Here is a 71,850-nt window from a genome sequence, read left to right as displayed (position 1 = left end):
AATTGCTCCAGAAATCATTCATTGAAAAGGTAGTCTTTCCTGGGTTTTGTTTTTTTTTTTTTTAGATGGAGTTTTGCTCTTGTTTTCCCAGTTGGAGTGCAGTGGCGCAACCCCGGCTCATTGCAACCTCTGTCTCCCGGGTTCAAGTTATTCTCCTGCCTCAGCCTCCTGAGTAGCTGGAACTACAGGCATGTGCCACCACACCCAGCTAGTTTTGTGTCTTTAGTAGAGACAGGGTTTCGCCATGTTGGTCAGGCTGGTCTAGAATTCCTGACCTCAGGGGATCAGCCCACCTCGGCCTCCCAAAGCACTGGGATTACAGGCGTAAGCCACCGCACTCGGCCATCTTTCCTGTTTTTAATTACTTGTGAATCTTTGTCAAAAATCATTTGGGCACATTTGTGTGGATATCTTTCTGGGCTCCCTATTCTGCTTTATTCATCTATGTGTTTATCCCTCTGCCAATACTACACAATCTTAATTGGTAAAGCTATAAAATCAGTCTTGAAATGGAGTAGACAAATTCCTCTCATTCTTTTTCTTGCCTTTCAGAATTGTCTTAGCTCTTCTGATTTCTTTGCAGTTCCATCTAAATTTATAATATTCTTGTCTATATCTGCAAAAAAGTCTTGCTGGAATTATGTTACACCTGAATATCCATTTGGGAATTGAAATATTTACTATACTGAGTCTTCCAATCCATAAACTATGGTATGTCTCACCATTTACTTAGGTCTTCTTTGATTTCTTTCACCAGTGATTTCAATTTTGTAGTATACAGTATACAAGTTCTGTACTTCTTTTTAGATATACACTTTAGTATTTTTTTAATGATTGTAAGTGGGACCATATTTTTAATTTTGGTGTGCACATGCTCATTGGTAATTACCAATGAACAATTGAAGTGCAATAGATTATTTTATATTTATCTTGTATTATGTGACCTTGCTGAACTCACTTATTAGTTCTAGGGTTTATTTTTATTTTTTGTAAGTTTTGAGGGGATTTCTACATATCTAAGTATGTCATTAGCAAATAGGAACAATTTTGTTTCTTCCTGTATGATCTTTTTGACTTCTTTTCTTGCTTTACCGTGCTGGCTACAACTTCTCATGCTATGTTGAATAAGAGTGGTAAGAGCAGACATCCTTGTATTGTTCTTGATCACAGGGGGAACATATTCAGCCTTTACCATTAAGTATGCTATTCCGTGTAGGTTTTTATAAATACCCTGTATCAATTTGAGAATATTCCCCCTCTATTGCTAGTTTTTAAAGAGTTTATCATGAATGGGTGTTGGATTTTTCAAATAGTTCTTCTACATCAATTGCTATGCTGATTATGCACTTGTACCACCTAAATCTATTTTTTAAAGTGGTCTGTTAATGATATGACATGTAAAATTGAGAGACCTTATCCATTCCCCTCACCCTGCACTGTAGTGATCAGGAAGAAATCAGGAAATCATTGTGGATAGAGCCTTGCACTCAGAACAGGGGCCTAAAATAGATGAGTGTATTGTTCCTAAGTACACAATGCATTGGCCAGCTTGCAGGTTCTCATACTGGACTTGATGAGTAACACAATCACATACATGGAGCTGAGGAGGGCAAAGCTAGAGCTGCCTTCATGTTTCCAGAGCTGCCTAAAAGTGTCCCCTTCATTTAAATTTCAAATGAATGTCCCAAGGTATTTCTGGGGCACCTGTCAAATTCCAGCAGTTAATGGAAAAGTGATTGGGGCTATTAGCTATCTAGAATTATTGGTTTATTTAGATGAAAACCAATTTTGGCACAATAAGTCCAAACACTAAGCAGCTCAATCCCTGCGGGTGGGAGAAGAGAGAGTTCAGTTGTCTCTAGAAAACAGCAATTCTAACGTCTATGAAACACATGTGTGTTAGTGCTGCTCCATTGACTGAGAGCTGACCCTGAAAAAATGCTGTGGTTACCACTTGTTCCTGAGTTCTATTAATTACAGGAAATTTATGATTTAATAGCAATTATAAGAGATTCAAAAGGATTATTTCCCAATTCTTAAACCTCTCAGCAACTTCACTTAAATCATCACACGAAGGCTGTGAAGACTATAAACACAGCAGTGCACACTCCTGGGGGCCACCTCTGCTCCCCACTGTGGCCTCTTGGACCCTCTGGAGTAAGATAGGAAAGGGACTCTGCAGACACTCAGGGCACTATCTGTTGAGTGCAAGTCCCAAATTTAGCCTCCCTTACTCTGTAAGTACTTATTCTCCATATGGACATCAGCTTTAAGGGGTTCTGTAGGAGCTCTTCTGAACTGCGATGAGGAAGGAGAATGAAGAGAAACTGCATTCACTCAATTAGAATTGCGAGATTCCCAAATGAGACTTTCTGTCCTTTTGTTGTTGTTGTTAAATTCAGGGTCTCACTCTGTCATCTAGGCTGCAGTGCAGTGGTGTGATCATAGCTCATTGCAACCTCAAACTCCTGGGCTCAAGCAATCTGCATGCCCGAGCCTCCTAAGTAGCTAGGACTACAGGTGCGTGCCACCATGCCTGGCTAAATTTTTTAACTTTATTTATTTATTTAATTATTTATTTATTTTGAGACGGGATCTCACTGTGTCACACAGGCTGGAGGGCAGTGGCACAATCTCGGCTCACTGCAGTCTCTGCATTCCCAGCTCAAGCGATCCTCCCACCTCAGCCTCTTGAGTAGCTGGGACCACAGGCACATGCCACCACAATCGGCTCATTTTTGTACTTTTTTCTGTGGAGACAGGGTTTCACTATGTTGGCCAGACTGGTCTTGAACTCTTGACCTCAAGTGATCTGCCTTTCTTGGCCTATTTTATTTTATTTTATTTTATTTTTTGTAGAACCAGGGTCTCACTATACTGCTCAGGCTGGTCTGAAACTCCTGGCTTCAAGCGATCCTCCCACCTCGGCCTTCCAAGTGTTGGGATTGTAGGTATGAGCCACCATGCCCAGCACAATTCCTAATCCTTTGGGCGCCATTTTCTATCTATTCCCAGTTGTGTGAGGTCATGTATCACATGGAATGTAAGTAACAGGATAGCTAACTAACTTTGACTTAAGCCATAACAGCAATCAATTATTTAATATTACAGGAAATATGGAAGTAGGCAGTCAGAGCTGTCAGAATACTTGTCACCTTAGTGTGCGACTTGCTGGTTGGAAGGTTTTCGCAGCTTCAGACAGCACATCTACATCCAGGGCAGGAAGCTAGAGGGTGCAGCTGTCCCAGAAGTGGCCTGGAAGATTATCCTACATCTCTCTCATTCGCCACAAATGGGTCCTTTGACTACCATTAGCTGCAAGGGTAGCTGCAAAATAAATAAGTAAATAAATAAAAATGGGTACGTAGCCTTTTTCAGCTCCCAGACAGAGGCAGGCAAGAGGGTTGGAAATGAGTGTGTGGTTGTGCAGCTCACAGTGCCTGCCTTTGGGTGCATTTTCAAGTTTGAACCTACAATTTTGTAGTTTTTAGTATACAGATCTTACACACATTTTGTTAAATTAATCTTTATGTTCATGCTTTCTGATGCTACTGTAAATTAATTGCTAGTACACTGCCCTTGTATCCTGCTACCCTGCTAAACTCATTTATTATTTCTAGTAGATGTTTTGTAGATTTCGTGAGATTGTTTATATACATGATTATTTTTTCCTAGAGTAAAGTTTTACTTCTTTCTTTCCAATCTCTATGACTCTTTTTTTTTCTTTGCCTTATTTTGCACTGCATAGGTGCTCCAGTATTATGTTGATTTAAAGACTGAAAGCAGACATTTTTGCCTTGTTCTCAATCTTTGGGTAAAATAATAATAGTCTTTTACTATTAAGCATGACGTTAGCTCCAGGTGTTTCGCAGATGCCCTTTATCAGGTTGAGGGAGTTCCCTTTTATTACTAGTTTGCTTAGACATCTTAAATGGATTTAAATGTTATGTGCTTTTTTTTCATCTATTAAAATGACAATACAGTTTGTCCCCTTTATTCATTAACTTAGTGACTTAATTAGTTGACTTTTTAAAGTTAATTCAACCTGGGATTTCTGGAATAAACCCTATTTGATTATAATGTAGTCTCTTTTGTATATATTACTAAATTTAATTTGTTAATACTTTTTTTTTTTTTTTTTTTTTTTGAGATGGAGTCTCGCTCTGTTGCTCAGGCCGGACTGCAGTGGTGCGATCTCGGCTCACTGCAACCTCCGCCTCCCAGGTTCAAGTGATTCTCCTGCCTCAGCCTCCTAAGTAGCTGGGACTACAGGCATGTGCCACCATTCTCTGCTATAGAGACAGGGTTTCATCATGTTGGTCATGCTGGTCTCGAACTCCTGACCTTGTGATCCACCCGTCTCGGCTTTCCAAAGTGCTGGGATTATGGGTGTCAGTCACCACGCCCGGCCTGTTAATACTTTTTTAAAAATTGTGTTTATGTTCATGAGAAATATTGCTCTGTAATTGCCCTCCTTCTTCTCCATCTCCCACTTCCCTTTCTCCTCCTCTTCCTTCTTCCCCTTCTTCTTTGCAATGTCCTTGTCTGCTTTTGCTATTAGAATGATGCTATTTCTTAAAATGAGTTAGAAAAGTGGATACGCCTCTATTTTCTGAAAGACTCTGAATAAGGTTGGTATTATTTTTTCCTTAAATATTTAATACAATTAAGCTGTGAAGCCTTATAGTCCCAGAGTACTCTTTATAAAAATATCTTTAATTATAAATAAAAATTATTTAACAAATGTAAGGCTATTCAATTTTTTATTTCTTCTTTAGTCAGTTTGGTAATTTTTTTTTTTTTTTTTTTGAGACAGAGTCTCGCTCTGTCGCCCAGGCTGGAGTGCAGTGGCGCATTCTCAGATCACTGCACACTCCATCTCCCGAGTTCAAGTGATTCTTCTGGCTCAGCCCCCGGAGTAGCTGGGATTACAGGCATGTGCCACCACACCCGGCTAATTGTTTTGTAATTTTTAGTAGAGGTGGTATTTCACCATGTTGACCAGGCTTATCTCAAACTCCTGACTTCAGGTGATCCTCCCGCCTCAGCCTCCCAAAATGCTGGGATTACAGGTGTGAGCCATGGCACCTGGCCCAGTTTTGGTAATTGTTTTCTAAAGGAATGTGTCCATTTTACTTAAGTTGTCAAATATATTAGCATAAAGTTGTTCATACTATTTCTTTAATATCCCTTTAAGATCTTTAGGCTTGCAGCCATAAAAAAGGATGAGTTTGTGTCCTTTGTAGGGACATGGATGCAGCTGGAAACCATCATTCTCAGCAAACTATCGCAAGAACAGAAAACCAAACACCACATGTTCTCACTCACAGGTGGGAATTGAACAATGAGATCACTTGGACTCGGGAAGGGGAACATCACACACCGGGGCCTATTATGGGGAGGGGGGAGGGAGGAGGGATGGCATTGGGAGTTATACCTCATGTAAATGACGAGTTGATGAGTGCAGCACACCAACATGGCACAGGTATACATATGTAACAAACCTGCACGTTGTGCACATGTACCCTAGAACTTAAAGTATAATAATAGGCCGGGCGCGGTGGCTCAAGCCTGTAATCCTAGCACTTTGGGAGGCCGAGACGGGCGGATCACGAGGTCAGGAGATCGAGACCATCCTGGCTAACACGGTGAAACCCCGTCTCTACTAAAAACTACAAAAAACTAGCCGGGCGAGGTGGCAGCGCCTGTAGTCCCAGCTACCTGGGAGGCTGAGGCAGGAGAATGGCGTAAACCCGGGAGGCGGAGCTTGCAGTGAGCTGAGATCCGGCCACTGCACTCCAGCCTGGGTGACAGAGCAAGACTCCCTCTCAAAAAAAAAGTATAATAATAATAATAAATAAATAAAGTTCATCTACAAAAATCCAACAGCTAACATTACACTTAATAATAAAAGACCAGATGCTTTGGGGGGGGTGATGAAAATAACTTAAATCTTGATTCTGGTGGCAGTTATATGACTATAGATTACAAAAATTCATACTGTACAATTCAAATTAGTGAATTTTATTGTATGTAAATTACATCAATAAAGCTGATTTTTTAAACTGTCAAAAAAAAAGATCTTTAGGCTCTGTAGTGATATGCTCTTATTCATTCCAAATATTCATAATTTGTGTCTACTTTCAATTTTTCTTGAGCAGTCAAGCTAGAAGTTTGTCAGTTTTTAAAAATAAAGCAACTTGTTTCATTTACTTTTTCTATTGGTTACCTTCCATTATTTGCTCTATTTCTAGTTTAAGATGAAAGCTTACATGAATTACTTTAGACTTTTTTCTAATATAAATAATTAAAGCTATAAGCTTTTCTCCAAGCACTGCTTTAGCTGCATACCAAAAATTTTGATATATACAGTTTTCGTTTTTATTCAGCTAAAAATATTTTATATCGTTCTTTGTGATTTCTTAAATTCATGAATTCTTTGGAAGTATATGATCTAATTTCCACATATTTACGAAGCTTCCAGATATCTTCCTCTTAATGAATTTAACTTCATTGTGATGTGAGGATGCACTTTGATATTAATCCTTTTAAATCTAGTGACACTGGTTTTATGGCTTGTCCTGGCAAATGTTCCATGCAAACTTGAAAATAATATGTAGTCTGTCAGTTTTTGGGTCAAGTCTGATCAGAGTTATGATGATTAACTTTATGTATAATAGCTTGGCTGGGTCACAGTGCCCAGATATTTGGTCAAATGTTAGTCTGGATGCTTCTGTGGGAAACATCACTTTTGTTTTCTATGAAATTAACATTTGAATCAGTGGACTTTGAATTAAGCAGATCACCCTTCATAATGTGAGTAGGCTGATGTATCCAGTTAACTGAAGGCCTTAATAGAACAAAGACTAGCCTCTTCCAAGCAAGAAAGAGTTTTGCCAGGAGACTGCCTGTGGACCTGAAAGACAACTCTTCCCTGAGTCTCCAGCCTGCCTGCCTACCCTACAGCTTTTGGATTTGCCAAGCCCCTATAGTCACGAGTCAATTCCTTAAATGTTGATAGATGATATATAGATAGATAGATAGATAGATAGATAGATAGATAGATAGATAGATGATAGACCGATCCTGTTGGTTCTGTTTCTCTGGAGAACTCTAATATAAGCATTGTTCCCTTTTTCTGTATAATTGACATTTTTTGTCTGCTTGTTTTACCAGTCACTGAAGGAAGAGTGTTTATCTTCAACTATAATTGTAGAGAGCCTCTTTCCGTTTCAACTTTTTTGCTTTAATAATTTTAAAGCTCTATCATACCCATTTAGGATTGCTACGTTCCTTGATTCCTTTACCATTCTGAAATATCCTTCTTAATTCCTAGTAAAAGTTCTATTTCAAATTATGTTTTTTCTTGCTGTTAATATAGCCATTCCAACTTTCTTTTCACTAGTCTTTGACTAATATTTTATCATTTTCTATCCTTTTACTTTTGCTTTATAGGAATATTTATATTTAACCTAGTTTTCTTATAAACAAAATAGCTTTAGCTATTTTTATCCAGTCCAACAGTCTCTGCCTTTTAATTGGACTGTTTAGACCACTTATGTTTAATTTGATTATTGACAGGTTTTGGTTTAAATATGTCATCTAACTATTAGCTTTCTATATATTATATAGATATTGTGTTCCTTTTTTTCCCACCCTCTTTAGGTTTATTAAGTTTTGGGATTTTTTTTAACCTCCACTCTTGGATTATTAGCTATACCTCCTAGTTTTACTGTTTTAATGGTTCTTCTAAGGTTTCAATATATATCCTTAACTTACCCTAGTCTACCTTCATAAAATATTATGTTACTTCAGTTATAATGTGAACCTTAGAACAGCCTTCCATTTTTCCTTCCTTTCGTTTGTGCCATTGTCATCATGATTTCTATATATGCTTCAAATCCAACAATGCATTATTATTATTACTACTATTACTACTATTTTAAATATTCAATTGTCTTCTAGAGACAATTGAAAAATAAGAAAAATCTTTTGCTTTAGCCCATATTTACCATTTCCAATATTCTTTATTGCTCTGTATATGTCCAGGTTTCTATCTGGTGTCATTTCTCTTTTTGTATTTTTGAAAGTACAGGTCTATAGGCAACAAATTCTCTCAGTTTCCATTTGACTGAAAAAGTCTATTTCATCTTCATTTCTAAACAATATTTTTGCTAGATAAAGAATGGTAGGTTGATGCTTTTTTTCTCTCTCTCAGCAGTTTAAATATTATTTCATTATCTCCAGCTTGATGAGAAGTCTGTGAAAGCAGAAGAAAATTATATTAATTATAACAAACCTTACTGCAGCCCCAGCTGAAACCCTCATTGCAGTGTTTTGAGAGTCCCTGAGCCAGAGGGCCTAGCTAAACTGCACCTAGTTCCTGACCAAATGGAAACAATGAGATAATAAATGTTAAATCAAACCCACTAAGTTTAGGGATAATTTGTTTTGCCACAATAGATATCTAATTCAGAGAATATCCTAAAAACTTCCACAAAAACAAAAATTAGTTACATGCAGAGTGCCAGGAGGAAAGCGTAGACTTCTCTATAGATGTTCTTAAAATTGTGAAAGAAAATTAATTTCAATATACAATTTGGACCAAATTATTGATCAAATGTCAGAGTAAAACACATTATCAGGCATGTAGGGACTGGAACAAATGATCTCCCATGTATTATTTTTCAGGAAGCTACTGAAGGATGTATTTCACCAAAATAAGAACATAGGCCGGACACGCTGGCTCAGGCCTGTAATCCCAATACTTCAGGAGGCCGAGGTGGGCAGATGGCCTGAGCTCAGGAGTTTGAGATCAGCCTGAGCAACACAGTGAGACCCTATATCTACAAAAAATACAAAAATTAGCTGGGTGTGATGGCACGAGCATGTAGTCCCAGTTACTCGGGAGGCTGAGGTGGGAGAATCACTTAAGCCCGGGAGGTTGAGGCTGCAGTGAGTTCACGCCACTACACTCCAGCCTGAGTAACAGAGTGAGATCTTGTCTCAAATAAATAAATAAATAGAAAGAAAACAAATCAGATGAGGGGAAGGCCTGGGATTCAGGAAAAAGTAAATCCAAACCAAGAGAATTCTAGGAATAAAAGTAAAGGAAGGCCAGGTGTGGTGGCTCACGTCTGTAATACCAGCACTTTGGGAGGCTCAGGTGGGCGGGTTACTTGAGGTCAGAAGTTCGAGGCCAGCCTGGCCAACATGGTGAAACCCTTTCTCTACTAAAAATATAAAAATTAGCCAGGCGTGGTGGCATGTACCTGTAATCTCAGCCACTTGGGAGGCTAAGGTGGGAGAATTGCTTGAACCCGGGAGTCGGAGGTTGCAATGAGCTGAGATCGTGCCACTGCACTCTAGACTGGGCAACAGAATGGGAGTCTGTCTCAAAACAACAAATAAACAAAATTTTTAAAAAGTAAAGGGAAAACGCAAAATGGTAACTAAGCAGTAGGCACAACAGCCATCAACTTTGGAATAGGAGAGCTACAAAAGTGTATGCCAAAACAGAAGGTAAATACCCAAACATCCAACTCAAAAGTTTAAAAATAGTTGCCTCTGGGTGACAAGAGCTAGGTAAGGAAGGGAGATGGTGGTGAGCAGGGGCTTCCTATCTCACTTACCTATAGGGAAATTTTTGGGTTTTTTTTAATTTTCGAGACGGAGTCTCACTCTGTAGCCCAGACTGGGGTACAGTGGCACGATCTTGGCTCACTGCAACCTCTGTCTCCCGGGTCAGGCAATTCTGCCTCAGCCTCCCAAGTAACTGGGATTACAGGAATGCGCCACCATGCCCAGCTAATTTTTGTATTTTTAGTAGAGATGGGGTTTCACCATGTTGGCCACGCTTGTCTTGAACCCCTGACCTTGTGATCCACCCACCTCGGCCTCCCAAAGTGCTGGGATTACAGGTGTGAGCCATCGCGCTCGGCCCCTATGGGGAAATTCTATCTCAATTCCAACCAGGTCTTCCCCATACTCGCTATTTCTCCAAAAATAATTTATTTCCTGGATCACAGAACTGATGCGTCCTTGAAGAGCTCTAACTTTATGCAGAATTAGTCCTAAGAATTCAAACATTGTTCTGCCTTATTTTACATTCACTTTATTCTCAGATAAGCATACTCCTAAGGGCACTGTTTCTTCATTGCTGTAGAATATTCCAGCAACTGACACACACTGCACCAATCATGATAACCAAGAGAAATGGAATATGATGATCAGCCAGACCTGGAGACCCTAAGAAGTGAAAAGAACCTCCATAGCCACTGGAACTTATGGAGCCATGAGTGTGCAATTTGACTAAATCGTGCTGACACTCCAAGCAAGCCACACAAGCCTGATGCATTACCTGTCATCATGGGTCACTCTCCCCTTCCTGAGAGTGGTATAAGAACTATTCATTATAGTCCTGAGGGGAAAAAGAGACTGTCCTTAAATGGGTGGAGAGTACATTTTGAGAGGGACTATAACTGGGTTATTCAAAACTAGAGTCTTTGGAATCCTCTATTCTTCTTTTTCTTGAGACAGGGTCTCACTTTGTCACCCAGGCTGGAGTGCAGTGGCAAGATCTCGGCTCACAGCAGCCTTGACCTCCCGGGGTCAACCAATTCTCCCGCTTCAGTCTCCTTAGCAGCTAGGACTACAGGTGTGTGCCACCACACCAGGCTAGTTTTTTTTTTAACTTTTAGTAGAGACAGGGTGTTTGTTGCCCAGGCTGGTCTCAAACTCTGGGGCTCGAGTGATCCTACTGCCTCAGCCTCCCAAAGTTTTGGGATTACAGGCATAAGCCACCACGCCCGGCCAGAATCCTCTATTGTAACCTAAACAATGAGCATGAAATAGCATGAGGGGCTTACAGGACTGAGAGCCATCATAGCTGAATGCAGGAATTAGGTATCCTGGGGTAGCTTAAACCTCCACTCCCCTCTGTTGCTCTGGTCTTTGCCAGAGGTGGGTCCCCTGGTAAATACAGAGGACATTCATTGCCTTCAGCTGCACATTTAGAGAAATTACTTCCCTCCAAATGTTCATGGTCTGGTTGAAATAGTATTTTTAGGTGCCTGCCTCCCAAAAAAAGAGGCAAAATGATCATGTCCTATCTATCAGTACACTGGTACAGCCAGGAAGTCAGAAAATGAACACAATTGGCCTGTGGGTTGCTTCCTTTGAAGACTAAAGGAACTGCTGAAGAATCAATCCAGTGGTGGTATTCTGGCCCTAGCTTTCTGCTGGGACCACTGCCGTGGCTCCTGCTTCCTGGTTCTCTAGGAACTAACTTCTTGCCTACTTTGGAGCATGGTTCTTAAGGTTCCCATTGGGTCTGTAATCCTCCAGAATCTTTCTAATACATTTCGTTGCTTAAGTTGGGTTCTACTACCTCTTGGAACCTAAGAACTCTAACTAATACAGTGGTTAACTGTGGACTGTAGTAAATCAAATGCACCTGTTCCTGTTCTGTCAATGCTATGCCTAATTTTGTTTCTATATTGAAAAATTATCATAAGTAATTCTCAGTTGTCATGAGCTCTCTTAGGAATCAGGCTAATACAGTCTTCTCTTTCCCTGTTAACACCACTAACAATAATATGTTGATGTGTCTACTCCAGCTTGATGCCATCAAGTAGTGCAATGGAATTTAAACCGATGGCCTAAACTAGAGCCAAATATTACAATTACCCATTACATTGGTAATATATTGATTAGGGAGGATAGGAACATGGAAGACATGGTGTTGGTTATTTAATAAAACAAACCAAGGAGTACTGTAAGTTAAAAGCACAGGAAACAATTAACAAGGGACAATACAACATAAAACCCAAGTTATTCAAAATGGTGACTAATTTTGAATAATATCCTATATTTCTTCTAGTGTTTCCCTGCCTTTTTTTTTTTTTTTTTTTTTTTTTGAGATGGCATCTTGCTCTGTCGCCCAGGCTGGAGTGCAGTGGCGCAATCTCAGTTCACTGCAACCTCTGCCTCCCAGGTTCAAGCGATTCTGCCTCAGCCTCCCGAGTAGCTGGAACTACAGGCACACACCACCACACCTGGATAATTTTTGTGTTATTTTTAGTAGGGATGGGGTTTCGCCGTGTTAGCCGGGATGGTCTTGATCTCCTGACCTTGTGATCCGCCCACCTTGGGCTCCCAAAGTGCTGGGATTACAGGCATGAGGCAGCAGCCTGGTCCCCTACTTCTTCTGACACTGGCTGCTGTTAAAATCTGGAGTCACAGTCCTACTTCACCTGGATCGACAAGGTTGCTAAATGCACGAACTCAACACTGATCCTTTTCGTGGAAACATGACACTAGCTACAATATGTCTGCTATCTCCTGTGGGGCCATCTGGGACAAATTATTGTCCACCCCTTTTCCCACCATGCTTGGGTTGGGCTAAATGTGAGGACCAATATGGACTCAAGTTATTATAACATCTGGTTATATAATAGGACGTAGTCAATGGGCAAGCGCTGCATCAATATTCAATGGTGGAAGGGACCGAGCCATTCTGTTTTGGTAACTGGCAACTCACTTTTTCTGAAAATAAAGTGTCAGTGATAACTGGGATATATAAATCTCAAGTCAACCTCCCGCTGACTGTTCCATGGATTGTTAAGAATCACACTGTGGTGAGCTAATAAATACTAAAGCCTAAAGCAAATGTTCCTGTGAATAACAGGGGAACATTTAGTAAGTGTCCACTGGTCTCCTGAGTGGAGGAGAAAGGATTTCGCTTGACGATTATCCCACTCTCCACTCCCAGAAGCCCTGCAGCCCCACTTGAGGCAGGTGCCCTCCCCACACACTTCACTGCTTCCCAGGGATCCCCTGCACAGAGAAAATTGATTCTCAGATATGTTCTGGGCTACTCAGTAAATGGGCTATGAAAGTCATTAAATTAATTTCTCATATTTGTTACATTTACACACAAAAATACCAACAGAGAAAACAAAACTTAAGATTCTAAGAAGGCTGGGGAGTTGAGCCACTGGTGTGTATGTGCTCTATTTCCTCTTCCTGTGTACAGATCAGGATGTGACAGAGCCTTAATTTAAAGTTTGAAACTACAATCCTCATTTCCACAAGAATTTGGAGTAGTAGGGAACCTGAGTTCAGCAAAGAAGGTTGCGGACGAGCCTCCAGACTTTGGTGAGCCTCGTCTTCCTGTGGACTTCACCTCCTCACCTGCCTTTGCTATCCTGTGTTACCATGTTTAGACTCCACTCTAGCTCAGCACCCTCTGGTCTTGGGTAGGTATCAAAAATTAAATCTTTTTGTCTAGCCTCGGTTTCACACCTCCTTCCTTACATCTTTCCTATAACATCCAATAAGAGGATATCCTGCTTTTCTCCCTAGGCTAGATCGACTTTCCATGGGCACCACCATGTCTAAATGTCAGCAGGGCACTTCCAGCCTTCCTCAGTTTGTAACAGACCGTTATAGTGCATGGTCTTTTAAATCTACAATAGGTATACCAGGGGTGACCCCAAATTTTAATTTCCCCTTTGTGGATCCTGGAACTATGATATCCTGAAACATTTAAAGGAGGATTGTTTCACGTATACATGGAAAGATTAGGTTCTGACACAAGTTGCCAAGAATGGAACCAAAATCTCACTAAAGATGTTGAGAGAACCACTGGGAAGTCCTGTCAATTTCCTGTTCAAGTGTGACTCACTAAGACCATACCCTGTCCCCATCTCACAACAGCTAAAGACCGAATAATTGACTTCCTCTTCCTCTGCCCCTAGAGTCACCTAAAATCGCCTTGAGTAGAGTTCCAACAAGTGTCCTGGTGTTCCACTTTCAAAGATGCCAACCGGAGATGCCCAGAGCTTTGCTATAAAGTGCCTCTTAATCTCATATAAAACTCAGCCTCACCAAGACTCAAGTCACATTCCGAGTGTCCTGGTGTGCTAGAGCACTTGCAGAGAATCTGCTGGTCTTGATTCACTGGTGGAGGCGATCGGTGCCCCCATTAGAAACATGCCCTACCTGGGGTTTTAGAAAGTGGGCTGGCAGTCATGTTTCCTCATACCTATCAGGCAGATGGTACCTGCCATGGTGTATTGTAAAGTTTTAAAAAATAAAAAAATTAGAACAAAGAAAAATTCAGCCTCAAATCATTAGCACTGCAATCCTCAAGCCATTAAGAAGGCACATCCTAGAAATAATTAGAATATTTTTCCATCTAGAAAAGGCAGAATATGGCCGGGAATTGTGGCTCATACCTGTAATCCCAGTATTTTGGGAGGCCGAGGCAGGTGGATCACTTGAGGTCAGGAGTTCGAGACCAGCCTGATTAACATGGTGAAACCCCATCTCCACTAAAAATACAAAATTCGCTGAGCATGGTGGTGCACACTTGTAATCCCAGCTACTTGGGAGGCTGAGGCAGGAGAATTGCTTGAATCCAGGAGGCGGAGGTTGTAGGGAGCCGAGATCATGCCATTGCACTCCAACCTGGGCAACAAGAGTGAAACTCCGCCTAAAGAAAATAAAAGAAAGAAAAGGCAGAATATTTGAACATTTTAGAATGACTGAAAATAAGTTAAGTCTCTTCTCAGATAACTCTAGACTGCAGAAGGCCAGGTGAGAAAGGAATTGTTTGTATTTCAAAAACAAAAATCTTAGTCGACTAAGAAGCATTAAGAAGATACATTCTATATACATAAAGAGAAACTAGAGAAAGAGGAAAATTAAAGATTTGGGGACTAGGTTATGATAAAATCAACTTAGAGAATCACTTGGATTTATGCATTGTAAACTTTGGTATAATATAATAATATGTTGGTAGGAAAATGTTATATATTATAAAAGGAAGCTCAAAGAAGAGAGAAAATAAATTTTAAAGGTTTTAATATCATTACTATTTAGTAAATTAAATTGTAATGAAATACATGAAGCTATGTGGGTTCTAATATTCCCAGAAGTTGAATAGTAGAAGACAGAATTGGGTGCCATCCAGAACCTGTGCATATGAACCTTCTGCGTGTAATGTTGTACCTGGTCACTACGTAATGATCAGATAATGGCTAAATGAAATTGTCATACAGAACTGGGGAAATTCGTTTGCTTGATTTTCCCTTCACCCACGTTTCATAAGGTAGACTCAGAACAGTTTTCTACCATACTCAAAGGTTTATTATCACAAAAGAATAAAACCTCTTGGCTGAAAACTGCCACCTTCTAGGAAAACTGCCAGCTAGTTATACTGACAACCTCCCAGAACTGAAAACAAATTAATCATACATGATTTATAAAAAACAAAGTCTCACAGAATGAGCTATGAGGCATGACTCTACAAGAAAATAATTTGATTACACATCTTAGTGGCATACAGTATAAGGATAAATAACTGCAAAGAAATCTTAAATTTTATTTAATAATTTTATCAGATAAATTAGTAATTAGATTAATTTGTTTGAAATCAAGCTTTCAAGTATAAGGAAAGAGAAGGAAAATAATAAAATTGAAATGCTTTAATTGGGAATCATACTGTCAGAACTGATTTAGAAATATCAATAGAAACCTATGCTTTTTAAAAGAAAAAAAAGGAGTATATGTTTTTCCAATTCTGTCAGTTAAAACGAACTAGTAACAAGGGCTTAAGAGAATGAACCTAATATGTGCACTTAATGCTGAGATTATGGCATCTTTCCAGGATACCCTGGAGAAATGACTGATTCCAGGAGCTACTATGAGCCTGAGGCAACTTGCTGTATGTACCAAGAGGCAAGAAATAATTCAGATCAATGGGACTGTGTCAAAAGAACACAACAGGGCCCCCACTGGCCAAAGTGTGTCCATTTGAGCAGCAAAAATAATTATTGCAGTTGATTAAATCACATTCAATCCTTGGCCAAGAGGCCCTAATGATACGCACAAGACAATTTTGCTTAAAATTGAGTAAAGATGGTGAATTGAATAGAGGGTATTACTTTTGGATCCTTTATTCAAACATCCTATTATTTTGACACATTTATCAGTGAAAAATACAGAATTTAGTAAATACTAAATACAAAGTTAGAAAGCATTTTCTGAGGCCGGGCATGGATCTCACGCCTGTAATCTCAGCACTTTGGGAGGCCGAAGTGGGAGGAAAGGTTGAGCACAGGGAGATGGAGGCTGTAGTGAACTGTGATCGTGCACTCCACTCCAGCCTGGGAGACAGAGTGTGAGATGCTATCTCAAAAAACAAACAAAACAAAACAAAACAAAAACAAGCAAGCAAACATAGTCTGGCTTGAGGGAGGATGCCAGTATGTGATCATAAATTGGACAAAATCATTCAAGAGAGCAGCATTTCAATCAGATCAAATTTCAAATTTTCAAATATCTATAAGCATTTTATGTTCTTAAAAATATGAGAAAATTGCAAGATATTAAATTCAAAGGTTTCCAAAACCAGTTGAAACATATTTGCATGTCTTAAAACCTTTTGTGAAGTTTAGCTGTATTTAGAGAAGTAAAAATGTATTTGCATATCTCGAGTCAAAATACAAAATCCAAGCGATCAGGGCAAAGTGGAAGGAACCAACCCCAACCTCCCTGCATGGAAACAGAGAGTGTGCGCTGGTCACATCCAGGGACGTCCTCCATGCAATCCAGAAATTTAGATCTGCCCCGACCATATTATATTGACCATACAAAAATTAAAAAGTAGCTTTATATGTACTTTACTGATATAGAAAAAGTCTATGTTATATTGCTAAGTATAAAATTCATATTTCAGAATGTCAATAGTATAATCCCACTGAAGTAAAAAAAAAAAAAAAAAAGATATGTTTTTCAAGTTTGACTCTATAATCTTTGTATGGGAATTTTTAGTAAAGCGTATATATTCATCTACAGCTTAACTTTTTAGTCTTAAAAAAGGCAAAAATGAAATTTCGACCATGAAATTCACGGTTGTAACCAGCAATACCAATCTCGCACGGTTGCAATACTCGCACTCTTCGCACTGTAACCTCTGGAATCCACTGTAACCTCTGGAATCCGCTCTAACCGGAGATCGCTTAACCGGGCCGTCCCCTGCCAGGACTCGGGCGGCGGTCAAGGGTGCGCAGGCGCAAGCGCGGCCGCCGTCGGTGGGGTTCTGTGCGCGGTTGAGACTGCTGTGGAGTTTCACCGCCTTTTAAGACTGCCTTCCAAAAGGCGACGTGATGACGCTAAAGAAAAAGGAAAATTTGTTGCGTACGCAGAAGGGCAGGCTGGGCTCACTCTGAGCGTCTTTCGGGGACCGACGGCCTCGCCCACGTGCTTCCGGGCACCAGAGCGCCGAAACCCAGTGCGCTAGGAAACGCACAAACGCCCCAGCGGGCGAGGCCACTGGCAGCCAGGAGGCGGCGAGGGTGGCTTGTCTTCCAGAGACTGGGGAATCAAGAAAGGCAGAGCCACCTCCTCGGCCCCAGCGCAGCGAGTGCAGGAGGCAGGGAGGCCGCAGCGTCCCGCCGTCCCCGGTACCCGTGGAACCCGGGGCGCGCCCAGGAAGCTGGGGCGGCTCAGGCCCAGCGTGCCCAGAAGGCCAACCACGTTGGTCAGGAGGACGCTCTCCCACGATCCGCGATCCTCAGGCTCTGATTAAAGTCCAGTTAAAAGGAGCTATCCGTTCTGGTATCTAGTGTTACTCTTGTGATAAATATGATGTTTAATACGGAAGTATCTTTATAGTCATGCTGCCAATCAAAGAACAAAACACGTAAAGCCTGTGCGCTAAGAACACGAGAGCATTTCGCTCCTCAGGAGGTGCAGTTTCTCTTTTCTTTTCCTTTGTTTCATATGTAATTCCAAGGAGAATTCCCTGTTACCAACACATTTTGCTCTTTGCCTTTGTTTAGGGGATGACATAGGCTCATTGCATTTGATCGGATTAATGTTAAGCCCCCCCCCACTCACGTTTTTACTATATACTCTACCACTAATACAGCAGGATTTTATATCTTTAACCTCAAAATTCAAGAGCAGAAAAATACTCACATTTTATGTTAGTTGAACGTGAAAACGAGTTACTTCAGCCCCGACAGGATACTTTTAAACCAATACTACCTAACAAATCTGTTTCTTATTCATATAAGCCCATACACATGGTTTTTTAAATGAGTTTTATAAATAATAATTAGCATTGAGGCCCTGATCTAAGTATTTGAAACTCCGTTACTCTTCACAACAATCCTGAGGTGGGCATATTTTCCTCATTTTGCAGATAAGGAAACAGGCACTGATCTGGCCCCTAAGAGCCTTTTACCACCATGCTTAAAGCTTTACCCACTTTTGAGATCCAAAATATTACGAAGTGCACACATATTTGGTAACCAAATCAGGATTAAACATTAAACTTAAGGACCGAGCACAGTGCCCTGTAATCCTAGCATTTTGGGAAGCTGAGGCGGGCAGATTACTTGACCTCAGGAGTTCAAGACCAGCCTGGACAACATGGTACAACCCCATCTCTATAAAAAAATACAAAAATTAGTTGGGTGTAGTGGTGTGTGCCTGTGGTCCCAGCTACTCAGGAGGCTGAGGTGGGAGGATCGCTTGAGCCGAGGAGGCAGAGGTTGCAGTGAGCCAAGATCACAGCACTGCACTCCAGCCTGGGTGACATAGCGAGACACTGTCTCAAAAAGAAAAAAACAAAAGTAAAGTAAGAACATAATAAGAAATATGTTCACTGTGTTACAGGGGATAAAAAATAAATAGGGAGATAGATCCTGCTTTCAGGGTAAGTGTAATTTGCTGAGTAAAATAAGTATTTTAAGATACCTTAAAAAAGAAAACAAAGGCTGTTGTAAATTGGATATTCAATTAAATATTCTTGGGCAGATTGGCAGATGATGGATCTAATGAACTTGGGGTTTATAAATCCCACAGAATGCCACATTTTCACCAATATCTTATGTTTTGTTTTACACAAACAGTTGATTAAAACCAACTTTGAAAATGAATTGTTTATGCGATTATCTTAAAAATAAAGATTATATAATAAGTCACATTATCTTGCATTATGTGACTTATCTAGGGGGTTAAGGCACTCTTATTCTGCTAATATTCACAGCACTATTATATAATCATTTCAGAGCCCTGAATTATAATCCCAACCCTGTGACAGTTACTGAGTAAATTTTGCAATGTAGATTTATTATAGAATATAAGTGTATTACTTTATTTTTCTCTATTCATTGGCATCCTTTTATATTTAGGATTTGACACGATTGCACACAACAATCTTTCTACTAAAATATTCCATAGAGTTGGCCAGGGATGGTGGCTCACGCCTTAATCCAAGCACTTTGGGAGGCTGAGGCAGGTGGATCACCTGGGGTCTGGAGTTCGAGACCAGCCTGGCCAACATGATGAAACCCTGTCTCTACTAAAAATACAAAAATTAGCTGGGCATGGTGGCACGCGCCTGTAATACCAGGTACTCGGGAGCTGAGGCGGGAGAATCGCTTGAACCCAGGGAGCAGAGGTTGCAGTGAGCCAAGATCATGCCATTGCACTCCAGCCTGGGCAACAGGAGTGAAACTCTGTCTCAAAAAAAAAAAAAAAAGATTGAAGCTCAAGTAGATTAAATATTATAATACTATATACACACTAGATCACATACTAAGCCACACAGGTAGTACAGAATAGAAATCCTATTCCAGGGCTTCACAGACCTCAAATTGCTTCTGTAAATGGTTCATGTTTATTAATTTACCTTCTCAAAGTCAATATACTTCAGAAACATACAACTGCTATCATTAAAATGTGGTTACACATAACCTAGCACATAGGTGCTTTAGAAGAAGGGAACTTTACCATTTGAATTTTTTTTTTCCTCCGCTCTGTCGCCCAAGCTGGAGTGCAGTGGCATGATCTCAGCTCACTGCAAGCTCCGCCCCCCGGGTTCAGGTCATTCTCTTGCCTCAGCCTCCTAAGTAGCTGGGACTACAGGTGCCCGCCACCACGCCCGGCTAATTTTTTGTATTTTTAGTAGAGATGGTGTTTCACTGTGTTAGCTAGGATGGTCTCGATCTCCTGACCTCATGATCCACCTGCCCCGGCCTCCCAAAATGCTGGGATTACAGGCATGAGCCACCGTGCCAGGCTACCATTTGATTTTTTAAAATATCCTAACATTTGTGTGTGTGTGTGTGTGTGTGTGTGCGTGTTTCTCATGAATATGGTATTATTGGTCCTTTTTCCAAAAATACGGTATGAAAATTAATTTTTTGCTTAGAGTCAGGGTCTTGCTCTATTATCCAGCCGGGTGTGCAGTGGCACAATCATAGCTCACTGCAGCTTCAAACTCCTCAGTTCAAGTCTCCTCCCGCCCCAGCCTCCACAGTAGCTAGGACTACAGGAGTGCACTACCACACTCAGCTAACTTTATTATTAATTTTTGTAGAGGCAGGTCTCAAATTCTTGGCCTCAAGTGGTCCTTCCACCTCAGCCTCCTAAAGCACTGGGATTATAGGCATGACTCACTGCACTTGGTAGAAAATTAATTTTCATTATAAAAATCAGAAAGGAAGAACTTGTTGTTTTGATGGCCAATACCCTGAATTTCATTCCAACTTCTGGTTTTCTACATTATATGTAGGTACCAGTGATTTTGTGCCATTTTTATTTCTTCAGATTTTTCCTCTTCTACAATTCTCCCATGTGTTATTATTTGAAGCCCTGATCACAGCTCTGAATCATTTCTGTTCTTTTTTCTCCCCCAACTCTGGTTCAAAACTTCTGTAACTCATTCGCTGCAAAGTCTAGAATCTCTCTTGCAAGTGAGCTGACCGGGGGGGCCAAATCGCCTTGGAAGGGAAGGATTGTTACAAAGTCAGTATGTTGCTAAGACTTCTTGCTAATTTGCTGTGTAAGCTGCATAGACTGTCAGGGGATTCTTCTTTCCACTGATGAATTTAGCTGTGTGTTATGACCTGTATCAGTGATTCTATTTGGATTCATTAAGGTTGCAATTTTTTATCCATATGAATGTTGCACCTAGTTTTTCCCTGTAATTGGTTAAACAAATGTCTGCTGTTTGCATTTCAACTCTCAGCCAATAACTGCTGGAAGTGATTTAATGCAGCTGGAGAATGACACTAACAATCATTATAGCCTGCAAAGTGTGAAACAATTTCATTGTGCTCTGTGGTCTCTTTAGTCTGAGGACTAATAATGTGCAGCGGATGTGACTTGAAAAAAAGTATTTCATTATAGTTAAACAAATAATATAAAAGAGGGGTGAGTTCTGGGGCAGCTCCATGCTGTTTATCTGGCATGAGCTTGTTTTTATAAGAATTCACTTCAAGTGTGGAAGGGAAATGCTTTCATCTGAAAGGGATTGCTGTGCTTCATTCCGGTTTCTCCCTCCATCTGATAAAAACTCTTGCTGAGTGACAGCACAGATGTAGCTCATTTGAAACAAATGAAGGAAAAGGAGAAAAGGGATAGGGGTGGAGCCAAGGAGTAGTCAGTCATGTTTCCAAAGTCCCGCGGTTTCCCCTGGTCTTTTCATTCACCCCAGCGGCCCTGGTGTCCCCCTGCAAAGTGCGATGCCCTCGCCCCTGGCCCTACGCCCCCACCTCCCCAGCGAGTTTTCCCCGTCGGTGGACGCGCGGCCCTGCAGCAGTCCCTCAGAGCTCCCTGCGAAGCTGCTTCTGGGGGCCACTCCTCGGGCCCCGCGGCTGCCGCGCCGGCTGGCTTGGTGCTCCATTGACTGGGAGCAGGTGTGCTTGCTGCAGAGGCTGGGAGCGGGAGGGTTTGGCTCGGTGTACAAGGCGACTTACCACGGTGTTCCTGTGGCCATAAAGCAAGTGAACAAGTGCACCAAGAACCGACTAGCATCTCGGCGGAGTTTCTGGGCTGAGCTCAACGTAGCAAGGCTGCGCCACGATAACATCGTGCGCGTGGTGGCTGCCAGCACGCGCACGCCCGCGGGGTCCAACAGCCTAGGGACCATCATCATGGAGTTCGGTGGCAACGTCACTTTACACCAAGTCATCTACGGCGCCGCCGGCCACCCTGAGGGGGACGCGGGGGAGCCTCACTGCCACACTGGAGGACCGTTAACTTTGGGAAAGTGTCTCAGGTACTCCCTAGATGTTGTGAACGGCCTGCTCTTCCTCCACTCGCAAAGCATTGTGCACTTGGACCTGAAGCCCGCGAACATCTTGATCAGTGAGCAGGATGTCTGTAAAATTAGTGACTTCGGTTGCTCTGAGAAGTTGGAAGATCTGCTGTGCTTCCAGACACCTCTATACCCCCTAGGAGGCACATACACCCACCGCGCCCCGGAACTCCTGAAAGGAGAGGGAGTGACGCCCAAAGCCGACATTTATTCCTTTGCCATCACTCTCTGGCAAATGACTACCAAGCAGGCGCCCTATTCGGGGGAGCGGCAGCACATACTGTACGCAGTGGTGGCCTACGATCTGCGCCCGTCCCTCTCCGCTGCCGTCTTCCAGGACTCGCTCCCCGGGCAGCGCCTTGGGGACGTCATCCGGTGCTGCTGGAGACCCAGCGCGGCGCAGAGGCCGAGCGCGGGGCTGCTTTTGGTGGATCTCACCTCTTTGAAAGCTGAATTTGGCTGACTGAAAACCTGCGTCAAGATAAGCTTGTGTCTGATTCTGTTTGTTTTTAAAGTGGAGATGTCGAAGAAAACATATTTGTGGGATGGAGTTTTAGAAAATAAAGTTACTAAAAACTCCTTTAGTCTCCAATGCTTTTTCTACGACACATTGCAAAGCCACAAATCTAGTACCTGTTGTCTCAGTACTGTTAGTAACTAATCTTATTCATATAGTCATGTGCTTTGCCCTCCATTGATAGTATTTCATTTATTCAAATTTGTTACTGATCAAACACTTTGTCCAAAACAGAACTCCACTGCAGAAATGTCAAAATTTTCTATAAATCCATATATATCCCATACCTACCACATAAATTCCAACTATTAACAGTGTACTTGCTCCCACACCAAATCAGTAAAAACTTTTTTAAAAATAAGTAATGCTTTCCTACTACTCCCCCCAGTAAAACTTCTTGTTTGTAATGACCTTCACACATAAAAGTCATACACCGAGGTACATTTACAGTCAAAGGAATTATAAATGACTTATTGTAATATTTTTAACTTGTGCATTGCAATGAGTAGAAACATTTTACTAAAACACTTCTTTTTTTTTTTTTTTTTTGAGGCGGAGTCTTGCTCTGTCGCCTGGACTGGAGTGCAGTGGCCAGATCTCAGCTCACTGCAAGCTCCGCCTCCCGGGTTTACTCCACTCTCCTGCCTCAGCCTCCCGAGTAGCTGAGACTACAGGCGCCCGCCACCTCGCCCAGATAGTTTTTGTATTTTTAGTAGAGACGGGGTTTCACCGTGTTAGCCAGGATGGTCTCGATCTCCTGACCTCGTGATCCGCCCATCTCGGCCTCCCAAAGTGCTGGGATTACAGGCTTGAGCCACCGCGCCCGGCCTAAAAGAATGCTCTTTCTTTTCTTTTTCTTTGAGATGGAGTTTCGCTTTTGTTGCCCAGGCTGGAGTGCAGTGGCATTATCTCAGCTCACTGCAACCTCGGCGGCCTGAGTTCAAGCGATTTTCCTGCCTCAGCCTCCTGAGTAGCTGGGATTACAGGTGCCCGCCAGCATGCGCGGCTAATTTTTGTATTTTTAGTACAGACGGGGCTTCGCCATATTGGCCAGGCTGTTTTTTTTTGTTTTGTTTTGTTTTTTTCTTTCTTTTTTTTTTTTTTTGAGACGGAGTCTCCCTCTGTCGCCCAGACTGGAGTGCAGTGGCCGGATCTCAGCTCACTGCAAGCTCTGCCTCCCGGGTTTACGCCATTCTCCTGCCTCAGCCTCCCGAGTAGCTGGGACTACAGGCGCCCGCCACCTCGCCCGGCTAGTTTTCTGTATTTTTTTTTTAGTAGAGACGGGGTTTCACCATGTTAGCCAGGATGGTCTCGATCTCCTGACCTCGTGATCCGCCCGCCTCGGCCTCCCAAAGTGCTGGGATTACAGGCTTGAGCCACCGCGCCCGGCCCAACACTTCTAAACTGGGTCATTTTTACCTGGTACTGGTACTCAGAAGTAGAAGATAAAGATTATATGATGTGAGGGGAAAATGAAAACCCTGAGGAATCATGAAATTTAACATTTGGATGGAAGAGAACAGACAAATAGAACTAGATTGCCCACTCTAGACATCAAAACAATGGGTGTTGGTACATAGGTTTTAAAGGACCAGGTGATTGGATTTTGTCATTGGGACAACTTTGACTTTCTTTTAGCAACAGCAGTTTCTGTGCATGGTGGAAGGCAAGGCTGATGCAGTGGCTGGCAGAGGGAATGGCAAGGCCCTGAAGCAGAGGCTGTGCATGCACTGTTAAGGAGGGAGAGGCAGGAACCTTAAAAGGGGGTCAGAGACACAGAAATGTTTTCAGATTTTTTATCTGGTTTCATTTAGTTTTAGGTTGAAAGAAATAATTTTATTTTTAAAATGAGCCACCAGAGGCAAAGATAATTGATAAAGTTTAGATACTTGTCGAAGGGATGAAGCGTAGTACCTAGGGGAAGAGATTGTCATCTTGGAGAGAAAGGACATCTCTTCCCAAGATGGGAGCGAAGGGTGGGGGCACAATGACTTTACAGACACATTTACAATAGGAAAAAGGGGACTGGGGAAGCCCACATCTGTGAGCTTCTATTTTTTTCTGTTAAGAGTGGTTGAGGGTAGGGGGGTCTACACCATGGTTTGGAACTATTCTTGAGAAAAGCAAAAGGGAGCTATCTGTGGCCATGTATAACATTGACAGAGTGCTGCTAATTCTGTCCAGGTAGTTGGGGAAACAAACCACCTATATACCGATAAAGAATTCCCTTCTCTGATTAGTATTATTATTTGAGATGGAGTCTCATTCCATCACCCAGGCTGGAGTGTAGTGGCACGATTTTGGCTCACTGCAACCTTCGCCTCCCCAGTAGCTGAGATTACAGGCACGTGCCACCACACCCAACGAATTTTTGTATTTTTAGTAAAGAGGTTTCACCATGTTGGCAGGCTGGTCTCGAACTCCTGACCTCAAGTGATCCTCCTCGCCCCATGTCAGTCTCACAAAGTGCTAGGATTACAGGCTTGAGTCACTGTGCCCCGCCCCCTTCTTTGACCATTGTGGCAATAGGAATTCACGTTGGTAAGTTTAAATTACAACAGTGTCTTCCCTTCACCTGGAGACCACATAGAATGACAAGGTGAAGAAGGGGGAATAAACACTGTAGGCTCCATAATCAGTGAAACTGGGAGAGAGAAAACAAACCCTAAAATGTGATAACTAAAGACTGAATGGAGCCTTAAGGAAAGAGAGCAGGAAGGGTAAGGGGTGGCTGGCGTCGGGGCGGGGGTGGGGACCAAGGGACCCAGCAGTGACAGATCCCAGAGAGACCTGCAAAATTAGGTTCCCTGGAGAATAAGAGCCCACTGGGAAGTGTAAATGTTGGGAAAGAAATCAGAGAACAGGAATGAGATCAAACAGTGCTGAGGTTAGACGAGTTGCCAGAAAAAGAAGGAAGAGCAGGTGTTACAGAGGATCCAGCCATGCAGAGCTCAGAAATTGGTGGCAAAATTCAGCTGCTGGACAGGAGGGGGTCACCCTGGGGATAGGGCAGGGTATACTGGACAGGCACAGAAGCCTCCTGGACCTGGTTTGCTTTGGAGAGAAAGAAGGTTGTGGCTGCATGAAGAAACCCACAGAAGTGCCATATTGGAAGGAAACAAGCAGATGAAAGAAGTCTGAGTTGTTGGAAAACCTCCCTGGTGAGAGGTAGAACAGGCACATGACTGCTCCCTCTGTAGCAGCTAATAGTCAAAGTATGCTCTTTGGCATACACATCAAGTCAGAGGTAAAGGCATACTTAATAGTGCAAAAACAAGTATTAAGAAAGATAATATGAGCAGGTGTGGTGGCTCATGCCTGTAATCCCAGCACCTTGGGAGGCCAAGATGGGTGGATCACCTGAGGTTGGGAGTTTGAGACCAGCCTGGCCAACATGATGAAACCCCATCTCTATCAAAAATAGAAAATTAGTCAGGCGTGGTAGCACATGCCTGTAAGCCCAGCTACTTGGGAGGCTGAGGAAGGAGAATCACTTTAACCTGGGATGTGGAGGTTGCGGTGAGCCGAGATGGCGCCATTGCACTCCAGACTAGGCAACAAGAACGAAACTCCATTTCAAAAAAAAAGAATAACATTTACATCAAAACCCGATAAAGATTGCTTTTAAAAAAGAAATGACAGATCAATCTTGTTTAAAACTATCAGTGTAAAAAACTATCACTGTCCTAAGCAAATATTAGCATACAGAATCTAAGAGTTAATTTTTATAATCATGCACATGTTATTTTTAATCAAGTGAATTTCTTCCAAGATGCAAGAATAGTTTCATATTAGAAGATCTATTGTCTTAATTCATATTAGCAGGTTAAAAGAGTAAGAATATATGCTGAGAATACATTTGACAAAATTAAATGTTTATTCTGGGTTTTTAAAAAGAGACTCAAAAGAAGGAGAAATAGATATTTACCTAACCCACTTAAAAAAATACATAACTAATGTTAATTTCTTATATGACTTATTTTTTATAAATGTATAAATACCATGGTTATATAACATAGGGAAAACTGAATAAAGGGTATATTATATAAGAATTCTATGTACTGTCTTTGCAATTCCTCTATGTCTAAAATTATTTCAAAATAAAAACTCAAAAATGTATAGAACACCACACATTTCCGCCCAATAGCCACCACATTAACAGGAAATCATTCCACTAAAGTCATGAATAATGTAAGAATGCCCACTACTGCTATTATGATTTAATGTTTTATTGGTCAGTGATGTTTAAAAAGAAAATTAAACTTGAGGTCTAAAACTTTAAAGAGAGAAGAAAAACAAATTCTGTTTGCAGATTCTATTTTCAGGATATATACTTGGAAAAGAAACACAAGATAATTAACAGAAAAACTAAAACAATAACATAATTATGTAAGTTTGCAGGATATAAAATTAACATACAGAAATCAATAGACTTCAACTATGTCAACAAAAATCAGCTAGAATTTATAAAAGAAAGATTCCTTTTACAATACCATTGAAAAAGATAAAATATTCCCTTTGACACAGCCACAGACTGCATGTTTCATGATAGCAGGGCTGGAGGATGAGATACTTGGCTAATATGGTGGGGACATTAGTCATATACAGGAGGGTTAAACAAGTAAGTAAATACATTGAGGAGAATGGGAGCCAGGATTTGTAAGTGTTAGAAAAGGAAGTTACAAGTATAGAAACAAGGAAGTCTAGAATAAACTCTATTGAAATTGAAATAGGAAATGTCAGATTGAGTTTAGAAGTATCAGTGTGAACAGGTAGTTTTTAATAGAGGTAGATGAAAGGAGAGAGAGGGATAGACATAGAAACAGACATTAATGTGTGTGCATCTGTGTGTGTGTGTGTACACACATACATGTATTTCCTAGCTCTGTCCTTTGACAGGGCCTAAAGTAATGACACTCTGGAGCAGATTAACACCAAACTTTAGTTCTGAATTCTGACTTTTTAGTTTCTGAATTTTTAATTATTCACAACAGGAGGAAATGGGGGCCTCTTGGAGAAGTGGCTGATTCCAGAGCGGGGAAAATATAAAATGAACCAGAACATCTTGTGCCTCCAAATAAAGAAATGCTCAGGAATGATAGAAACCTGTTATAAGGACACAGGAGCTGGCTTGAATGATCTCTCCTACTGGCTGACCTGAGATAATTTTAGCATTAAAATGATTAATGATGGTAAATCAATTAGAAATGAATAGTCGTAATGAAGGAAATAGGAATTCATAATGATATAAATAACTATATAAATAAATGTTGGAGAAAGGAAAGCTCTACCTTACAATAGAATACCAAATAATATTAATTGTGAATAAGCACAAAATAATTATCCTTACAGTGAAGAAGTCATACTGACATTATCTTACAAGTGATGTAGACAGATATACAGAAAGATATCTTACTCAAGTTAATATCACCAGTAATGGGGCAAATTGATAAACATTACACGCCTCCTGATATGATGCACTAAGAAGAACATAGCACCACTTCTGTGGTAGTGCTGCAAAAGACACATAACCTTACCCAAATCAAGAGGAAACAATTACACACTCAAATTGGTCTGCTCATGTCAGAAGTATCAAGATCATAAAAGACAAGGAAAGACTGAGGAACTGTTCCATATAGAAGGACATGACAACCCAGTCCAACACAAAATCCGGGATTGGACTGTGGTCCCATAACAAACATTATTAGGACAACTGATGAATTTAAATGGGATCTCTAGATTATATGAGAGTATTATATCAAAATTTCTTGATTTTGATAGTTACACTGCAGTTATGTTGGAGAAAGCCATTGTTTTTAGGAAATACTCAGTGAAATGCTAAAAGAGTAATAAGGTATTACGTCTCCAACTTACTCTCAAAGGGTTCAGAATAAGAAATAATTGTATGTAGAAAGAATAAAGTAAATGTCAAATTTAACAATAGGGAAACCATTGCTGAATGAGGAGTGTCACACACGTCAGTGTGAAGAGACCACCAAACAGGCTTTGTGTGAGCAATAAAGCTGTTTATTTCACCTGGGTGCAGGTGAGCTGAGTCTGAAAAGAGAGTCAGCAAAGGCAGATATGGGTGGGGCTGTTCCATAGGATTTGGGTTGGTAGTGGAAAATTACAGTCAAAGGGGGTTTTTCTCTTACAGGCAGGGGTGAAGTTCACAAGGTGCTCAGTGGGGGAGCTTCTGAGCCAGGAGAAGGAATTTCACAAGGTTAATCGCTCAGTTAAGGTGGGGCAGGAACAAATCACAATGGTGGAATGTCATCAGAACCGGCCATTTTCACTTCTTTTGTGATTCTTCACTTGCTTCAGGCCATCTGAGTGTATACGTGCAGGTTACAGGGGATATGATGGCTTGGCTTGGGCTCAGAGGTCTGACGTTCCTGTCTTCTTATATTAATAAGAAAAATAACATAAAATAGTGTTGAACTGTTGGGGCAGGGAAAGTTTTGGGGGGGTGGTATGGAGAGATACTGGGCAATGTTTCTCAGGGCTGCTTTGAGTGGGATTGGGGGTGGCATGGGAACCTAGATTGGGAGAGTTAAACTGAAGAAAGATTTGGGGGTAAGGGGTGACATTGTGGGGTTGTTAGAAGGAGCATTTGTCATATAAAATGATTGTTGGTGGCCTGGATACAGTTTTGGATGAATTGAGAAACTAAACAGAAGACACAAGGTCTGAATAAGAGAAGGAGAAAAACAGGTATTAAAGGACTAAGAATTGGGAGGACCCAGGACATCCAATTAGAGGTGCCCAAGGGGTTCAGTGTAATTACTTGCTTGGTTGGTGGGTTTTGGGGCTCTACCCTTAAAGGAGTCCCTTTTTTTTTTAAGTTGGAGGCTGAGCTTGGTGAGATGTGTTTTTAAAAGACCATTAGTCCGTTCTACCTTTCCTAAAGATTGAGGACGGTAAGGAGTATGAAAGTTCTACTGAATACCAAGAGCCCAAGAAACTGCTTGGGTGATTTGACTAATAAAGGCCGGTCCGTTATCAGACTGCATAGAGGTGGGAAGGCCAAACCGAGGAATTATGACTGACAGAAGGAAAGAAATTACTTCAGTGGCCTTCTCACATCCTGTGGGAAAAGCCTCTACCCATCCAGTGAAAGTGTCTGCCTAGACCAAGAGGTAGTTTCCTGACTTGGGGCATGTGAGTAAAGCCAATTTTCCAGTCCTGAGCAGGGGCAAATCCCCAAGCTTGTTGTGTAGGGAAGGGAGGGGGCCTGAACAATCCCTGAGGAGTAGTAGAATAGCAGATGGAACACTGAGAAGTGATTTCCTTGAGGATAGATTTCCACAATGGAAAGGAAATGAGAGGTTCTAAGAGGCAGGTTAGCAGCTTGTAACTTACATGAAAGAAGTTATGAAATGATGACAGAATAGAATGGGCCTGTAAGGCTGGAAGGAGATATTTTCCTTAGTCCAATAACCATCTGCCTTGTGTGGGAAGAGTTTGATAGGTAGAAGTTTCAGTGGGGGAGTAGGTGAGAGTGACCGATGAGAAGGAGAAAAACTGCCGTGAGGGATAGAAGTTGGAATCTAGCTGCTTTTTTAGTTACCTTATCAGCATAAGCATTGTCCTGAGTGGTGGGATCTGATGCCTTTTGATGGCCCTTGCAGTGAATGACTCCAGCTTTCTTTGGAAGTAAAGCAGCCTTGAGAAGAGTTTTTATTAAAGAGACATTAATGATGGAAGACCCTTGGGTAGTGAAGAAACCTCTTTCAGCCCATATAACAGCAAGGTAGTGTAGGATATGGAAGGCATATTTAGAGTCAGTATAAATATTGACACGTAGTCCCTTTGCAAGAGTGACGGCTCGAGTTAAGGCAATGAGTTCAGCTTGCTGAGAGGTAGTGGAGTGGGGCAGAGTGGTCACCTTAATGATAGATGTGGAAGATACTATAGCATAGCCTGCCTTTGCTGGTGAGTGACGATTAGGCCTGGTAGAACTGCCATCAATAAACCAAGTGCGATAAGGGTGAGGAACAGAAAAGGAGGAAATATGGGGAAATGGAGTGAATGTCAGGTGTATCAGAGAGACACAGTCATGGGGGTCAGGTGTGGTATCCGGAATAATGTGGGAGGCCAGATTGAAGTCCAGGCCAGGAACAATGGTAATTGTAGGAGACTCAACAAAGAGTGAGTACAGCTGAAGAAGCCAGGGAGCAGAAAGTATATGTGTCAGGCGTGAGGAAGAAAATAGATTTTGGAAGTTATGAGAACTGTAGAGAGTGAGTTGAGCATAGTTTGTGTAGAGAGTGTAGAGAGTGAGTTGAGCATAGTTTGTGATTTTGAGGGCCTCTAAAAGTATTAAAGCAGCGGCGGCAGCCGCACACAGACCTAAGGGCTAGGCTAAAACAGTAAGAACAAGTTGTTTGGACAGAAAGGCTACAGGGTGCAGTCCCAGCTCTTGTGTAAAAAATCTAACCACATAGCCCTGCACTTCAGCTGTGTGTAATGAAAAAGGTTGGGATGAGTTAGGAAGAGCTAGTGTGGGAGCAGCTTTTAAAGTTGTTTTTAAGGAGCGGAAAGAGGAATGGGGAATGGATTTGAGACCTATGGAGTCAGCTAGGTTTATCTAGAATAGAATAATGTGTTGTGGAGGGAGGATAGGAGAGTATATGGGTTTGGCACCATGGGGTGGATAGGCAAGACAATTTGGTTGATAAAGCACAGATCCTGAACTAACCTGTAAGACTTGTCTGGTTTTTGGACAGGTAAAACGCAGGAATTGTAAGGAGAGTTTATAGGCTTTAAAAGGCCATGCTGTAACAGGTGAGTGATAACGGGCTTTAATCCTTTGAAAGTGTGGCGGGGTAAGGGTGATTAGGTTTTAATGGGATGGTAAGGGGTGCATGATCGGTCACCAAGGAGGGAGTAGAGGTGTCCCACACTTGTGGATTAAGGTGGGGAGATAAAGGGGAGGATGCGAAGGAGGCTTTGAACTGGGGAAAAGGGTAGCAATGAGGTGTGACTGTAGCCAAGGAATAGTAAGGGAAGCAGATAATTTAGTTAAAATGTCTTGACCTAATAAGGAAGTTGGACAGGTGAAGATAACTAAAAAAGAGTGCATAAAAGAATGTTGTCCAAGTTGGCACCAGAATTGGGGAGTTTTAAGAGGTTTAGAAGCCTGGCCCCACAACAGTTATGGAGGCAAGGGAAACAGGCCCTTGAAAAGAAGGTAATGTGGAGTGGGTAGCTTCTGTATTGATTAAGAAGGGGACAGACTTACCCTCCACTGTATGAGTTACCTGAAGCGTCTGTGATGGTCCCGTAGGCTTCCAAGGTGATCGGGCAGTGTCAGTCTTCAGCTACCAAGCTGAGAAGATCTGGAAAGGAGTCAGTCAGAGAGCCTTGGGCTGGGGTTCCAGGGACTCTGGGAGTGGCTGCCGGGTTGGACAGTCCAATTTCCAGTGGGGTCCCACACAGATGGGACATGGCTTAGGAGGAATTCCAGGCTGCGGGCATTCTTTGGCCCAGCGGCCAGATTTCCAGCACTTGAAGTAAGATCCTGGGGTAGGCAATCCTGAAGGAATGCCTGGCTGCTCTGGTTCAGGCCTTTGGAAGTTCTTGTGTGCCGGAGATGTGTCTGGGGTTTGTCTCACAGTGGAGGCAAGGAATTGCAACTCAGAAATACATTGCTACTTGGCTGCCTCTACTCTATTATTGTACACCTTGAAGATGAAGTTAATTAAGTCCTGTGTGGAGTTTGAGGGCTGGAATTTGATTTTTAGAGTTTTATTTAACGTCGGGAGTGGACTGGGTAATAAAATGCATATTGAAAATAAGACGGCCTTCTGACCTTTCTAGGTCTAGGGTGGTAAACGTCTAAGGGTTGTTGCCAAATGGGCCATGAACTGGGTTGAGTTTTTATATTTGATGAAAAAGAACCTAAATGCTAACTGATTTGGGAGAGGTCAGATAAAGAAAAAGAAGCATTAACTTGGCTATGGCTTCAGCTCCAGTCACCTCTTTAAGAGGAAATTGTTGGGCAGGTGGGGGAGGGCTAGTCGTGGAAAGAAACTGTAAGCTGGACGGAGTGTGAGGAGGGGGTGATAAAAGGATTATAGGGTGGCGGAGTGGAGGCTGAGGAGAAATTGGGGCCTGGCTCAGCCTGGCGAGGAGCAGCCTGGGGAGGAGGGGAGAGGTCAGATGATTCTGTAGAAAAGGAGGATTCAAAGGACTCAGAGTTTGGGGTGGAGACTGAAGGAACAGGCAGGAGAGAAAGAAGAAAGTTTTGTGACAAGTCGCATTGGGAGCAGAGACTAGGGAAGGATCAATGTGTAAAAGAATGCCTGAACATCAGACACCTCAGACCATTTGCCCATTTTTCGACAAAAATTATCTAGATCTTGTAGGATAGACAAATCAAAAGTTCCATCCTCTGGCCACTTGGAACTACTGTCGAGTTTGTATTGGGGCCAAGCGGTATTGCAGGAGAAAATAAGACACTTAGATTTTAGGTCAGGCGAGAGTTGAAGAGGTTTTAAGTTCTTGAGAACACAAGCTAAGGGAGAAGGAGGAATGGAGAGTGGAAGTTTGCCCATAGTGAAGGAGGCAAGTTTAAAGAGAAGGGTAGAGACATGGAGAAGGGGGGCGGGGAGCAGCCCTGGGCTGCAATGTGGGTGAGCAACCAAAGCAGGGGGTCCCCGCAATTGACTTGCCACTAAGGGAATGTGGGTGAATGACCAAGGCAGGCATCTCTGCAGTGATCGGACATCAGTAGAACGTGGCTGAACAATCAGGCAGGCATCCCCGCAGTGATTAAACACCAAGGGAAGACTGTCTTCCCCAGTCTGTGACTGGCGCTGGAGTTTTGGGTCCACAGATAAAATGTATCTCCTCTGTCTCTACTAGAGAGGAAAAATAACTGGAATTGGAAGGACAGGGAAATTGAAGGGTAGCGAGAGAGGGAGATTGAAGGGTAGCAAAAGAGACTGGAGAAGACAGTGAAAAGACCTTTACCCGATTTGAAATTGGTGAGATGTTCCTTGGACTGGTTGGTCTGAGGCCCGAGGTCGTAGGTGGATCTCTTCACTGAGTGAGGGTGAGGACAGGGGACTGGTCTCCCGAAGGAGTCCCTCTGACCCGGGTCTTCCGCACCACATATCATGCGTGTCTGTGTGAAGAGACCACCAAACAGGCTTTGTGCGAGCAACAAGGCTGTTTACTTGCAACCAGTCTGCATCTGGGTGCAGGCGGGCTGAGTCTGAAAAGAGAGTCAGTGAAGGGAGATGGGGTGGGGCTGTTTTATAGGATTTGGGCGAGTAGTGGAAAACTACAGTCAAAGGGGGTTTTCCTCTTATAGGCAGGGGCGAAGTGCACAAGGTGTTCAGTGGGGGAGCTTCTGAGCCAGGAGAAGGAATTTCACAAGGTTAATCGCTCAGTTAAGGTGGGGCAGGAACAAATCACAATGGTGGAACATCATCAGAACCCGTCATTTTCACTTCTTTTGTGATTCTTCACTTGCTTCAGGCCCTCTGGATGTATACGTGCAGGTCACAGGGGATATGGTGGCTTGGCTTGGGCTCAGAGGCCTGACAAGGAGAATTTGGGAGATCTTTGCAATAACCTTGCAACTTTTCTGTAAGTTTGAAATTATTTCAAACTAAAAGAATACAAACACCTAGGTAAAGTTTAGTAAAAATGTGCAAAATCTTTAGGGCAAAAACTTAAAAATACTAGAAAGGTACATAAGAGGCCTCAAAGAAATGAAAAGCCTGCTATATACTCGAATAAAGATTCACCATAGAGATGACTACTCACCCTAAGTTAACATATATTTAAAACAATTCCAATTTTATATATAAATTAATATAAGCCAGTATTTATATGTAAATATAAAACTGATGTGTTTAATTTGGAAATGAGACAAGTTGACTGCCAATTTTTTTTTTTTTTTTTAGAGACAAGGTCTCACTCACTCTGTCACCCAAGCTGGAGTGCAGTGGTGCGATCTCAGCTCACTGCAACCTCTGCCTCCCAGGTTCAAGTGATTCTCCTGTGTCAGCCTCCTGAGTAGCTGGGATTACAGGTCCACATTATCACACCCAGCTCATTTTTGTATTTTTAGTGGAGATGGTGTTTCATCACGTTGGCCAGGCTGGTCTCAAACTCCTGACCTCAACTGATCACCCACCTCGGCCTCCCAAAGTGCTGAGATTACCAGTGTGAGCCACTGCTCCTAGCCATAAAATTTATATTAAATAATTTATTTGTTTAAAAAGATCAGGAAAGTTCAGAAAGAGACAAGCAATGAGTGAGCACTAGCTCTATCAGGTATTAATATGTTCTATAAAGCCTAGATAATAAAAATATTGTGGCATGATGTATGAATAGACAGACCATTTAAAGAAAATAGGTCAACCATGGTGACTCACCTCTGTTATCCCAGCACTCTGGGAGACTGTGGTGGGCAGGTTACTTGAGGCCAGGAGTTTGAGACCAGCCTGGCCAACATGGTGAAACCCTGTCTATACTAAAAATACAATACAGGAATGGTGGTGGGCCCCTGTAATCCCAGCTACTCAGGAGGCTGAGGCATGAGAATTGCTTGAATCTGGGAGGCAGAGGTTGCGGTGAGCCAAGATCGTGCCACTGCACTCCAGCCTTGGTGGAAGAGTGAGGTTCTGTCTCAAAATAAAAATAAAAATAAACAGAATAGAAGTCCAAGAAGTCCATCACAAGCACATATGGGAATTCTGTCCGCAATAAAGATGGTGTCTTGAGTCAGTGGAGAAAAGATGGACTGTCTTTTTTTTCTTTCTTTTGTTTTTGGAGACAGGGTCTACCTCTGTTGCCTAGGCTGGAGTGCACTGACACAATCTCAGCTCTGTGCAACCTCTGCCTCCTGGGTTCAAGTGATTCTCCCACCTCAGCCTCCCAAGTAGCTGGGACTATAGGCACACGCCACTACACCTGGCTAATTTTTACATTTTCTGTAGAGACAGGGTTTAGCTGTGTTGCCCAGGGTCGTCTCAAACTCCTGAGCTTGAGATCCTCCTGCCTCAGCCTCCCAAAGTGCTGGGATTACAGGCACGAGCCACTGCACCTGGCCAAAAAAGATGGACTGTTTAATAAAAGTATTCTGGAAAACTTGTGTGACCAACTACCAAAATTAGATCTAGACCTCACATCACTTACTAGTGTATTAGTCTGTTCTCACATTGCTATAAAGAAATACCTGAGACTGAGTAGTTAAAAAAGAAAAGGTTTAATTGGCTTACAGTTCCTCGGGCTGTACAGGAAGCATGATGCTGGCAACTACTCAGCTTCTGGAGAGGCCTCAGGAAACATACAATCATGGTAGAGGCAAAGGGGAAGCAGGGATGTCTTACATGGGTAGAGCAAGAGCAAGAGAGAGACTGGGTTGGGGGGCGGGTTACATACTTTTAAACAACCAGATCTCATGATAGCTCACTCACTTACTGTCATAAGAACAGCACCATGAGAATGGTGCTAAACCATTTACAGAGGATCCACCCCTATGATTCAATCACCTCCCACCAGGCCCCGCCCCAACTCTGGGGATTACAATTAAACATGAGATTTGGGTGGGGACATAGATTCAAACCATGTCAATTAGGATAGGTTGTCAATGCATCAAAGACTTCAACGTCAAAAATGAAGTCATAAGAAGTACCAGAAGAGAACAGTAAATTCCTTTATAACATCATAGTAGAAAAGTCTTCCTAAAGCCATAAATAAAACAATTGATGCTTTCAACTACAAAAACAAGGAACATGTTTTCATAGAAAGAAAATTAACAATATAAATAAAGATTAACGAGAAATAACAAACTGGAAGAGAGGATTTGTACCTCATATTACAGCAAAGGGTGAATCCCTCTAGTGTAAAAAGAGTTTCTGGAATTTGACAAGGAAAAGATCAACAGATGAATGATTAGCTGACAGACATAGAAATATGAATGATTCTTAAATATATAAAATTGCTAATTAAAACTACCTTTCAATACCATTTTCCATTATGGCCAAAATCCAAACATTTGACAAATATAATTGGTGAAGCATGAGGACCATGGAGAAATGCCTAGGCACTCTTGGATATTGCTGGTGGAAGTACAAGCTTTAGGGAAAATAATATGGGAACATCTATTAAAATTACAAAATCGCTGGTATGATTCTGTACTGCACGGTTGTTCTCTTGAGCCGTGGTCATTGATCTCCGTCCGCCTTCTCTCCCACCTAAGTGTGTGCCGCCACCTGATGGAAGATTTGATGGACAGGGACATGAGTCCCCTGAGGCCCCAGAACTATCTTTTCAGTTGTGAACTAAAGGCTGACAAAGATGATCACTTTAAGGTGGATAATGATGAAAATGAGCACCAGTTATCTTTAAGAATGGTCAGTTTAGGGGCTGGTGCAAAGGATGAATTGCAAATTATTGAAGCAGAGGCAATGAATTACGAAGGCAGTCCAATTAAAGTAACACTGGCAACTTTGAAAATGTCTGTATAGCCAACAGTTTCCCTTGGAGCTTTGAAATAACACACCCAGTGGTCTTACGGTTGACGTGTGGTTCAGGGCCAGTGCATATTAGTGGACAGCACTTAGTAGCTGTGGTAGAAGATACAGAGTCAGAAGATGAAGAGGAGGAGGATGTGAAACTATTAAGTACACCTGAAAAGCAGTCTGCTACTGGAGGTGGTAGGAAGATTCCACAGAAAAAAGTGAAACTTGCTGCTGATGAAGATGATGATGATAAAGATGATGATGATTTTGATGATGAGGAATCTGAAGAAAAAGCACCAGTGAAGCAATCTATACGAGATACTCCAGCCAAAAAAGGACAAAAGTCAAATCAGAATGGAAAAGACTCAAAACCATCATCAACACCAAGATCAAAAGGACAAGAATCCTTCAAAAAAAACAGGAAAAAACTCCTAAAACACCAAAAGGACCTAGTTCTGTAGAGGACATCAGAGCAAAAATGGAAGCAAGTATAGAAAAAGTTCATTGAACAGTCCTGGGCACTACTGGTAAATTAAGCCCAAAGATGGGGAGAAAGGAAAAGGAGAGACAAATATAGTCCATACTCAGTGTCAACAATCCAGACTGAAGTCTTCTATTTTAATCCCAATCCACTTTTCTGATTTGCTGCCCATGCCTCTTCAGGTTGGAAACAATCTCACTCTCAGTTCCCTAAAGCACTTTCTTCTGACTACTGTGATTTGGTGAACCTTGCCCTTTGCTTTCTATTACTTGCACATTTGCCTCACCTCTGACCATGTTTTTTGTTTGCTTGTTTGTTTGTTTTGTTGTTTTGTTTTTGAGACGTAGTCTCCCTGTCTCCCAGGCTGGAGTGCAGTGTCAGGATCTTGGCTCACTGCAAGCTCTGCCTCCCGGGTTCACACCATTCTCCTGCCTCGGCCTCGCAAGTAGCTGGGACTACAGGTGCCCGTCTGCACACCTGGCTAGTTTTTTGTATTTTAGTAGAGACAGGGTTTCACCCTGTTAGCCAGGATGGTCTCGATCTCCTGACCTCGTGATCCACCCACCTCGGCCTCCCAAAGTGCTGGGATTACAGGCATGAGCCACCGCGCCCAGACCTCTGACCATGTTTTAAACTACCTTTGCATCTCCTTAGCTGCTCAATAAATATTTGAATGAATAAAAAAAAAATTACAAAATTATTTACCCTGTGATCCAATAATCCTACTTCTGGAGATTTATTTATATAGACATATGAACAAGTTTATTCATTGCAGCATTTTGGTAAGAGCAAAATGAGAGCAGGTCAAGTCTCCATTAATAAGAACTGGTTAGATGGTGATATATCCATATCATAAAACACTATGTACATGAGAAGAAATAAAAAACAAGCCTTTTAGTGTTACTGATAAAGCTGCATAATATATTTTTAAATTAAAAGCAAGATGTAAGATGATAATGAATGCAACTGAGTATGTTACAATATGCTTCCTTTTGTGAAGGAAAGAGGGGAAATAAAAACATGTATTCATAATTTTTGTACTTGCATAACTCCAGAAAGGAAAAAAAAAAAATAAAAGTCATTATCTGTGGTAAGGAAAAGAGACAGAGCAAGAAAAGGAATGAGAGTTTTCACTGCATACCATTTATATTTGATTTTATGTCAAAGTATTGCTTGCTCAAAAAGAATAGAATGTAATAGTAACAAATATTGAAACGTGAAGTTAAGCCTCAATCTGCACAAGCCTGCCTTAAAGCGCCTTTAATCCACTTCCCTAACTGTTCCTTGCTCCCGTGTATCACACTACTTGCCTTCCCTTTCATCCAGTTTTCTCAAGCTAACTGAATCATGGTAAACATGCTTTTAACTGTGCCAGGAATTCACTTTTCTCCAGCCACTTTCTAAAGTTGAAAGTAGAGGGCAGCAGGCCGGGCATGGTGGCTCATGCCTGTAATCTCAGCACTTTGGGAGACTGAGGTGGTTGGATCACCTGAGGTCAGGAATTCAAGACCAGCCTGGCCAACATAGTGAAACCCCATCTCTACTAAAAATACAAAAATTAGCAGGCATGGTGGCAGGCGCCTGTAGTTCCAGCTACTCGGGAGACTGAGGCAGAAGAATTGCTTGAACCTGGGAGGCAGAGGTTGCAGTGAGCCAAGACCATACCACTGCACTCCAGCCTGAGTGACAGAGCAAGACTCTGTTTAAAAAAAAAAAAAAAAAGGCAGAGAGCAGCCAACAGGGCCATGAGGGAAAAAGACTAAAATGCGCCCGTTTAAGTTATGCCCCTCTGGTAAATGTTCCCGTGACACTACACTTCTCCTTCATAACACCCATCACTGTTGTAATTACTGTCCTCATGGTTCAGAAAAACTCATCTCTTTTTGTTATTTATTGAGAGTATTATATTTATTTAAAATTTATTGAGAGTATTTATTGAGAGTATTATAATCCAAAATTATAAAAGTTATTGAGAGTATTATAATCCAAAATTTATTGAGTATTAAATTTTTGAGCTAAAATTTATTGAGAGTATTATAATCCAAAAACTGTGAAGTGTTTTACATAGACTAAAATCTAAAATCTCACAACTAACCTATTTACTATGATTATTTATTTAAAGATTAGGAGATTGATACCCAGAAAGAGTAAGTAACTTGGCGGAGGGTCACGTAGCCAAATGACAGGGCAGAACCTACGTCCTTAATCCTTACGCTCTGCCACCTGGGATAGTGATGGTGGCAGGAAATACCCTACTTTCACTTTCATTATTTTAAATATTTAAACAACTTATTTTATCTAATCCATTAAAAAAAGAAAATTAGTGTCTAAGGCATTACTTGGTACAAATATTAGAATAGTGTAATTGAGAAAAAGAAGTTACATGAGAAATATAATGTGGTGCCTGAATTAGGCCATTCTTGCATTGCTATAAATAAATGCCTGAGACTGGGTAATTTATAAGAAAAGAGGTTTGGCTGGCTCACAGCTCTGCAGGCTTTACAGGAAGCACGGTGCAGGCATGTGTTCAGCTTCTAAGGAGGCCTCCAGAAGCTTACAATCATGGCAGAAGAGGGAGCAGGCCCTTCACGTAGTGAAAGCAGAAGCAAGTGAGAGAGTGTTGGGGAGGTGCCACACACTTTTAAATGAACAGCTCTTGTGTGAACTCAGAGCAACAGCTCACTTATCACCAAGACGATGGTCCAAACCATTCATGAGGGATCCATCCCCATGATCCAAACACCTCCTATCAGGCCTCACCTCCAACATTGGTGACTACATTTTAACATAAGATTTGTGTGGGGACAAATACCCAAACTATGTCAGTGCCCTATGCTGAAAAGGAAATAGTTAAGTGTATACTTATTCCTTTCCTTCACATAAATCTGATCATGGCCAGGTGTGGTGGGTCACGCCTGTAATCCCAGCACTTTGGGAGGCCAAGGGAGGCAGATCACGAGGTCAGGAGTTCGAGACCACCTGACCAACATGGTGAAACCCCATCTCTACTAAAAATACAAAAATTAGCCAGGCGTGGTGGTGGTGCCTGTAATCCCAGATACTCAGGATGCTGAGGCAGGAGAATCACTGGAACTCGGGAGGTGGGTTGCAGTGAGCCAAGATCGTGCCACTGCACACCAGCCTGGGTGACAGAGCGAGACTCCATCTCAAAAAAAAAAAAATTCTGATCATAAAATAAATCTTATTCCCATATTCAGCAAGCATATATTTCATCACCCACTATATCCTTAGCATCATGCCAGGAACACTGGGGAAAAGCAAAAACATACATAGACCCAAGATTTGATATTACAGTCTGGTATTGAAGAGATCACACAATACTAAATTGAACTTAAGATTTTTATAGATACTTATTTAAGTTTAAATTCACAGGATCTGGCAACCAAGCTAACACCCTCCAGGCAGGAAAATGTGAATAGTCCAAGAAAATAGACATAAAGATACTGATGATGGATGCCCCCCAGTAAAACAGTAGAATAACTGACAGTGAAGCTTTCATTCTTAAAGGTCCGTCCACATGTGCAGAGTTAGCAATCAGCTTTTAATGCCTTACTTTGTGTGTGTGTGTGTGTGTGTGTGTGTGTGTGTGTGTGTGTGTGTGATGGAGTCTCGCCCTGTCGCCCAGGTTGAAGTGCAATGGTGTGATCTTGGCTCACTGCGACCTCAGCCTCCTGGATTCAAACGATTCTCCTGCCTCAGCCGCCTGAGTAGCTGAGTTTACAGGTGCTGCCACCATGCCCAGGTAATTTTTGTATTTTTAGTAGAGATAGGGTTTCACCATTTTGGCCAGTCTGGTCTCAAACTCCTAACCTTGTGATCTGCCTGCCTCGGCCTCCCAAAGTGCTGGGATTACAGGCATGAGTCACCATGCCCGGCCCACCTTACTCTTAAATAGAAGCAACCAGCCTAATTTATTTCTGAGTAAAGGCTTTAATATTAAAGAGGAAGATTTTTTAAAATCTTAACCATCCTTGGAGATATGTAAAAGGAATGTTGACTATGTGAAACAAACATAGTATTTTTTTAATCTAGGAAATAGTAAAGAGCTCTTGGAAGTTAACACTATAATATAAATAAATAATTTGTTAGAAAAATTGATACATAAAGGTAAGGAAATACCTCAGAAAGTAGAGGAAAAGTAAAAGAAATTGAAAATAACAAAAACAAGACAATCGGAGGATCAATCTGAGAAGTCCAACATCTAACTAACAGAAGTTCCAGGAAGAGAAAATATGAAAAACAGAAGAAAATTATTAAAGAACCATTTAAGAAACAAATGTTTTCCGTTTGAAAGGATGTAGTGATTGCCCAAACAATGAATGAAAACAGACTATGAGAAAGTATATAATCATGAAAGTTTGAAATAGTGGAGACAATAGCAAAGTCCTAAAAGTTTCCAGAATTTAAAAGCAAAAACAAGTCACATACAAAAGATAAGAACACTAAAAGACAGTGGAGAGCATTGCTTCCAAAATTCTAAGCAAAAATCACTTTCAACTTAGAATTCTATACCCAGACAAACTATTGATTGTATGTGCAAGTTGACTAAAGACCTTTTCAGACATGTCTGGTCTCAAAAATTTATATCTGTGTACCCTTTTCAGGAAGTTACTTGAGGGGGTTCATTCCACCAAAGCAAGAACATAATCTAAGAAAGAAGAAAACAGGAACTAGGCAATAAACAGGACTCAATAAAGAAACAAGGGGAATCCCCAAAGACGATGGCAAATAAAGACCATGAGCTGTCAGTTGTGCACCAGTACAGATTAGAGCAGGTCCAAAGACTGAAGATAAAACTAATGAATCCCTGTGTTTGAGTGGACTGAAAGAATATTTCCAGAACTTGAAGCAAGTTGGGGGTTAACTTAATGATGAGTATAGAGAAAACAAAGCAAATGAAACAAAAAGTTTATTAACTTTAGGAGAAACAAAAAGTTGGGCAACAAAAGGAAAGCAAACATTGCATAAGGAACGGAACAATCCCAAACGGCTTTACATAGATGTAATACTGTAACATCATATATTGATCTAATCAAAGTTATAACTTAACTATGATGGAAAGATGGAGGGGAATTGTGACCAGATGTACTGGGGACAGGAGTGGAAAAAAAGTAAATCCTCATTTTCCAAAGAGGAATGTCAATAGATAATGCTGAAAACTATACTAATAGTAATAATAATAATGATGAAGGAGTCATATAAGCATGCTATATTTAGAGGTATGAAGTTAAGTATCAAAACCAACAGCACAAAGGAGTTGAGCATGGTTGGGAGTATAGAGAAAACAAAGCAAATGAAACAAAAAGTTTATTAACCTTAGGAGAAACAGACTCTAAGAATTGGTGTGGCACCCTAGAGGTGTGTAGCTATTTGGAGTGTAGCTATTTGACTCTTTAACTGATATTCACGTACAACTGATGAAAATTAAAACTAAATTTAAAGAATTAAAAGAGGAAAATGTATGTATGGGTATGTTTTTTAAAGCAAACAATATCAAAAACCTTAAATTTTTTTTATTACCTTGATATATGTGAATCAACTCACGTGAAATTTATACTTTCCTTATAAAGAATATTGAAATAATACAAGCTCCCATGAAAGGGGAAAACTGAAAAGATGAAACAAGCCACACATTCAGCTAAGGAAAGCAGAAGCAGTTGAGAAGGACTAAACTAAAGCAAGACAGCTTCCTGAATACTGCTGAATAGGGCATCAAATTACAAAGAGGGAAAACCTAAAGGTCTATGGAATAATAGAGTGCAGCCAGGAGAAATTTAAACAGAAGGGAGAAAAAAACTTGACAGAATAATGGCAACCAATGCCAGAAGCACATCCCCTCACAGAGGGGTCAAGTTACAGAATTTCCCTGACTGAAGAACTGGAAGTAGATTTTCCCACTTTCAGAAATGGTGAACCGTATTAGAACATATTTTACAGTCAGTCTGAGCAAACATTTGTCCAACGTTGAGTAATCTTTACTTTAAGGCCTTAAGAAATTTTAATTCTGCCACAAAACAATCTGAAGAATAAATTGTTTAAAAAGAAAGAAGAATAACCTGCCTTCTCTCATATTCAAGTGAATGTTGTGACAAGGGTCGTGCTAGTCTACTATGGTAGATGGTCTATTATTAAGTGTCTACTGGCATATATCTTTCCATAATTATCTCATAATTTCCTGCTCTTTTAAGTTGAGCTAGGATAAACCCACGGCTAGGACAATTCTGTTTCTGAATATAGAGTCAATTGAATGTAGGCTTGAGTATGCAATTAGTGGATTGTTCAGGATTTTCCCTGCTGGCTCTCTTGCCACTATGTTTTGGCCATTCTGGTACTCAGTACCTCTGCCAGGGTGGTAGGAGAGAAAATAATGCAGATACATTCAACAATTTGTTTTTCTGTTTTCTAACAGGACTAATCTCCAGTGTTGGCTTTAATTAGAGTTGAAGACTACTTATAGGTTTCATTTATTTGAACTCTCCCCCATCTTCTTTTATAGATTCCTCCTTAGGGACAAAAATTCAATTTTAAAGTTTTATGTTTTTTTCTTTTCTTTTTGAGACAGAATCTCTCACTGTCGCCCAGGCTGGAGTGCAATGGTGCGATCGCGCCACACTCCAACCTCCACCTCCCGGGTTCAATCGATTCTCCTGCCTCAGCCTCCCAAGTAGCTGGGACTGCCACCATGCCCAGCTAATTTTTGTATTTTACTTGAGACAGCGTTTCTCCATGTTGGCCAGGCTGGTCTCGAACTCCTGACCTCAAATGATTCGCCAGCCTCAGCCTCCCAAACTGCTGGGATTACAGGCGTAAGCTACCGCAACCAGCAAATTCTAACTCACAAGTTCAGGCATTAGTGTGAACAGCAGGAAGTCCTCATTGGGATTTTATTTGTACAAAGCTTCAAAGACTTCCTGGGCGGGACGCGGTGGCTCACACCTATAATCCCAGCAGGCCGAGGGGAGCAGATCAATTGAGGTCAGCAGATCAAGACCAGCCTGAGCAACATGGTGAAATCCCGTCTTTATCAAAAAGACAAAAATTAGCCAGGCGTGGTGGCACATGCCTGTAATCCCAGTTATTTGGGAGGTTAAAGTAGGAGAATTGCTTGATCCCAGGAGGTGGAGGGTGCCATGAGCCGAGATCAGGCCACTGTACTCCAGCCTGGGCGATAAAGCGAAACCCTGTCTCAAAAAAAAAAAAAAAAAAAAAATGGGGCTAATAGTCGGCCTCCAACCACAATCCCTCTGCCTCTCCATATCTAAAAAAGAAAAAGGCAACCAAGAAATAATGGCTTCTCCTTAACTGAGGAGGAGCTGTTCAAATGAAGAAGAAATTTACCCTAAGAGCAATGTCAGAGCAAATTAGCCTAAACTACCCCAGCGACTGAATCAGTTCTTTTGAGGCGCCTTCCAGGAAAAATGACCAGTGGAGAGCGTGGAGCATTGTGTGAACAATTAAAACGAAAAAGGCGCCAGGGGGCGCTGCTGGCTCAAGGCTGGGCAGCCCCCGGGAAGGTAGCCGTTTCCGTGCTTCTACAGAAGCTCATGGGGGAAGATGTCTACAAGGGACAAGAGACCAGCAACCCCTGGGAGATGTCATGACACCAGCAAGGGGACAGGTGCTTAGTGTCTTCCAGCAGAAAGAGCAGATGGAGGGAGTGGAGACCCATGTTTTCTGAATGCAGCTTAGGCTGCTGGAGCCTGAGGAAACAAAAGCTGCCTTTAGTGATTCTTCTGCTTGGGAAAGTCAGGGAAACCCAAGAGTGAATAAAACATGTTTCCTGTTTGCAAGGAGTGTTTAGCCTTCCACCACTGGTTTTACTAAAATTATATGTTTTTTCAATAAATACTTTACATACCACACACCAAAATCGCTTCCAGATGGATTAAAGAACATATATAGAATTGAAAAGTTATTCAATGAACAGAGAAACTTCAAAACAATGAAAAAAACTATGAAGGAGATTGCCAGATTTAATTACAAAAAATGGTAACTTCTGATTATTAAAATATGAATAAACTACAGACAATGGGTGGAGAAAAATATTTGGTCAAAATGTGACAACATTATTTTTATTTTTTTTATATAAAGGTCAATATTTTTATTATATAAAGAACACATACATGGCTGGGATCAGTGGCTCACGCCTGTAATCCCAGCACTTTGGAAGGCCGAGGCAGGTGGATCACTTGAGATCAAGAGTTTGAAACCAGCCTGGCCAACGTGGCAAAACCCTGTCTCTACTAAAAATATAAAATTTGCCTGGCGTAGTGGCACGTGCCTGTAATCCCAGCTACTTGGGCAGGAGAATCACTTGAACCTGGGAGGTGGAGGTTGCAGTGAGCTGAGATTGCACAACTGCACTCCAGCCTGGGCGACAGAGCAAGACCCTGTCTCAAAAAAACAAAAAGAAGAAAGAAAAGAAAGAGAAAGAAAGAAAGAAAATAAAAAAGAAAGAAAAGAAAGAAAGAAAGAAAGAAAGGAAGGAAGGAGAAAGGGAGGGAGGGAAGGAAAGAAAAAGAAAGAGAGAGAGAAAGAAAGAAAGGAAGGAAGGAAGGAAGAAAGAGAGAGAGAAATTAAAGTTTACTTTAATACAGAGGAAATAAGATTACAATAGTCCCCCCTTATCCAAGGAGGTTTAAGTTAGGACCTCAGTGGATGCCTGAAACCAAGGATAGGGCTGAGCTCTGTATACACTGTTTTTTCACCCATGTATACATACATATGATAAAGTTTAATTTATAAATGAGGTACAGTAAGAGATTAACAACTTCTCTTTGGCATATATTTGACTTCTCTTTGGCATGTCTGAATTGCCAGCATCACTACTCTTGTGCTTTGGGGCCATTATAAGTAAAATAAGGGTTACTTAAACACAAGCACTGTGCTGCCACCACAGTTGATCTGACACCCAAGTCGGCTACTAAGTTACTAATGGGCGGGGACTGTGGACAGCGTGAGACGCAGGGCAGAGAGAAGATTCATGTTCCGAGAGGGACAGAGCAGTATGGTTTTTGTTGGTTTTTTTTGTTTGTTTGTTTTTTGTTTTTTTTGAGACAGAGTCTCGCTCTGTCGCCCAGGCTGGAGTGCAATGGCATGATCTTGGCTCACTGCAACCTCCGCCTCCCTGGTTCAGGCGATTCTCCTGCTTCAGCCTCCCAAGTAGCTGGGATTACAGGCGCCCCCCCACCATACCCAGCTAATTTTTGCATTTTTAGTAGAGACAGGGTTTCACTATCTTGGCCAGGCTGGTCTCGAACTCCTGACCTTAGGTGATCCACCCACCTCGGCTGCCATTATAGACATGAGCCACCGAGCCTGGCCTATGATGTGAGATTTTATCACGCTACTCAAGATGGCATGAGATTTAAAAGTGACAAATTGTTTATTTCTGGAGTTTTCCATTTAATATTTTTGGGGTGCAGGTAACTGTAACCATGGAAAGTGAAAGGGCAAAGAGGGGGACTACTGTATAATGGACTCTCAAAGGGACCTGGGCAATGCGTGATTTGACGGTGCTTCTGTTTTGCCTATGCTCTTGCAGTGAACACCTCCCAGGTTCAAGTGATTCTCCTGCCTCAGCCTCTGGAGTACTGGGATTACAGGCACCTGCCACCACGCCCAGCTAATTTTTGTATTTTTAATAGAGATGAAGTTTCACCATGTTGGCCAGGCTGGTCTTGAACTCCTGACCTCAGGTGATCTGCCTGCTTTGGCCTCCCAAAATGCTGGGATTACAGGCATGAGCCAACACGCCTGGCCGTGTCTTGTCTTTCATTGTATTCCCAGTGCCTGGAACCCTACCTAGACACTGTAGCCAGCCCATACATGTCTGTGAAAATAATAGTCTTATTAAAAGAACTAGAAAAAAAGGCAATCGCTAAACTTTAAGTGGGTTTCAGGTGACCAAGAAGTTAACAGTGAAGAAGCTCAGATTATGATTAAGAATTTGACTTTAAAAGAACTGTACCAGAGGTATTGAAATGACTCTGAAGTCACCCCCCAGCCTACCGTGAAGTGCCAGAGATGGACAAACTGGAGGACAACTCTGCACCTGATGTTTAAGAGGAAGTGCAGCCTCCATGCTGCTGGAAGGTAAACAATGTTCCAGAAAGGCAGGAAGAAGGAACTCCAAGGGTGAGTTCTTACGCCATCAGCCTGCAGTCCAGTGTTCCTATTTCTTTACACCAGCTTGTGACATGTAAAGCCTAGCTCACGTAGTCAAGGCCAAGCTGCAAGGGAGTCTGGGGAAGTGAGCATCTCGCCTTTTCAGCTGTGTAACAGAAGAGAATAACAAATGTCTACAGAGGGAAGAGGTATTAGAGGAAAGGCGGAATAACCAGGAGGAACCAGCCATGCAGTTATCTGGGGGAGGAGCTTCCTAAAGAGGTAAGAGCAGATGCAAAGTCCCTGGGTGGAGGTGAGCTTGCTGTGTTTGCAGAACAGAGAAGGCCAATGCAGTTCAGCACAGTGAGTGAGAGGAGGGGAAGGAGATGAGAAAGAAAGAAGTCAGGGGCCAGGTAATGTAGTACCTTGTGAAGTAGGATTAGGAGCTTGCATTTTATTCTAAGCACAGTGGGAAGATGCCTATACTAGTTTCCTAGGATTACTGTAAAAAATTACCACAAACTTGGTTACTTGAAACAACAGAAATTTATTCCCTCAGAGTTGTGGAGGCCAGAAATACAAAATAGAGGTGTTGGCAGGGTTGAGCCTTTTGAACCCTTCTGAGGGATAATCTGTTTCATGCTGCTCTCCTAGCGTCTGCTGGCTGCTGGCAACACCTGGCATTCCTTGGCTTGTAGACACATCACTGCAATCTCTGCTTTCATCATCACAGGGCCTTTTCCGTGTGTGTCTGTGTCAGATCTCTCTCTCCTCTCTAAGGACATTAGTCACTGGATTTGGGGCCCAACCTACATCTAAGACTGAACTCATTCTGAGATCCCTAACCTAATTAGATTTGCAAAGATCATATTTCCAGGCCAGCTACTCAGGAGGCTGAGGCGGAAGGGTCCCTTGAGTCCAGGAGTTTAAGGCTGCAGTGAGCTGTGATTGCACCACTGCACTCCAGCCTGGGGGAGAGAGGGAGAGCCTATCTCTAAACAACATAACACAGTACAAAACAACACAACACCACACTGTACAAAGACCATATTTCTAAATATTCAAGGTTTCGGATGTGAGGACTAGGACATGTCATTTGAGTGACACTAAGGATTTTTGGCAGGGTGGGTGGGGGATGTGATTATATTTAATTTTAATTTTTATTTATTTGTTTTGAGATGAAGTCTCACTCTCTCGCCCACTGAGATAGAGTGTAATGGTGCGATCTCTGCTCACTACAACCTCCACCTTCTGGGTTCAAGCAATTCTCCTGCCTCAGCCTCCTAAGTAGCTGGGACTACAGATGTGTGCCACCATGCCTGGCTCTTTTTTTTTTTTTTTTTTTTTTTTGGTTTTTTTTTTTTTTTTTAGTAGAGACAAGGTTTCACCATGTTGGCCAGGCTGGTCTTAAACTCCTGGCCTCCAGTGATCTGCCCGCCTTGGCCTCCCAAAGTGATAGATTATAGGCGTGAGCCAACACGCCTGGCCTGGTTTACATTTTAAAGAGATGGACTATAGGAGGATAAGAGTGAAAACAAGAAGGTAGTAGCCTTTTGCAGGGATGTAGGTGAAGGGTGATCTTGGTGAGGGGCACAAAAGTGGAAACCTTGAAGGTAGAGATAACTAGAGATTGGAGACATTGTTTGGATGTGTATTCTATAGGCTTTGCTAATGGGTTGGATGTGCATAGTGAGGAAACAGGAGGAATCAACAGTGACTTTTGGGTTTTGAGCCTGATGAACCAGGCCATTTACCAAGATGGGGAGGCCTGAAGCAGGGACAGATTGGGGGTGGCAAATGGAGGGTTCTGTCTTTTTTTTTTTTTTTGAGACTGAGTCTTGCTCTGTTGCCAGGCTGGAGTGCAGTGGCGCGATCTCGGTTCACTGCAAGCCCCGCCTCCCGGGTTCAAGTGATTCTCCTGCCTCAGCCTCCTGAGTAGCTGGGACTACAGGCGCACACCACCCCGCCCAGCTAATTTTTGTATTTTTAGTAGAGACGAGGTTTCACCATGTTGGCCAGGATGGTCTTGATCTCTTGACCTTTTGATCCACCCTCCTTGGCTTCCCAAAGCGCTGGGATTACAAGCATGAGCCACTGCACCCAGCCAGAGAGTTCTGTCTTAGACGTGTTCAGTCCAAGATGGACATTAGATATCTAAGTTGTGTGCACTGTGGTTACTGAAAACTGAGGAAAAAGGAAAAGTGAGTAATACTGATGCCGTCTTCATTTAAAATTGTGTTTTTGCTTGTCATAGCTTGTTTTGCTTTGATTTTGACGTTTAAGAGAATGTATTCCAATATTATTTACCTCTGTTACTGGGTTTCTTGCCACCCCCTTAACTACTAAGCTCAAAGCCTCATCCTGGTCCTGGCTCTGATGGGCGCATGTAAGAGAAGCTGCCTTAATGCAGCACAGGGGACCCTGGGAAGAAGTTGGATGACGTGCTGGAGTGCAGGCTCAGCCCCTTATTAGGCATGCCCCACAAAAGAGTCATCGTCTCCATGGGTCCCCATTTCCTCCTTTGTGAGAGGAGGGTGATCAATCAGATGATCTCCCAACTTCGAAAGGCAAGGCATGGAATTGAACAGATCCAACGGTAGCTCCCCACCACCAACATACTGCTAGACATGTGAGATGCCTTCTGCCTTCTCTGTCCCTCCTTCCTGCTCCCCAGCACCAGAGTTAGGTTTAGGATCCACAGGGGGAGAGTTTTGAAATAGCAGAGGAAGCTCCATTCTCCCTATTTCAAGTCCTTCCACCTAGGGTGACCATTCATCCAATACGGCCAAGGTAGCCTCAGCACATGACCAAGGTATCATTATTATTATTACTGCTGACTTTCACTCAAGTGTGTCCCAGTTTCTATTTTAAATTATATAGTCTATTTACTCAAGCCACAAGTGTAACCACTGATAGTGGAAAGGAAAGCATTGAACTGGATACCACTTTAGGGTTTTAAACTGAACTGGACTGGGTTGTAATAATCTAAAGTTACCAGAAAGTATAATAATAGATTTCTTCCTAGATTTTTATTAAGGAATGGGAAAAGATGCTTTGATACAACATAATTTAAACCAGTAATAGGAAAAAAAAAAAAAGACTTTTTTATGGTGTTCCATGAAAAAAGAGGCTGGTTCAGCTTGCACCTCAGGTCACAAGTGCTTTTCCTCCAAACCACCATAAAACAGCTTGCAGCAAGCACTGTATGTGTTCTTCTCATTTGATCACATAGATTACTAAAAGGGCAAGAATCAAGATTTAGCAAAATCTGACCAGGTGTGGTGACTCATGCCTATAATCTCAGCACTTTGGGAGGCCAAGATGGGTGGATCACCTGAGGTCAGGATTTTGAGACCAACCTGGCCAACATGGTGAAACCCTGTCTCTACTAAAAATACAAAAAATTATCTGGGCATGGTGGCAGGCGACTATAATCCCAGGTACTTGGGAGGCTGAGGCAGGATAATCGCTTGAACCTGGGAGGTGGAGGTTGCAGTGAATCGAGATCATGCCATTGCACTGCAGTCTGGGCAACAAGAGAGAAACACTGTTTCAAAAAAAAAGAGATTTAGCAAATGTCATGGCTTTTAGTGCTTGCCACTAATTTTAGCAACCACCCAAAGTTGTGTTTCTATTACTCAGAGTGAATTAAGCATCATTTCATTTATTTAAGAGTCATTTATATTTCCTTTTCTGTGAATTGTCTATTCATATCTTGTACCAGTTTTTTTTCTATTAGGTTATTGATATTTCAACTCATTGATTTGGTAAGCACTCTCTGTTATGGAAGTTAGTTCTTTTTTTTTTTGAGACGGTGTCTCACTCTGTCACCCAGCCTGGAGTACAGTGGTGTGATCTCAACTCACTGCAACCTCCACCTCCCAGGTTCAAGCAATTCTCCTGCCTCACCCTTCTGAGTAGCTGGGACTACAGGCGTGTGCCACTACACTCAGCTAATTTTTTGTATTTTTAATAGAGACGGGGTTTCACAGTGTTAGCTAGGATGGTCTAGATCTCCTGACTTCCTAATCCTCCTGCCTCAGCCTCCCAAAGTGCTGGAATTACAGGCATGAGCCACCATACCTGGCCAAAAATTAGCTCTTAATCTGTGATCTGAGTTGCAGAAATTTTACTTCAGTCTGTCAGTCTGTCTTCAATTTGTCAGTTGCTCATCATGATTGTTACTATCAAGAAATTTTATTTTTGTTGTTGTCAAATAATCTTTTCTGCTTTGGGTTTCGGGTCATCTTTGTCTCTCACAACTTCATTTTTTAAAAAATCACCATAGTTTTGTTATGGCACATCTGAGTTTTCATTGTCTACATTGAGTTCATTGATCTTTCTGACAAGTATTCTGGGGTAAGATATTAGGAGATTCAAATTATTTTTTCTAGATGTTTATCTAATTGTTTCCACTCTATTTATTGTAAATCTTAAAATTTATTGTTCTGTCTTATGTATGAAAAAAACGTCATCAACAGTTGATGGCTAAACTCTGAGTGGTGCACAGCAGTGTGCTATGTGTTATGTGCTTTTCTCTTTAAAACATGATTATCTTTATCTTACCAGTGTTGACTTAAAATAGTCACTGAAATTGAGCCCACTGATGTGCATTTATTTTTGTTTTTGTTTTTAACAGCTTTATTGTGGTATAATCACATACTGCACATATTTACTAGATTATTTTATTTTAAAATTTCACAAGTAGACATTTCCTGGTTCTGTCCACTGAAGAGGCCTAGGGGTAATGATAACCCAATAGCCCAGAGCACAACTTGTGTCTGGATTGGAGTCTCTAAATAGCATTTCCCACTAAAAACATTAGGGCTCACTGGAGGAATGCTTGATTCTAAATCGGGGTAGGAATTTATAAGATGAGTTAGGGACATATTGTTGTGTCAAAAAGCAAGGAAGATTTATGGATTATGTCCAAAGAACAGGGGCCAATATAAAGAAACTACCATTAGACAATTATGAAACCATTTAAGCATCAAAAAGAATTAAGACTAGAATTGACAGATATTGAATATATAAAAGACAAATAAATTTATGATAGAATGATATCAAAAAGAGAAGAATAACTCTAATAGCTCATTGGATGCCACAGTAAATAACTAGGACACCAATTCCTTACTCTGAAATTTGATAATTAAAAGGGAAAAAATAGCATTTACCCTAACTTACTTTCTTTCTTTTTTTTTTTTTTTTTTTTTTTTGAGACTGAGTTTCGCTCTTGTTGCCCTAGCTGTAGTGCAATGGCACAATCTCGGCTCACGGCAACCTCCGCCGCCTGAGTTCAAACGATTCTCCTGCCTCAGCCTCTCGAGTAGCTGGAATTATAGGCATGCACCACCATGCCCTGCTAATTTTTTGTAGAGATGAAGTTTCTCCATGTTGGTCAGGCTGATCTCGAACTCCCGACCTCAGGTGATCCACCTGCCTCAGCCTTCCCAAAGTGCTGGGATTACAGGCATGAGCCACCGTGCCTCACTACCCTAACTTTCTTGTACATACTGCATATCCACCAAATAGCTCTATTTTATGTGGAAGAGGTTTTGTTTGTTTGTTTGTTTTTTAACAGATTTCCAAATACTAAATAGGATAGGAATGATAAAATTAGGATTGCCTCATTTTGTAAGTCCTAAATAGTTGAGTCAGGTGATATGTAATGGATGGAACCATTACATGAGAGAAAGTTGGAGGATGCCCTTACAATGGACAGATTTACGGAACCCCTTGATGCATCTCATTATCTCTGAAGGCGGAAAAACTAATGTATTCTTCCTGAGGTTAGGCACACAACACCACATATGAAGGATTCTTCCCCTAAATGTTGAACCTGAACTTAGTCAAGTCTCTAAAATCAAATTCCCCTCACAGGGAATAGGGGGGCTAATAGAAAGATTTCAATGTCACCACAAAGAAGCTGACAAAGTTTGGACGTTTTGTCCCCTCCAAATCTCATGTTGAAATGTGACCCCCAATGTTGGAAGTGAGCCTAGTGGGAGGTGTTTGGGTCATGGGAGTGGATCCCTCACAAATAGCTTGGAGCCATCCTCATGGTAATGAGTGGGTTCTTTGAGTTTATGTGATATCTGGTTATTTAAAAGAGGCTGGCAGCTGGGTACGGTGGCTCATGCCTATAATCCTAGCATTTTGGGAGGCCAAGATGGGTGGATCACCTGCGGTCAGGAGTTCAAGACCAGCCCGGCCAACATATTGAAACCCCCTTCTCTACTAAAAATACAAAACTTAGCTGGGCGTGGTGGTGGGCACCTGTAGTCCCAGCTACTTGGGAGGCTGAGGCAGGAGAACTACTTGAACCCAGGAGGGGGAGGTTGCAGTGAGCCAAGATGAGGCCGCTGCACTCCAGCCTGGACTACAGAACAAGATTCTATCTCAAAAAAAAAAAAAAAAAAAAAAAAAAAACAGAGGTTGGCACCCCCTTCCTGGCTCTTGCTTCCTCTCTCACCATGGGATGCCAGCTTCTCTTTGCCTTCAGTCCTGAGTGGAAGCTTCCTAAGCCCTCCCTGGAAGCAGATACTGGAGCTATACTTCCTGAATAGCCTGCAGACCTGTGAGCCAAATAAACCTCTTTTCTTTATGAATTACCTACTCTCAGGTGTTCCTTTACAGCAATGCAAAGGGACTAGCCCAGAAGCCAATAGGCAAACCCAGTATGTAGGACATTTAATAGAAAATAAACCTGGTTTGGCCAGGTGAGGTGGCTCACACTTGTAATCCCAGTACTTTGGGAGGCCGATGTGGGCAAATCACTTGAGGTCAGGAATTCGAGACCAGCCTGACCAACATGGCAAAACTCCATCTCTACTAAAAATGCAGTACTTGGGAGTGGTGGCTTGTGCCTGTAGTCCCAGCTACTCGGAGGCTGAGGCAGGAGAATCACTTGAACCCGAGAGGCAGAGGTTGCAGCAAGCCGAGATCATGCCACTGTACTCCAGCCTGGGCGACAGAGCAAGATTCCATCACACACACACACAAAAAAAACTGTAAGAAAAAAGAAAATGAACTAGTTTCTGCAAACAGGCAAACAAACAATTGGGTGGGGGGAGGAATCTAGATTAAAAGAACACCTAAAAGAAATGTGTGCATCTTATTTAGATCTTGATGTAAATAAAACAACCATAAAACATATTTTGAGGCAATTAGGGAAATTTGATTATTGATAAATCATTTGATATTAGTGAAAAATTGTTAATTAAGAGTGATAATGACATTATGGTTATGTAAGAAAGTGTCCATATTTTAGAGATGCTAACAGAAGGATGAAGAAATAAAATGATGTGACTTTTGTGTTTGCTTAAGTTACTTTGGTAAAGAAAGAAATAATAAAAAAGAACTAAATGAAACATATTTGTTGAAGATCATTTGACCATATACACAAGAGTTTATTTCTGGGCTCTATTTTATTCCTTTGGTCTATTTGTTTGTTTTCATGCCAGTACTACACTGTTTTGATTACTATGACTTTGTAATATACTTTGAAATCAGGAAGTGTGAGTCATTTAACTTTGTTCTTTTCAAAATTGTTTTGGCTATTAAAGATCTTTTGATATTCCATATGAATTTCAGGGTAATTTTTTTTTTTCGGCAAAGAAAGGCATTTAGATTCTGAAATAGGATTCCACTGAATCTATAGGTTGCTTTGGGTAGTATGTACATTTTTACAATATTAAATCTTCTGGCTGGGCACAGTGGCTTATGCCTTTAACCCCAACATTTTGGGAAGCCAAGGTGGGCAGATCACCTGAGATCAGGACTTGGAGACCAGCCTAGCCAACATGGTGAAACCCTGTTTTTACTAAAATTACAAAAATTAGCCATGCATGGTGGCGGGCACCTGTAATCCCAGCTACTTGGGAGGCTAAGGCAGCAGAATTGCTTGAACCCGTGGGGGCGGAGGTTGCAGTGAGCCAAAATCGCGCCATTGTACTACAGCCTGGGCGACAAGAGTGAGATTCCATCTTCCAATTCATAAACACAGAATGAGGCCGGGCTCGATGGCTCACGCCTGTAATCCCAGCACTTTGGGAGGCCGAGGCGTGTGGATCACGACGTCAGGAGATTGAGACCATCCTGGCTAACATGGTGAAACCCCGTCTCTACTAAAAATTACAAAAAATTAGCCGGGCGTGGTGGCGGCGCCTGTAGTCCCAGCTACTCTGGAGGCTGAGGCAGGAGAATGGCGTGAACCCGGCAGGCGGAGCTTGCAGTGAGCCAAGATCATGCCACTGCACTCCAGCATGGGCGACAGAGTGAGACTCTTGTCTTAAAACAACAACAAAAAAACCACACACACAGGATGTCCTTCCATTTATTTGTGTCTTCTTTCAGCAATGTTTTATGGCAATGTAAAAGGCTTTCACCTCGATTAGGTTTATTCCTAAGTATTTTGTTCTTTTGATGCTATTGTAAATGGAATTATTTTCTTACTTTCTTTTTAGATTGTTCATTATTAGTGTACAGAGAGGCAAGTAATTCTTGTAGCTATTTTTTAAATTGGTGTTTATATTATAAATAATTTCTAGAAATTGGAAAACAAGAAAAGTTTTTTTTAATTAATAAATCCACAGCCTTCCAGACAACTAGTCCCAGACAAACAAAACTTTGCTTTCAGTCTTTTCTCTGTATGTTTTAAGAAAAATTTGTTGATTTTTAAAATACACTTATATCAAACAGTGTATAATTTTGTACTCTGTCCCATTTATTGAACACTATAGTACAGCCATTTCTGTTATCACAATCGTCATATCCTTTGGAATCAACTGTTCCATTGCAATTTATTTAGCTAGTTTAAAACATTTATCTTTCTTTGAATTTCTTACCAGAATAAATGGCTCTTGGTGATTTTTTTCAATTAAAATTCTTATTCTGTAGTATTTCATAGGATGGATGTCCAGAAGCAGAATTACTGAATCAGTGAATATAAATATTTTTGAGGTTCTTGATACACTGCCAAACTGCAGTTATTTTCCAAAAAGCTTTAATAATTTATATTGTCATTAGCAGTGGCGAGATCTTCTTTTACCACAACTTTATTCAAATTAAGAATTGTGTATGTAAGAGTGTTTCAAAAAAAGATACCTTAAATTTGCAATTCTTCAAGTACTTGTGAGATCACATTTTCCTGTTTTTCATATTGTCTCCTAAAAGCATATTCTTTATTATGAATTGACTTTTCAAGATTTGTGTTCATTTCTCTATTAGGGCATGATGATTTTTCATTTGTATGTGTTCTTTTTCAATTATTATTTTCTTTTTCCTTCCTTCCTTCCTTCCTTCTCTCCCTCCCTCCTTTTTATTTTCTTCTTTCTTTCCCTTTCTTTCTCTTTCTCTTTTCTTTCTTTCTTTCCTTCTTTCTTTCTTTCTTCTCTTTCTCTTTTCTTTCTCTTTCTTTCTCCCTTTCTTTCTCTTTCTTTCTTTCTTTCTTTTTCTTTCTTTCTCTTTCTTTTCTTTCCCTTTCCTTTCTCTTTCTTTTCTTTCCCTTTCCTTTCTCTTTCTTTCCTTCCTTCCTTTCTTTCTTTTCTTTCTTTCTCTTTCTTTCTTTATTATAATCTGATTTCTTTCTTATTATAATCTGATTTCCTCAGTATTAAAGTAACAAATTACCACAAATTGAGCAACCAGCACACATTCACTACCTCACAGTTCCTGCGAGTCATGAATCTAGGCATGGCTTAGGAAGGCCCTCTGCTTCAGGGTCTGTCATTAGGGCTTCAATCAAGGTGTTGGCCAGTTCTGAGGTCTCATCTGAAGACTCAAGGATCTGCTTCCAAAGTCATGTCATTGTGGGTGTAACTTCAGTTCTTTTCAGGCTGTTGGGCCGAGAGCCTCAGCTCCTTTCTGGCTGGGCCACCAGCCGCCCTCATGTCCTTGCCACATGGGCTTCTCCACAGGGCAGCCTCCAACATGGCAGCTCTTTCTTCAAGGCTGGCAAGGGAGAGTCCACTGGCAATACAGAAATCAGGATCTTATTTAATCTATTTGTGGAAGTGACATCCCAGTACTGTTGCCAAATTCTAATGTTTGGGAGCAGTCACGGTTTCTCACACTCGGAGAAGGAGTTTTCACAAGGGCATGAAAAGCAGGAGGTGGGGACTCTTGGGGCCATTTTTGAATCAGTCCGAAGCACAAAAGCAACACAGCAGAATTAGTATGTGGGGAGAGCCATAAAGTCCAGTCTTCTCACAAAGGAAGGCAAATAGTAGAAATATTTCCTAAAGCGTTGTATTAATTCTGTAGAACATGAAAAGCACAAGCCCAGCAGAAGTGACTGGTAAATCACATATCCCTAGCTTTCCCACATGGTGTCAGGATCACAAAGCTGTGTCGTGGAAATCTTCTGCAGGTTCTCTGCTAGAGCTAGGAAGCAGTTCTAGCTGGGACAGGAGGAGACCAGTGACTTTTCAGATTTTATGCAGGCTGGGGAGCAGGACAAAGAGAGGGGACAGGGGGCACTAGTGAGGCCTGTGGGCAGGACATTCCATGAGCTCTGCCATTAAATATGATTGTAAATTACCAATCTATCATATGTTCCATATGAATCATTCTCTGTTGAAAGATGTTATTGTATCCCTAGTTCTGTTCTTTTGGTCACTTATTTAGTAAAATGATTTTAATGAGCAAATAGGGTTGAATGGCCTTGGTATCTATGGAACTTCAAATGAAAGGATGAGAACATTAAAATGAGCATTCTACCTTACAATGGACACAATAGTAGCTCAATAAAATTTCTAACCTCATCGCTTCTCAGCCTTTTGGCTAAGATCAAGTGTAAAATTTCTAACCTCAGCTATAGGGAAATGTATAAAGCCCTTCTATGCCATGTTCTTTAACACAACAGGATTTTGTATCTCTCAGACATACTGCCACTGCAAATGATAAAGATGACTTGCTAACAGCCGGGCGTGGTGGCTCACGCCTGTAATCCCAGCACTTTGGGAGGCTGAGGAGGGCAGGTCACAAGGTCAGGAGATTGAGACCATCCTGGCTAACATGGTGAAACCCCGTCTCTACTAAAAATACAAAAAATTAGCCAGGTGCGGTGGCGGGCGCCTGTAGTCCCAGCTACTCTGGAGGCTGAGGCAGGAGAATGGTGTCAACCCGGGAGGCAGAGCTGGCAGTGAGCTGAGATTGTGCCATTGCACTCCAGCCTGGAGGACAGAGCAAGACTCCACCTCAAAAAAAAAAAAAAAAAAAAAAAAAAAGATGACTGCTAACGTACACTGACAGTACACACAGTACAGGCTAAGAGTGCAGGCTCTAGAGTTGGACTGCTTTGATCCAAACACTAGCTGGGACTACAAGCATGAGTCACCGCACCTGGCCTGGTGCTGGCTACTCTCATATGCTGAGTACTGTTCTAAATCTTCACATACTCTCTCTGGTTTTTATTCTTAAATTTCAGACTGAAGAAGTTTAATATAAAAAAATGTGTTTAGATAAAAAATTCTGCAAATAAAATACAGGAGTTCCCCCTTAACCACAGAGGTAGTGCCAAGTCCCCCAGTAGATGCCTGAAAGCATTTCAGACTGAAGAAGTTTAACATACAAATGTTGTATTTAGATTTTTTAATTCCACAGATAAAATACAGGAGTTCCTCCTTATCCACAGAGCTGGTGCCAAGACACCCTGGGTGCCTGAAACCACAGATAGAACCAAACTGTATATATACTACATTTGTTCCTGTACATACACACCTATGATAAAGTTTAACTTATAAGTTAGGTACACCAAGAGATTAATATTATTTTGTTATATTTTAATAATCAAATAACATAGTAGTAGTCATATACTGTAATAAAAGTTACATGAATGTGGTCTCTCTGATTTCCAAGTATCTTATTGAACTGTGCTGCAGGTAACTGAAACCTCAGAAAGTGAAACCAGGGATAAGGCAGGGACTACTGTTGTGTATAAACAGACTCATCCACATTCATTCAACAATTTGCCTTTTTAAATGTGATTCAGACATTTCCACATGTGTACCATGAATTCAGTAGTTTTTGACTGCCGTAAATTTCCTTTTGGAAAAAGTAGGATGACACTGTCATTGCAGTGAAAGACCAGTAGATGGCCATCCACAGACCCACACAAATACCTGCAGTAAAAGTCTTTACAAGATAATTTTAAAAGATCTGCAAAAATTAGTAAAGAAAGGCTATAGATAGAGATATTGAAAACACAAATTTCATAAAGTTGTTAGGAATATTTCAAAAGTTAAAATGAACCTAATATCTAATTCAATGTTTTTCACACTGAAATCCTCATTCGGCTGTTAGAGGAAATATCTATTTGGGTACAACCTTCCCAGAGGGCAACTTACTTAATACCAAAGTATTTAAAATGTGCTTATTCTTTGATTAAGCCATCAGAGGATAATTTATTTAGTAATTGACCTAAGGCATTAAGTAGGAGTTAAAATATTCATCTACAATAGTGGCTGTCAACCGGGCATGATTTTTACCCACAGGGACTGTTGACAATGTCTGGAGGCATGTTTGATTGTCACCAGTGGAGGAGTGGGGTTGCTCCAACACCTAGTGAGTATAGAGGCCAGAGATGTCGCCAAACCTCCTAAATGCATAGGACAGTCCCCCAAAGCAAAGAATTATCCAGCCCCCAAAATGTCAATTGTGCTGAGACTGAGAAACCCTGATCTACCAGAATTTACCTCATGATATTGTTTATAAGACTGAAAAATGGGAAAACAAGCCTAATTGCTTAAAAACAGAAGACAGGTTCAACAAAGCCTAAAAGAACCATTCATACAATTCATGATAACACTGTCATTAAAAGACATGTTGGCCAGGCACAGTGGCTCATGCCTATAATCCCAGCACTTTGAGAAGCCGAGGCCGGTGGATCACCTGAGGTCGGGAGTTCGAGACCAGCCTAACCAACATGGCAAAACACTGTGTCACCTGAAATACAAAAGTCAGCCGGACGTGGTGGTGGGTACCTGTAATCCCAGCAACTCAGGAGGCTAAGGCAGGGGAATCACTTGAACCTGGGAGGCAGAGGTTGCAATGAGCTGAGATTGTACCACTGTACTCCAGCCTGGGCAACAGAGTGAGACTGACTCCTTCTCAAAAAAGAAAAGAAAAGAAACATACATTGAATGATGGAGTTATGTATTTTCTTCTTACTTTTGGCTTATTGTTGTTACTTTTTTCTCCAGTGGATAGCTCACATTTAGTATTCAAACATAACTTTTTTTTTTTTTGAGACAGAGTTTTGCTCTTATTGCCCAGGCTGGATTCTATGGCGTGATCTTGGCTCACTGCAACCTCCGCCTCCTGGGTTCAAGCGATTCTCTTGCCTCAGCCTCCCGAGTAGCTGAGATTACAGGCACCCATCACCACACCTGGCTAATTTTTGTATTTTAGTAGAGACAGGGTTTCACCACATTGGTCAGGCTGGTCTCGAACTCCTGATGTCAGGTGATCCACCCACCTCGACTCCCAAAGTACTGGGATTACAGGCATGAGCCACTGTGTCTGGCCCAAATATAACATTTTAAAGAGAAATTGGGGACCAAGGAAGCTGCTGGTTTTCAAGAGAAAAATATGGCAAAGTGTTTGAAACTTAAACTAATAAACTTTAAAATTCCCAAACCCTACTAGATCCCACCTCCTGACTCTAGTAGTCTACTGTCTGTTTCTACAAATTTGACTTTTTTTTGACTCCACATATAAGTGAACTCACACAGTATATTTATCTTTAGTAGAGCCAGGCTTTCACCATGTTGGCCAGGCCAATCTCGAGCTTCTGACTCCAGGTGATCTACCTGCCTCAGGCTCCCAAAAAGCTAGGATTACAGGTGTAAGCCACCATTCCCGGCCAGAATTTCCTTCTTTTTTGAGGCTGAAAAATATTGATCCATTCAGGCTGGGCACGGTGGCTCACGCCTGTAATCCCAGCACTTTGGAAGGTTGAGGTGGGCAGATAACCTGAGGTCAGGAATTTGAGACTAGCCTGGCCAACATGGTGAAACCCTGTTTCTACTAAAAATACAAAAATTAGCCAGACATGGTGGTGCCCACCTGAACATCCAGCTACTTGGGAGGCTGAGGCAGGAGGACTGCTTGAACCCAGGAGATGGAGGTTGCAGCGTGCTGAGATCGCACCACTGCACTCCAGCCTGAGCAACAGAGTAAGACTCCGTCTCAAAAAAAAAAAAAAAAAAAAAAAGATCCATTCATCTGTTGCTGGACGCCTAGGTCATTTCCTGACCTTAGCTACTGTAAAAAATGCTGCAATAAAGTGCAGGTATCTCTTCAAGATACCAATTTCATTTTCTTTGGGTATATACCCAGAAGTGGGATGGCTGGTTCATATGGAAGTTCCATTTTTTAATTTTTTGAGGACCCTCCATACTGTTTTCCAAAATAAAAAATAAAAAATTTCCATTACTTTTGTCTAATATTAACGTAATCATTTGTTTCCTTAGTTCTAGTCACATCAGCCATTTTTCACATACCTGCTGAGCCACATTTTGCTTTTCTCTATAATGAAATTTCCTTATTTATGATCAAAGTGGTTAACTTGTTCACCAGTTCCTCAAATACTTAAAGGATGAGGTAAGCCTAAGAAAAAGATATACCAGATTTGTTATCAAAAAAAAAAAAAAATCACACTTGTACACAAATTACAATTGTACTTCTCAATGAAATTCCTTCATTGAATTTCCAGTCATCTTTGAGCATTAGAAAACATGAATGCTGCTGTATATGTTCACTTAAAAGATGCACAGTCACCTCCAGGCAGTACTACAGTGGTGGCTGACCACACCCCAGGGAGCAGGGCAATTGTGCTTTTGTCTATTTGTTGCACATAGCCATTCCAATAAGTTAAACCTCTAAGTTATGAAGTCTCAATTAGGTTACAGCTAGCACAATAAGAATGCAGGCTTTCAAATTTTCTGCTAAAAATTCTACTAAAAGAGTACTTACAGACAATGGATTACATTTAAAAATAACTGAACTGGGGCCGGGCGCAGTGGCTCACACCTGTAATCCCAGCACTTTGGGAGGCCGAGGTGGGCAGACAACGAGTTCAGGAGATTGAGACCATCCTGGCTAACACGGTGAAACACCGTCTCTAGTGAAAATACAAAAAATTAGCTGAGAGTGGTGGTACGCACCTGTAGTCCCAGCTACTCGGAGGCTGAGGCAGGAGAATCGCTTGAATCGCTTGAGAGAAAAGCACGCCACTGCACTCCAGCCTGGGTGACAGAACGAGACTCCATCTCAAAAAACAAACAAACAAACAAACAAAAAACGCCAAAAATGGAACTGGAAAACATCCAAATTTGAAAATTTAAAGTAACTGTTAAAATGGCAGCAAAGACCCTCATATGTATCGTGAGCCAAAGAAACCCAGTTATTAGTTATGTTCCAGTTATCACCAAATAAGACAATGCTATTATCTGATTAAAGTTTCAAAAATAATTTTCTACCAAGGAACAGAAGACAAAACCTCAAGAATGAGCCCTGATGGGCCGAGCGCTGTGGCTCACGCCTGTAATCCCAACACTTTGGGAGACCGAGGTGGGCGGATCACCTGAGATCCTGAGTTTGAAACCAGCCTGACCAACATGGAGAAACCCCGTCTCTACTAAAAAACAAAACAAAACAAAATTGGCCGTGCACGGTGGCGGATGGCTGTAATCCCAGCTACCCGGGAGGCTGAGGCAAGAGAATCGCTTGAACCCAGGAGGCGGAGGTTGCGGTAAGCCGAGATGGCGCCGTGGCACTTCAGCCTGAGCAACAAGAGGGAAATTCCGTCTCAAAAACAAACAAAAAATAACAACAACAACAAAAACAGGCCTGGAAAGAGGCATCAGAGCTCTGTCCCTCCCCAGTTCGAAGTGTTTGAGCAAATAACTCTTTTGGCTCAGAGCTTCAGGTGGAAAGTAGTATGAGATTATTTTACTCTTCCTTCTGCCCTGTATCAAAATCCATCTCAATGATTTCCATGTATTAAACCCCGGCTTCTTGCTCAGGTGTAGGTGAGCTCATCCTGCACTTGCTCCCATTGCTCAGCCCAGTTGACCATTCGGGTTTGCGAATATTTGGTCACTTATGTGATTATGAACAGATGTTCAGTATTAAGAAGACCCTGGGGGATCTTATCCAATGACTTTATCCAACAGAAAGGAGATGAGGTATCAGGACTGGGTGGCTAGCCAGGTACCAGGCCGGGCCTCAGGGTAGCTGTGCAGCCTGGCATTTTCGCCTCACTTTCCAGAGGGATGAGAAGCCAAGTTCAGGTCCTTTCCAGAAATAGATGTAGATACTTCTGCTGGACTGGGAAGCCAGGAGCTGAAATATCACAAAAGGACGTTTCAGGCTATGAAAAATAACTGCTTACTAATGCTAACGTAAGGTGTCCAGTTTACGAGAAGCATTTCTGCCATTGCTCATGTCAGCTAAACTCAGAGAAGTTACCTCATCCTCAGAGAACAACGAGTGGTATGGTCTGTGTAGAAAGCAAAATTTGCAACGTAAAAACCAGAGTTCGTGTGCACTTTACGAGGGAGAGGGTTAAGTGCACCAGACAGAGGAGTTTCTCAGGTTTCCGTCTCGCCTGTTCTCTCGGCCGGGTGGCCATCTCCGCGAAGGCGGGGACTCCACCCTGCGGGACTTCGGTTCCTCCGTGCGGACAGGGGGCGCACGCAGCCGTGCCTTTCCTGCCAACTCCACGAGTGCTCCAGCTCGGCCTTGTGCGACCGCCTCTAGGGTCCGGGACATTTCCTGTTCCGGGGCGTGTGGGACCCGGATGTAAGCGTGCTATATAAGTGTTGTTCAAGTCCCACCCCTTTCTTTTCGAGGAAGACGCGGTTGTAGGACTTGCGGATATTTGGTTCGCGCGCTCCTGCTCCTGACTCACCGCTGTTCGCTCTCGCGGAGGAACAAGTCGGTCAGGAAGCCGCGCAGCAGCCATGGTGAGGCGGCAGTCGGCGGCAGGCTGCTCAACGCGAGGCTCGGGCGCCTGGGGGACTCCGGTTTCGAGCTCGTGCTCCTGTAGGGCAGATGCCGGGGCGTGTAGGGGCGGAAAGGCGCTTCTGAAATGGTGGGGGAACCCGGGAAGCTTCCGGAAGCTGCCTTTCTCCAGAAGTGGCAGACCATTTTTAGTTTATTGTTCTTTCTTATGTGTCTAACAATAGGCTTTTAAGGATACCGGAAAAACACCCGTGGAGCCGGAGGTGGCAATTCACCGAATTCGAATCACCCTAACGAGCCGCAACGTTAAATCCCTGGAAAAGGGTCAGTGCGGTCATGCGGTGGGGGCGGGAATTGGACAAAAAGTGACGAGCTTTGCTTGTTAATGTTAGTGTAAAAGGCGGACTCCAAGAACTGAAGTGACAAGTTGCTTGCTTAAAAAGGTAAAGCATGGTCTAAAACTGCTTTCATTGTCATACAGCTGGCGATGAGGAGGTACCTATTGTGTTGAATAACGGTGATAGTTTTATACGCTATTCTGAGCCAGTAGAAGTGAAGGTCTTAAGCCGATTTTAATTGTTTTGCTTGTACTGAGAGGTTTTTATTTCCTGCAGTGTGTGCTGACTTGATCAGAGGCGCGAAGGAAAAGAACCTGAAAGTGAAAGGACCAGTTCGAATGCCCACCAAGGTAAAGTAGATCGGAGGGGCAGGAAGTAGGAGTTGCTCCTGGATGTTGCGTAAATTCAGGTTCTTTAAGGGGTTTGGCTGCCGAAATTGTTAACCCTGATGCTATCTACAGACGCGTTTAGAAATTGGTGGTAGATTTCGGTTCCTAGTAAGTATCTAATGTTTAGATATGATCGTTTAATTATTGCTGTTGTGTTCTTGGTGTGGTTTGGTGCTTAACAGGCGCAAGCTCTAAGGGTGGTGCCTAGTACAGTGAAAACAGACCTGGCATTTTCAACCCATGGTACCTGAAAATCTAAATTAGTGTAAATAGGAATCATGCCAAAGGGAAACTAATGAGATGATTAAAAGTGTTTTTCCAGATGTTCTAGGGATAATTATAAAGCCATAAACACTTGGTTTCCTTTGTCTTTTGTTGCAGACTTTGAGAATCACTACAAGAAAAACTCCTTGTGGTGAAGGTTCTAAGACATGGGATCGTTTCCAGATGAGAATCCACAAGCGACTCATTGACTTGCACAGTCCTTCTGAGATTGTTAAGCAGATTACTTCCATCAGTATTGAGCCGGGAGTTGAGGTGGAAGTCACCATTGCAGATGCTTAAGTCAACTATTTTAATAAATCGATTACCAGTTGTTAACTTTTGTTGGTTTTTATTCAGAATACTAGCAGATTTTAGGAATATAAAAGTGTACTATGAGACTGGAATATATGGGTATCTTAGAATGGTCTATCCTGTTTTCATTGTCGTTTGAGTCATTTGAAAACTGAATTCCGTTAACTACATAATAATGTGAGACCTGACCAGTTGTATTGGACACTGTCAGTTTATAACATTGCATACTCTAGGAATTCTGATTGGTCTGGGGCGTTTGTAATACACAGCTGTGACTGAGAGCCTAGTGCACTAGTAGGCAGGTGCTGAAAATTAGTAACTAATATTTTTAAATTAACCAAGCTTATCGTCTTTAGAAAAGAATTAATTGGCAGAGGCAGGACTAAAACTAAGTTTTAGGGTTTTAGGAACTAAAACTTAGTTTTAAAATACTTACATTTTCAGTGTTTTATATTTTAAATATAAAAGTTTCATGGCATCTTGCTCTGTGGCCCAGACTGGAGTGCCATGGTGTGATCCTGGCTCACTGCAACCTCTGCCTCCCGGGTTCAAGCAATTCTCCTGCCTCAGCCTCCCAAGTAGTTGGGATTACAAGTGCCTGCCACCACGCCTGGTTAATTTTTGTATTTATAGTAGAGATGGGGTTTTGCCCTGTTGGTCAGGGTGGTCTCAAACTCCCGACCTCAGGTGATCCCCCTGGCTGGCCTCCCAAAATGCTGGAATTAGAGGCATGGGCCACCATGCCCAGCACATTTTCACTTTTATACTTTTTAAAAATACATTTTCAGTTTTTGAGACGGTCTCACTCTGTGATCCAGGCTGGAGTGCAGTGGTGTAATCACTGCAGCTTTGACGTCCTGGGCTCATGCCATCCACCTCAAACTGCCTAGTAACCAGGACTTAACAGGCATGTGGCTACTATGCCCAGCTAATTGTTTTTTGTAGAGGTGAGGTTTTGCCTTGTTTCCCAAGCTGGTCTAGAATTCTTAGACTCAAACCATCAGCCTGCATTAGCTTCTCAAAGTGCTGGTGTTATAGGAGTGAGCCACTCACCCAGCCTAGAATTTATAATCAGATACCCTTACACATTTGCTAAATGTATTGGGGAAAGTTTCTGTAGATTTATTTTGGAAAAATAAAACATTTATAAACTGTTAAGATTGCCTTCAGAAAATTTTTGAGATTTTTAATAGGATCAAAGTTGGGTAATTCAAGTTTGTCTTTGGATTTGGGCCTAAGCTTTCACGCTGAACTCTTCAAAATTGACCTTCAATTGAGATTTCGGTATACAACCAACTGCATACGAGGGACCTGCAACTCACAGCTGAAAAGCTAGTGTGTCTAAAATGAAATCTTCCCTCCCAGAAGCTCTGTTGTGTGTTCTGTGTCTCAATCCATTGTCCACTGAAGTCTGACAGTTCAAACATTGGAGTCACCCCTTGCCCCTCCCCTGCTATTACCCAACATCCAATTCTTTTTGAGTCTACTTCAGATCTCAAGAAGACAAACCCAGTTAACATCAAGGATTTGAATGGAACTGAGTCTGGAATGAATTATGCCACATTGCTAAATTTAAACGAGTTTATCTTTGGGAGCTGTTTAGGTAGCAGTTAAATAAGACCATTTTAAAATGGAATACCTGTTCATATGTGGCCCCCAGACAGAAATACCTAAGAACTTTTAATGCAGCATAGCAGTCTTTGGAGCACACGTGTCTTGAGAACTGATTGAGGAAATAATTCTGAAAGCAATGTCACTAAAGTCCAGAGAACATACAGTGAAAAATAAGCTTTAGTAAATCAGTAGTGGAAGGACAGCTTCATGGCTTTCCCTAAATTGTGAGCTTTCACAATGGTGAAAGTTGAATTAAAGCTATATGTAATTGAGAACCTGTATTACAGCTAAAATAGCACTTAAATATTTGAAACTGCTATTATCTTCAATTTCTCAAACACTTAAAAATACCTGCATGGAAATAAAACTGCAGGGCCTTTGAATATAGGGAATTAAGGGTAAATTAAATAGTGGTAATGATCCAATAATTCTATGCAAGTTACAGGCCGTCTTGTATGGATGGGGAGTTAGGAAGGTTGAAAATAGGATATCTCTCCCGAGTTTGCTTTATTTGGATTTGCATAGCCCTGCTTCTGGTGTAGAAATGTAAACTAGCAATAACCAAGGGAACAAACCACCATAGCTGTTCACTGCTGGGTCAGATTTCTTTTTTTTTTTAATTTGAGACAGTTTCACTCTGTCACCCAGGTTGGAGTGCAGTAGTGTGATCATGGCTCACTTGAACTCCCTGGCTCAACCTATCCTCCTGCCTCAACCTCAGGTAGGTGGGACTACAGGCTCGCACCATGACACCATGACGCCTGGCCCGGCTGATTTTTTTTGTGGAGATGGAGTCTCGCCATGTTGCCCAGGCTGGTCTCAAACTCCTATGCTCAGGCAATCCACCCTTCTCGGCCTCCCAAAATGCTAGGGTTATAGGCAAGAGCCACTATACCCAGACTGGATTAGATTTCTTCGCATGACATGGATAGAGTGCCTGTGTGTATGCTCTGTAGATATAAAATGAACAGGCAAGAGTATAGAAGTAGAATCTCTAGCCATGCAGTCAGACAGATGGCTCCAAAATTAGTTACTTGGTTATGGAGACTTTATCAAGTTACTTGACTTTGAGCCTCAGTCATGTGCCAAATGAGCATACTAATAGTAACTCTCTCAAATGCATATATGGGTGTTCACTGTCCCTCTGGGAGACATTTTCCAAACAAACCAAGACTAACTTGTTAAGGGAATAGATTTCTCTCACTGGCACAGGATGTGCTCTAGCTGACCCATGATACTGCATTGAATTACAGTGTTTCCTAGGTATCTGTGTGGGATCAGTTCAGTACCTCTCTTGAATACCAAAATTGAGGAAGCTCAAGTCCCTGATACAAAATGGCATAGTATTTGCATATAATCTATGGCATCCTCCTGTATAATTTGTCATCTCTAGATTACTTGTAATACCTAATACAATGTAAATGGTGTGTAAGTAGTTGTTCTGCTGTATTTAGGGAATAATGACAAGAAAAAGAACGTCTATACATGTGCAGTAGAGACAATTTTTTTTCTGAATATTTCTGACCTACAGTTGATCGAATCTACAGATGCAGAACCCATGGATACGGAGGGCCAGCAATACACTTTGAGAAGTGTATTTGAATCCCCGGGGACATGTCCTTTTTAACTGCATTCTCCTCTGCCAAAAAAGTGACCAAGCAGGTTTTGTTTAATTGTACTTCAGTTGATCCAAATGAAATGTTATCTTTTGAAAGTAAGAGAAACTACGGCTGGGTGGGGTGGCTCACGCCTGTCATCTCAGCACATTGGGAGGCCAAGGTGGTTGGATCACCTGAGGTCAGGAGTTCAAGACCAGCCTGGCCAACATGGTGAAACCCTGCCTCTGCTAAAAATACAAAAATTAGCCGGGCGTGGTGGCAGGCACCTGTAATCCCAGCTACTTGGGATGCTGAAGCAGGAGAATCTCTTGAACCTGGGAGGCAGAGGTCGCAATGAGCCACTGCACTCCAGCCTGGGCAATAGAGCTAAACTCAATCTCACAAAAAAAAAAAAAAAAAAAAGAAAGAAAGAAAAAGTAAGTCAGAGGCACAAAATCGATCCTTATTTCCTTTATCCTAGGAATAATAGCATATTTCACTTTCATAGAAAAACTCTTCCTTTAATTTGTGGAGACGAAAATTAAACCAAATCTTTCTATACCATTTGCTCTGTAAGCTGCTCTTTATTTACTTATTTTTGCCTTACATATTGTGCATATCTTTCTAAATTAACTTAAAAAGAACTCACCCCATGGATCATCTGAGGTCAGGAATTCGAGACCAGCCTGACCAACATGGTGAAACCCCATCTCTACTAAAAAATACAAAATTAGCCAGGCATGCCTGTAGTCCCAGCTACTCGGGAGGCTGAGGCACAAGAACCGCTTAAACCCGGGAGGCGAAGGTTTCTAGCCTGGGCGACAGACCGAGACTCTGTCTCAAATAAAAAAGATATTTTCACCAGAGAATATGGAAATTTTTAATTTTAAGAAACACTATCAAATTGAGGCTTTCAAGCAACTGTGCACATTTGTATTCCTCCCAGGAGTCAGTACAATATCATATATCTGATGTACAAAAAAAATCGCTGATTATTTTAGCCCTACCCTCCATTTGTCTCTTTTCTTTCTGGGACTCCTATTGATTGCATGACCTTCTGAAGGACTTGTGTGTCTCTTACCTTTCTTTCATAACTTCTCTTTTTTTTTTTTTTTTTTTTTTTTAGACAGAGTCTTGCTCTGTCACCCAGGCTGGAGTGCAGTGGTGTCATCTCAGCTCACTGCAACCTCTGCCTCCTGGGTTCAAGTAATTCTTCTGTCTCAGCCTCCTGAGTAGCTGAGATTACAGGTGTGCACCAGCGTTCCCAGCTGATTTTCATATTTTATGTAGAGACGGGGTTATGCCATGTTAGCCAGGCTAGCTAGTCTCAAACTCCTGAGCTAAGGTGATCCATACACCTCAGCAAATCTTTTAAATTATACATTTGTGATATTTCCTTGACTTTGTTATCCAGCACTTCTATTGATTATTTTTCATTTTGATAATCTTGGGTTTTTAAAAACTCCTTTATGATGGAAAATTCCAAACATACACAAAAGTAGAGAGAGAATGGTATAATAAACCCACTCAGTTTTAAAGATTGTCAATTAATACCAGTTTTATTTCATGTGTGACTCCACCACCTTCCCCAACCAGCCTTCAGATTATTTGGAAGCAAATTTCAGACATCATATTTTACTCACACATTTTCTAATATCTAAATCTGAAAGATAAAGACTCTTTTTTTAACAGTCTGTAGCATTAATTATACTCATACTGTTGTGCAACAAATATCCGGAAGTCTTTTATCTTGTGAAACTGAACCTCTTACCCATTAATCACTAACTCCATTTTTTTTTTCACCCTGAACCCTTGGCAACCACAATTTTACTTTCTTTTTCTATGAGTTTGATTACTTGATACTTCATGTGAGTGGAATCATATAATATGTGTCTTTTTGTGATTGACATTTTATTTAGCTTAATGTCTTCAAGTTTGACCCATGCCGTATCATGTGGCAGGATTTTTCTTCTTTTTTAAGGCTGAATGATATCTCAATATGTGTATATATACCGCTTTCAAAAAATTCATTCATCTGTTGGACATTTAGATTGTTCCCACCTCTTGGCTGTTGTGAATAATGCTACAATGAACATGAGTATGCAAATATGTATTTGAGATTTTGCCTGGAATTATTTTGGATATATACCAAGTGAGATTGCTGGATCGTATGGTATTTCTATTTTAGATTTTTTAAGGAATCTCTGTACTGTTGCACCATTTTGCATTCCCATCAGGGGATCCAGTTTCTCCAAATCCTCACCAACAACCAACACTTCATTTTTTTTTTTTTTTTTTTTGTAGTAACCATCCTAATGGGTGTGAAGTGATATCTCATTGAGGTTTTGATTTGTACTTCTGTAATGATTAATGAAGTTGAGCATCTGTTTATATGCTTGTTGGCCATTTCTTTCTTTTCTTTCTTTCTTTCTTTTTTTTTTTTTTTTTTTTTGAGACAGAGTCTTTGTCGCCCAGGCTGGAATGCAGTGGCACGATCTTGGCTCACTGCAACCTCTGCCCCATGGGTTCAAGCAATTCTCCTGCCTCAGTCACCCAAGTAGCTGGGATTACAGGTGCATGCCACCACGCCCAGCTAACTTTTGTATTTTTAGTAGAGACGGGGTTCACAATGGTGGCC

General features: G+C 41.7%; 2 protein-coding genes, 2 non-coding genes and 1 pseudogene across 5 annotated transcripts; all 5 read left to right on the top strand.

Annotated features, from left to right (window-relative positions):
• Window positions 1-13,888: 13,888 nt before the first annotated feature.
• On the top strand, window positions 13,889-13,999 carry LOC111524873. Its single transcript, XR_002725890.1, has one exon. It is a non-coding gene; the product is annotated as a small nucleolar RNA SNORA3/SNORA45 family (small nucleolar RNA).
• A 7,190-nt stretch (window positions 14,000-21,189) lies between these two features.
• Window positions 21,190-22,685, top strand: MOS (MOS proto-oncogene, serine/threonine kinase). Its single transcript, XM_023190145.2, has one exon. The coding sequence runs from the start codon at window positions 21,546-21,548 to the stop codon at window positions 22,581-22,583; it is 1,038 nt and encodes a 345-aa protein (XP_023045913.1). The 5' UTR covers window positions 21,190-21,545; the 3' UTR covers window positions 22,584-22,685.
• Window positions 22,686-36,874: 14,189 nt separating this feature from the next.
• LOC111524872 lies at window positions 36,875-37,628 on the top strand (annotated as a pseudogene).
• Window positions 37,629-64,503: 26,875 nt separating this feature from the next.
• On the top strand, window positions 64,504-70,694 carry RPS20 (ribosomal protein S20). 2 transcript variants are annotated; one of them, XM_023190158.2, is made up of 6 exons: window positions 64,540-64,699; window positions 64,922-65,021; window positions 65,312-65,385; window positions 65,806-65,961; window positions 69,146-69,276; window positions 70,343-70,694. In XM_023190158.2, exons 1-5 carry the CDS (start codon window positions 64,697-64,699, stop codon window positions 69,239-69,241), a joined length of 429 nt encoding a protein of 142 aa, XP_023045926.1. In that variant the 5' UTR covers window positions 64,540-64,696; the 3' UTR covers window positions 69,242-69,276; window positions 70,343-70,694. The 2 variants fall into 2 exon arrangements, with proteins under 2 accessions (XP_031791727.1, XP_023045926.1); XM_031935867.1 differs by lacking the exons at window positions 69,146-69,276; window positions 70,343-70,694 and having other exon boundaries at window positions 64,504-64,699; window positions 65,806-66,024.
• Window positions 65,180-65,246, top strand: LOC111524875. Its single transcript, XR_002725892.1, has one exon. It is a non-coding gene; the product is annotated as a small nucleolar RNA U54 (small nucleolar RNA).
• Window positions 70,695-71,850: the final 1,156 nt, after the last annotated feature.

The sequence above is a fragment of the Piliocolobus tephrosceles genome, chromosome 7, assembly GCF_002776525.5.
Source record: "Piliocolobus tephrosceles isolate RC106 chromosome 7, ASM277652v3, whole genome shotgun sequence".
NCBI lineage: Eukaryota > Metazoa > Chordata > Mammalia > Primates > Cercopithecidae > Piliocolobus > Piliocolobus tephrosceles.
This window is presented reverse-complemented; position numbering and strand designations above follow the sequence as displayed.

Coding starts and splice junctions, on each gene's coding strand:
- MOS (XM_023190145.2), top strand. CDS start 21,546: ATGCCCTCGCCCCTGGCCCTACGCCCCCACCTCCCCAGCGAGTTTTCC.
- RPS20 (XM_023190158.2), top strand. Junction 65,022..65,311: donor CGTTAAATCCCTGGAAAAGG/GTCAGTGCGGTC, acceptor TATTTCCTGCAG/TGTGTGCTGACTTGATCAGA. Junction 65,962..69,145: donor GTATTGAGCCGGGAGTTGAG/GTGGAAGTCACC, acceptor TCTGACCTACAG/TTGATCGAATCTACAGATGC.